This window comes from Eretmochelys imbricata, chromosome 10 (assembly GCF_965152235.1).
Source record: "Eretmochelys imbricata isolate rEreImb1 chromosome 10, rEreImb1.hap1, whole genome shotgun sequence".
Lineage (NCBI taxonomy): Eukaryota > Metazoa > Chordata > Testudines > Cheloniidae > Eretmochelys > Eretmochelys imbricata.
The window spans coordinates 1,531,853-1,602,526 of record NC_135581.1 but is presented as its reverse complement, the minus strand read 5'-3'; the positions used below and the strand labels follow the sequence as shown (position 1 = coordinate 1,602,526).

At 55.0% G+C, this 70,674-nt stretch overlaps 1 protein-coding gene across 1 annotated transcript; it reads right to left on the bottom strand.

Moving 5' to 3' along the window:
- Nucleotides 1-22,998: 22,998 nt before the first annotated feature.
- On the bottom strand, nucleotides 22,999-64,803 carry HS3ST2 (heparan sulfate-glucosamine 3-sulfotransferase 2). Its single transcript, XM_077828917.1, has 2 exons — nucleotides 64,289-64,803; nucleotides 22,999-23,617 (listed from the first exon to the last, which is right to left on the bottom strand). Exons 1-2 carry the CDS (start codon nucleotides 64,801-64,803, stop codon nucleotides 22,999-23,001), a joined length of 1,134 nt encoding a protein of 377 aa, XP_077685043.1.
- Between the last annotated feature and the right edge of the window lie 5,871 nt (nucleotides 64,804-70,674).

The following is a 70,674-nucleotide window of genomic DNA, read 5'->3' as shown; positions in this document are numbered from 1 at the left end:
CAGACACTGCCTGCCCTACCCCTGAGGTAGCTGAGCGCGAGCAGGTCACGCAATGCGCTTCACGTGCTTCCAACAGGCTCTCTGAGCCTGGGAGCTGCTGCAAAGGCTCGGTTTGGACTTGAACGCGTGGGGCCGGATCCGTCCGGCTGAGCAGGAGAGGGGAACAGACGCTTCATTGTTCGTGTTTCAGCGCGTAGCAAGCGCTGCCTGCTGGTGGGACTGGACACCCCAAAAAACAAACCACCCTAGTCACAGACCACGCCTAGCCTGGTGTGTTCTCAACCAGGAGTCCAGAGGCACCTGGGGGGCCACAAGCAGGTTTCAGGGGGGTCCTCCAAGCGGGGCCAGAATGACACTCACTGCGGCCCAGGGCAGAAAGCTGAAGCCCCACTGTATGGGGCTGAAGCCGAAGACAGTTTGCGGGGGCTCCTGTGGCACGGGGCCCCAGGCAACTGCCCTGCTTGCTACCCCCTCACACCAGCGCTGGATTTTATATGCAGAAAACCAGTAATTGTAGCACAGGTGGGCTGTGGAGTTTTTATAGTATTTTGGGGCAGGGGCGAAGGGAGAGGCTGAGAAAGAAATAGGTTGTGAACCTCTGCTCTAGGAAACCAGCACGTCTAGCATCTTGCTCAGGCTCCCGGCCCTCTCGTTAACGGCGGCTGTTCTCTAAGTCATTAGAACAAACCAAGACACTCTCTGCTACAGCATTCCCTCTAATAGCTGTTAGCTGTGTTTTTGCCATTGTATATTTGCGTGGCTTGTCTAGCTACACGTGTCTCTTGTTTTTGTGGTTGTCTGTGCTGGCCTCGTAACTCAGCAGAGTTTGACTGTAGCGTCAAATCCCAGGGCTGCCCCTGGAGCAATTGTTCTGGGGGAGTGATGAAACCCTTATTACCACTGTCCCGCCCTACCACGCTAACGCCAGCACCCCGATTGAATCTGCCTCTGCTGCACTGTGGTTCCCGACGTGTCACGCCACTCCTGATCTGTCTACCCGTGCCCTGCTAACCGCTCCCACAGGCGGCTACCCCTGCTCCCTGGAGTCTTTGCATTGTGGTTACTGCTGTGCAGTAGAGGTCAGAACAATGTTCTTCTACTCAATGGTACAGTGAAGCAGAGTTGCCCCTTGTCCATGTGCAGGTCTTCACACAAGGCTCTAAAAGATCCAGCCGTATCCAGCCAGCTGTGCTCCATCTGGGAGGTTTAAAGTCAGAGCTACTGTGGGTGAAAACTAAGCAATGTCTTGTGGGAGGAAGAAATAGCAAAAGGTCTCGGACTAATTAGAGCTGGCAAATGTTTCCCAGGTCTGACTTGCGAACCTTACAGTGTTTACATGGAGATCACATTTAATGTGCAGCCAATGCCCTTGATAAGGAGGAGAGAAAACTTCTTCATTTAAACAAAGGGCCGAGTGTCTGTCCCTTCCTGGCTCTTGGAATATTTCTTAATTATACGTCTCCTTCTCTAACCTTGTGTTCCAAGTGCCAGGTGGAGGAGATCAGCATAATGAAAACCATTAAAAACACTCTGGTTTCCTTTGCGAAGCAGCACAGGGTCCAACCGGAACAGCCGTGCCCATGTGTGCTTTGTGTCAGGATGATGGCACGCTGCTCTGTCTGTTCCAAAGCACTGGATGGGGTGGAAGGAGAAACCATCCCCGGATGGGAGAGCCCTTTCTTCTAGGGGGATGTGTTGGTGGCATAGAAGAATACGGTGGTGTCATTTCGTGCTGGGGTACATAGATTTTTCAAGTCTTTGTTTTTATGTGTGCGGTGGAGCGTGAGTTGATGATGGGGCGGGACAGGTCACCAGTACCTCCATTGTGGAGAGTAATATTGTGCTTGTGTTAGAGCATATTGGGAATGGACCCTTTGAATAGAAAAGGGGAGTTGACTCTCTCCTGATCATTTTGTCAGCTTGCGAGGTGTTTGCGGGATGAACTTGCAAACACAATGAAATGAGATGGGCCCACAAAATAACCAGGAGGGGTTGAGGCAGCGTCCTTACAGATCCACCCAGGAAGGGCGTTGCATGCGTAGGGGACAGCATGGAAGAAAGTACAGGGAGGGTGTGGGAGAGGTGGACAGCACAAAGCCTGGAGGCTGGTAGTGTTGGTGGAGAAGCAGGGAGTGACAAAGGACAAGGCTGGGAAAGTGGGAGGGGCAGGGCCCTGGAGGTGAGGAGGAGAGGGTTGAATTGGATGTGTTGGAAAAGGGGGAGCCAGTGAGTCTGTGTCAGGATTTGTACAGGACTCCTGAGCAATGTGTGCTCTGGGGCAGCCGAGTGCTAGTGCTGCCGTGGGGCAGGTCAGGGTCTGGGGCCACACTCACTGGGTGCAGGGGAAGTGAGTGCTTGGCACTACTCTCGGGAACCTCTGTCCCTCACACCCAGCCAAACGGGGAGGGGCAGACCAGGGCTGGGAGAGCGAGTGTGTCTGGCATTGAGCCTTTGAAGAAGAGATGGCGTCCACCTGACCAAGAAGGGGAAGGGCATCTTTGTACACTGATTAGCCAACCTAGAGAGGAGGTTCAATAGGTGGCCAAAGCACAGAGTATAAATGGGTGACCCTAACAAAGGGTTAGATGTTGGGGGTACACATGGGATACTCCAGTAGGGTCAAAGGAACAACAAGAAGATCAGTGGGGGAATCTGATCAACATTTTAGATGTCTGTACATAAATGCAAGGAGAATGGGGAATAGACAGGAAGAGCTGGAAGTACTAGTCCATAAGCTAAGTTATTATTTATCTGGCATCACAGAGACTCGGGGGTGGGGGGGGGGGAGAGGAAGAAGTCTCATGACTGGAATAGTGGTAGCGAGGGGGATAGCTTGTTTAGAAAGGACAAGCAGGATAACCGGGAGGAGGGGTGCAGAAGACTGGAGAAGGACAAACACAGTGCCTACCTTTATAAAGGGGAACAAGGAGGACGTCGGGAATTACAGATCAGTCAGCCATACTTTAACACCTGGCAAGATATTGGAGCAAATTATTAAACACTCAGTTTGTAAGCACCTGGAGGATAATAGGGTTACCAGGAAAAGTCAGCAAGGATTTGTCAAGAACAAATCATGCCAAACCAACTTAATTTCCCTCTTTGGCAGGGTTACTGCCCTAGTGGATAGGGGGGAAGCAGTAGACACGATATACCTTGATTTTAGTCAGGCTTTTGACACAGTCCCCCATGACATTCTCATAAGCAAACCAGGAACTGTGATCTAGATAAAACTACTATAAGGTGGGTGCACAGCTGGTTGAAAGACTGTACTCAGAGAATAGTTATCACTGGTTTGCTGTCAAATTGGGAGGGCATATCTGGTGGGGTCACAGGGGGGTTAATCCTGGGTCTTGTAGTAGTCAATATTTTCATTAATGATGTGGATAATGGAGTAGAGAATACGCTTATAAATTTGCAGCTGACCCCGAGCAAGCACTTATGAAGACCAGGTTTAAAATTCAAAATGACTTTGACAAATTGGAGAATTGGTCTGAATTCGAAAAGCTGAAATTCAATAAAGACAAGTGCAAAGTACTACATTCAGGAAGGAAAAACCAAAGGCACGGGCCGGGGAATGCCAGGCTAGGCCAGGCTGTAGTACTGCTGAACAGGACCTGGGGGTGTTAGTGGATCACAAACTGAATGAGTTCTCAGTGTGCTGCAGCTGTAACAAAGGCTAATATTCCTGGGAGTATGAACAGGAGCGTTGTATGTAAGACACAGGAGGTAATTGTCCCGCTCTGCTCTGCTCTGGGGAGGCCCCAGCAGGAGGATCGGGTCCACTTCTCGGCACCACAGTTTAGGAAGGATGTGGACAAATTACAAAGAGTCCAGAGGAGAGCAACAAAAATGACCAAAGGTTTAGAAAGCCTGACCTATGAGGAAAGGTTAAAACAACCAGGCATGTTTAGTCTTGAGAAAAGAAGTTTGAGGGGTGACCTGATACCAGCCTTCCAATATCATAGGGGCTGTTATGAAGAGGAGAGTGATCAATTGTTCTCCCATCCACTGAAGGCAGGACAAGAAGCAATGGGCTTAATCTGCAGGAAGGGAGAGTTAGGTGAGATATTAGGAAAAACTTTCTACCTCTAAGGGTAGCTAAGCTCTGGAACAGGCTTCCAACGGCGGTTGTGGAGTCCTCATCATTGGAAGTTTTTAATAACAAGTTGACAAACATCTGTCAGGGACGGTCTCGGTTTACTTGGTCCTGCCACAGCGCAGGGGGCTGGGCTTAAGGCCTTCTCGAGGTCCCTTCCAGCCCTGCATTTCTATGATTCTATGAATAAAGGAGACAAAATTGCAGAGGGTTCCAACCCAGCCCTCCCTTCCCTGATCCAACCAAATGTGAGCATTTCCTTGGCCTTTGCTGCAGTTAAAACGTGGTAAATAAAATCATTCTTGGTCATTTTCTGCCCTTCCTGCAGACAGCAACAATGGGACCTTGACAATAGAAGCAGATGGTTTTGCACAGGATGTCTGTTTCCCATCTAATTGACAATTAGAGCGAAGAGCACCCCGCCTTGTCATTTGCATGTTGAAAAGCAACACCGATGATATGAAATCACACAATTCCTATTCGTCCCAGGGCCTGGATGTTGCTCCGTGGTTGGAGCAGTGCTGTTTGGGCACCGCTCCAGATTCTTTATTTCAAATAAGCCCCTGAAGTTGCAGTGTTTCTTGGTGGCCGCCCTCGTTGTGACAGATGTCTTTCCGATCACTGTTACAATGACGCAGCTCACCTCTTTGCAGTGCAGGCTATTTCTAGCTATCAAAAGAGAGGCCCGTGTTTGTGAGACGTGGGTGCAGATGAGGGCCTCTGTTGGGATCTTGAACTCCAGGGCAAAGCAGGCTGTCTTGGCATCTAACGGTTTCCATTATAAGCCAGCTTTGCAGAGCCTTTGAAGCTGGCTCAGTGTAAAGTGACTCCAGGTAGAATCATAGAGCCAGAGGGTTAGAAGGGCCCGCAAGGGTCACCTGGTCTAACCCCCTGCCAAGATGCAGGATTTGCTGGGTCTAAACCACCCAAGACAGATGATTTCCAGCCTCCTTTTGAAAACCTCCAGTGAAGGAGCTTCAGCAACCTCCCCAGGTGTCTGTTCCATTGTCCGGCTGTTCTTACGGTTTGGGAGTTTTTCCTGAGATTTAATCTAACTCGGCTGTGCTGTAGTTTGAACCCATCACCTCTTGTCCTGCCCTCTGGCCCCGGAGAGAACAACTTTTCTCCATCCTTTTTGTGGCAGCCTTTCAAATATCTGAAGACTGCTCTCATATCCCCCCTTAATCTCCTCTTTTCCAAACTAAACATACCCAGTTCCTTCAGTCCTGGCACAGATGGTTGTACCTTCAGGTACAGCCCTGGCTGTCAAGGGCCCACCAGGCAACTTTAGCATGTAGACTCATGGACTTTAAGGCCAGAAGGGACCGTTGTGATCATCTAGTCTGCCCTCCTGCACATTGCAGGCCACAGAACCCCACCTACCCACCCTGTAATAGACCCCTAACGTCCGGCTGAGTTACTGACGTCCTCAAATCATGGGTTAAAGACTTCAAGTTACAGAGAATCCGCCATTTACATCAGTTTAAACCTGTACATGACCCAGGCTCCAGGAAGGTGGAAAAACTCCAGGGTCTCTGCCCATCTGACCTGGGGGAAAATTCCTTCCTGACCCAAATATGATCAGATCAGTTAGGCCCTGAGCATGTGGGCAATACATGCCAGGCAGATACCAGCATCTCTCTGGTTCCTACAAAACATTTCTCTCTTCCCAGTCAGTATGGGGGTCTGGAGCTTCAGGTGAGAGCGAATCTAAGGGAAGCTCAGCCCAGACCTCAGGGCTCCAGCTGGCTTGGGCTGGAACCATGTGAGCTCAGGGATTTGTATAATGCCAACTCACACATCAAGCCAGGTTTGTCTGAGACTGGAACAGGTTCCAGTGGGAGACCTACTGAGAAAACCTTGGGATAAAAATGGTCCCAGACCCAGATCTGTGATGACCCCTGAAGCCAGGTGAGCTCTGCGAGGCAGCGGGCTTGATCTCAAACATTTTGCTACAGCTCAGCATGCCCCTTGTCCCTCTGTTAGAGCCTGGGTGGCCTCATGCCCATAGGTGGCACTCTGAAGGTGGGTCTCTCTTGCAGAAATGACCCATGGAGAGTCTTTGGTGATGGAGAAGTCACAGTCCATGGATCCGGGGTACCAGCCACCAGCTCAGCAGCTGCTGCGAAGTCTTTCTTACAGCTTGAACTGCTTGGTTTTTAAATGGATATTTTCCTCCTCTGTTTAGCACCTATAACTACAGGTCATAATGAACTGGAGGAAATGTTAATCACGTTAAGGGACTGATCTAACACTGCAGGCGAATTAGCAATGGGGCTTAAACTCTTACCCCTCCTCCAACCAGTGCCTGGCTACCACGTCTAGCTGTCTGCAAACCCATAGCAGAATGAGCCAGGCTAGGGATGGTGTTTGAGTCTTCGCCTCAGACATCCCCACTTTCTGGTCAGAGCCTTTACACACACAGTGCATGTGGTTTGCTGAGGTTTAATATAACTCATGGCCAGCGCAAGGCAGCTTTGTCAAATTCCAGCGGAGCACGTGTCCATACCCATGTGTGCACCGGGCAGCCCCGGAGGGAGGTAGCTGGCTAGTCTATATTACAGTTACAAGGGCAGTGCTATTTCACTACAGGCTGAACTTTAGTTCTGACATCCTATTACTGAAATCTCGTCCCCCCTTGCTGTGCAATCGGGTGTTAGCATTTTGGACTTGGCATGCACATTAATCACGTCACCGAAAGGTCTGCCTTGTCACCATCTTTGGACATTTTCATCAAGTCTTCACAGTATATTGGAGCAAAGCGCACTGTCTCCCTTACCAAGTAAATAGATGGCTTCAATTATCAGAATTGTACACTGGCCATTACAATTTATATGCTAGCTTATAAAATCCACACTCAAAGAAAATATTTCCCCGAAACTATCTCAGTAGTTAAACAGCGGGGAAGCTGTTCGGGGCCGCAGTGTCCTACCAGAGGAAATACTGAACAATCAAAAATAATTGGCTTTGAAAAAGGGAAGCCCAGCTCTCACTTTGGGGCAGGACTGAGTCTTGTCTGAGAGAATGCAAATAACCATCGACAAAAGCCCTATTAGCTCAACTAGCCCACCCCCCTCAGAACCTGGATTGGTCCCTACTGCACATTTACTAGCATTTCATCCAGTCCACTTTTACATCTGCCAAATAACGGGGTTTCTACTGCTTCCCATGGGAAACTGCCCCAGCCTAGCACACCTCACTCTCACCCCCTTTCCTAAACGTCCCCTTCCTTAACTTCATCACAGGATTCCTAGTTCTACCCTGTGTACACGATGCTAAATAAGTCCTTGGTGTTCACCCCCCGTTATCCCTATGCCCTCCTGAGTTGTGGGGCAGCCAAGCTATATAGGGTTAACTCTTTTAAACTTCCACCCAAGTCAATCCCTCTGCCTCCATGGTCCATTTTATTGCTCTTCTGCGAGCTCTGCAGTTTAAGATGTTTCTGGGAATGAGACCCTTGGAGCTGAGCACAGAACTCCAGAAGTGGCCACACCAGAGCCATGTATTCGTGCTACTGCCCAGGGCACCATTATTATTTCTCCCTAGAGCTCACCAAAGCATTCCACTGGAACATGCAAAGGCCCATCTAGCCCGGTATCCCGTCTTCCGACAGTGGCCAGTGCCAGGTGCCCCAGAGGGAATGAACAGAACAGGGAGTCACTGTGTGATCCATCCCCCTGCACCCATTCCCTGCTTCTGGCAAACAGAGGCTAAGGAAATCCAGAGCACAGCGTTGCGTCCCTGACCATCCTGGCTAGTAGCCGTTGTTGGACCTATCCCTCTAGGAACTTATCTAGTTCTTTTTTGAACCCCGTTATAGCTATGTAGAGAGGCCAGCATATTCTAAAGTGGCCACTCTTGTTTGTTGGCTCAGTGTGTGAGTGATTCCGTCTGAGACAGAGGGGCCGATTCTCAGAGGTGCTCGGCACCTGCAGCTCCCAGACACTGTACCGGGATTGGTGGTGCTCAGCATCTCTGAGAATCAGCTGTATTGACGGTATCTCCCAACAGTAGCTGCCCCTTTTGAAGATATTGGTCACAGTGGCTGTTTTTACCTTCCAAACAGCTCCAAAGCTGCCAGGCAATCTGGAAGAACAGGGATAATTTAGTGGTGTCTGAGGGGGTCGGGGGGGAGCATATTCAGAGTTGAGGGTTCAGAACACGTGGCTTGGGGGGGGTAGTGAGAACTCAGCCAGAACCCTGCCATCGTCCCCTGCTAGTGTAAGGACACTGTGATTGTGCGCGTCTCCCCCTGCCCCACAAGTGAAAAGGGCTCCGGTTGGTACCCCCTCCGTATCCCCCTCGCACTGAGAATCTATTGTTACCATGCCGACACTGGGGACAAAGAAACAACCACCTCCTGATTTGAATGACTGAGCTTTTCTGGGTCACCAGTGACCTCACCCACGGGTAATGTGACTATGTAATAAGCAGATGTTTGTGTCCTTTTTAACATCAAACATGTAGGAAAGACATAGATCTAATGGCAGCTTCTATGGGCCATGCGGACAGTCCCATTCATTCACTAGAGGTTGTGGTTGCTGGGTTCAGAAGTTGCTCTCTCTGGTGTAGGACGAGTTGTCCCATTCCTGACTAACCCAGGATCCTCTGAGCAGCTCAGTGTTGAGCCCAAGCCAATATGGCTCTACCGAGAGCCTTGCAGCACATGATCTGGGGGAAATGCACGGGGAATGGCAGGGGCCAGTGGCCTCGGGGGCTTTATAGCTTTGGAAAGATGTTATTGGCACATCTAGCAAAAGGGAGCAGCCTCTTGATTCGGGGTGGGGGGATGGGGGTAGGAAACTGTTACCAGACCAGTGAGTCAAGAATGGACGCTGGTGATTTAAGTGCCTCCCGATTCCTTTTAAGTCTCATTCAGCTTCTGAAGCAGCCATCAAAACTCAACAAGATCTCTCTCGAGTGCTAGCTTCGAACAGGTTTAGCCGCTGGGAAGAGATTCGTCTAGCTAATCTAATCAGTTTAAAACTACGCTCGTCACCAGGGGGCCCAGCTCCTCAAAGGCGTAACACCCATTGATTTCCATTTGGTGTCTGTCACCTTGAGGACCGTGGCCCGGATTCCTACCAGAAAGCACCAGAGAAGCTTGACAATTGCTCAGGGATCTGTAGGGATCAATAACAAGCCCTTGGTTGGCATGTAATGAGTGCCATATGAGTGCCCCAGTGACTGACTGGTCTAACCCGAGATGTGAAAGGAGCTGAGCCATGCTTAATTCACCTTTCACAGTAAGAGCTGATGTTCAGCATGTCCCAGATCATTAACTGCCTCATTCTTTGGAGTGTAAAATGGAGCCCAGCAGGATCTCTGTGTCCCCGGCGAGCTCCCCTGCTCAGTAGACGCCCCTGGCCTTGTGCCCTCCGGGGAAGGGCTCACGTGGGAGGGGGAAATGGCTGCTTGCCCTTGAGGCGTGTGTCTGAAGTCCCAGTACCAGCCTGCTACTTCTGGGTTCTGTACAGTGCAGCCTGTGGGGATAGGTAGGTAAGATACAGGTGTGGAGTAAGGCGCTAATGCAAAAGCCAAGAGGTCTCAAGCCTGTAAAGAGAATAGCTCAGCCAAGCTCAGGCCCAAGGCCTAAAGTTTTGACGTAAGACCCAACCCAGAAATGACCCTACAGGATGGGAAGCTGCAATACACAACCGGACTAAACTGCTGACAGGTAGGCAGAGGATGCCAGTTGATATCCACTTTAGATATTTTAAGTTAGAAACATCAGCAGACTTTTGACCACAAGAATGCCATGGTGACTAATTGACCTATATGCGATAAGTCTGAGGCGAAAGGCTTAGTAACGTAGGGGAGAAGGGTACCCCAGCATTCGCAAGGTGAGGAAATACAGATAAGGGTAAGGGGCTGAAACCCCTGCTGAATAGGCTACGTGCTGTGGGAGGAGCATTGGGGTGGTGACTACTCTGGGTTTTTCCCCAGGGAGGATGTGAGTACGTGGATGCTCAGGCGAGGGATGTTTTGACTGTGCTGTACTTTCTCAATCTACTTTGCTGGGTTGGAGAGTTTGTACTTTTGCTAATGGTGCTTATAAAAATATTACAAGAACAGACTGCCTTTCCAAAGTGTAACGGTCTGTCTTGTGCACACTGGGGTCCTCATAATAACTCTAATATTTCTGGCTCTGGTCACGAGGCAGAACCCTGCCAGACTACAGAATGTTAATTGGTTTTGCTAATTAAGCAATAGAACTAATATAAAACCCATAGCTATGCAAATCACCAGTGTTTTAGGGTAGACGCCCAGCTGGCTTCCGGAGGTGATGTGGTTTGGAGGAATGAGCACAGGCTGCGGATTCTGGCTGACTTGGGTGAATCGCTTCACCTTTCTGTCTTGATTTCTGCTTCTGTAAAATGGGGGAGGGAGGTTTAATAATTTTCACTCCCCTACCTCACTAGGGGGTTGTGAGGATCAATGAGTTCAGGTCTGTACATGGCTTTGCACATAGAAAACTATATAATACGATAATATTACTCAGCATTTACGGAGTGCTTTCCAAATGGCTCAGCGACCAGAGTGGTGAGTGCAGTGTAACTGGTGTGCAGGACCCCAAGCCTCTGCTGCACTTGGACCATGCATAGAAGAAAGACACTTCTGGGGAAGCCCATTTTGGCAAGCAGGAATCAGGTCTTGTAGCTGAAAACTTCCAGCCATAGTGAAGGGATATTCCAGGCACCTTCTACACATCCAGGCTCAGATGCTCAAGTGGTGTAAACGGGGGCAGCTCCTTTGGGGTCAGTGCGTTTGGAAGGCTTGGGGTGTAGAACCCACTGAAGTCAATGGTGCTGTGCTGATCTGCGTCACCTGGGGATCGGGCCATCAGTCTACAATGAGCAATGTGTCAGGAGGTTCCACGCACGCACACAACCTCCAGCGCTTTAATTCCTGTCTGCAGCACTTGGGAAATCCAGCGTGCGTTCCATTTCCATGGCCTCTGTCACAGGGATGGGGGGGTCCCAAGCTACCAGCTGCCCAATGTGCCCCTAGTGTCAGAGGAGACTGCAGTGACTGGGTGCGGGAGGTCCCTGGCCCCAGCGAGGGAGGAGCACACAGGGCCAGAGAGCCTCTGCTGATAGACCAAGGGGGCAGTTTGCTACTAAAGTGAGTCCAAGCCTCACTAAACAAACAGCAGGAACGGAAGGGTGAAGCACATCTCATAACAATGCGTCACAAGCTCCCTCTGCCGTGCCCGGAGTAACGAGGACTAGCTGTGTGCATTCTGGGCTTTGCAGACTCGTCCATTTACCAGGCAGTGACGTACTGCATAATAACCACAGCTCTGGAAACATTTACATGCCTGGCCTGGAAGATCTATGGCCAGAGAAGGCACTTTACTGAGGCTGGAACAATCCTGCTTGGACTGCAGCTGATTAACAAGCTGCCGAACAATGGCGGGCACAGGAGGGTCTAGCTCATTGGTGCTACGCACATTATAGGCTTGAGGGCTTTCTGGCTCGCAGAAAGTGCTGTGTGAGGATGTGTTGAGACACAAAATAGCCCAAGCAGATGCTGGGCTGACCTTCACTCACTGCAGCTTTGATTGCCCTTCTCCAACCATCGCAAGTGTCCCTAAAGGTGCAACTTTAACCCTTTGCTTCCGATCCATCCTTGCACTGCATGCCCATGGTCAATAATTTATGACAGACTTCTCTGTGTCTATCAGGTATTCTCTGTCATATGGCATTAAGCCCCACAAAGCCCTGCATGTCTGCACTGTGCCCGATCCCACTGGGGATCTGCCCCTGGACCAGGACATCACAGGCATCAAACAGGAGAGAGCCAAAAAGCAAACACGCAAACAGGTCTGCCCAGATCCAAGCTAAGCTCTTTATTTGAGCAAAGGAGGCAGCAAGGCCTGGAGGTTAAACTCTTGGCATGGTAGAAGCACTGGGCAGAGCAGAGTGTCCAGTAGCAACACTGCTTGATCCATGTCAGAGAGAAGAAATAAGTACAGGTTTGGAGCGTGATCCCCCCATGTGGCTTTGGCTCATAGCCTGTCACCCCACTACATTCTGCTGCTCCCTTTCTGGTCTGGGGCGGTCCTGTGACCCCAGGAGGTTGGAAAAGTTCAGGGAAGTTTCCAAATCGTTGGCTACGTATTCAAACTGAATGTTTGCAATGTGTGAGGTGTTTCAAGATCCTGGCCAGTAAGTCTGACTACACATGTCGCCTAGCAAGAGACTTGCCCAGCTCATCCCGTGTTAGGTCAGTCTCTGCTCTGTCACGTCATCACAAGGGAGTTTCGTCCTCATGCAGTTACGGTTGCTCATAATATGGCAGCGACGCATTAGGCCTGATTCTGAGCCACACCCAGATAACACTCTATTGATTGAGCTGGGTAGAGAAAGGTAATTCCATTTCATGGAAGATTTTGATATTTTGACATCTGATTTCACTCCAATTTAGAACAAAAGGGAATGGAGCCCCGGTTTCAGGGCAGTCTGCCTGCTGGGCTGCCTCAGACCCAAAGACCTTGGAAACTTGCGGGGGGTCCTTGATGCAGAGGCAGTTCAACAGGTGGGCTGTAGAGGAGCTGGGTGGGTGAGCTGCCCGCAAGTCTCTGTCAGAACTTCGTAGAAATCGAACTGTCTCTGAAATAGGTTTTGATTTTGACAAATCAGCAAATTCCGATGACAGAATGTGACATATCCATTGACTGATGTGGTGTTACTCCTGATTACAAAGCATGTGTCAGAATCAGACTCACCCGTATAAACCCCGAGACAGCTCTCATTTGAATTCCTGTGAGAATAACTGAGGTCCAATGTATAAATCAATGGCTAATTTGAAGGTAAAAAAGGAACAACAGTATAATTTAATGCTTCAACAAAGCCTAAAGGGATTGGAGCACAAAAAACCTAGTCTTCCATCTTTAGCTTGGCGTGGTACTTTAAAACTCACACGGTACCTCCGCAGGAGCCATTTCATCATTGGGGTGAAATTACAGCAGAGAAGAAATTGCCATTCTGTTCTGTGATACCCCTCAGCCATCTGTATTTGGGCTAAACTAATTGGATCCAACCATCTCTCTCCATCTGGAGAAGGAGCAGTTTCCTTCTAAGGCCTTTTGCATTTGGAACAAGAAAAAACACCAGTAAGAATATTTTATGTTGTTCAGTCTGAAGGATCCGTTACAAAGAGTCATATATTCAGAGGAGAGCACGACCCAGTTGTCACTATGCAAACAATAATTCCATCTACAACAAAACTCACATGAACAAGATGTTCAGGCTGCCTGGCTGAGTACTCAGGTCGGGAAATGCTTGATTTAAAGCCGCATGACTAGTTTGTATGCATCACAATAGCGCTTCACTCCCAGGATCTTCTGTTGTGTCTCATGCCCTCTCCTTGTACATGCTTCGTGTAGCACCGCGCACCACAGTGTGTCTGCCAAACCAGCTGTGAAAGTCACTCGTATGTATGATGCCAGTGTGGCCATGATCAAAAGCCACGGAGGTCAAGGGGAGTCTTTCCACGGACTTCAGTGTGGTTTGGTGGGGCTCATGTTGCACCCGGCTCCTTTCCCTGTGTGCCTTACAAGACAGGTCTCACCCGGAGGTGGACGACCCTGCATGGTATGATCTAATCAGTATTACTGGACGCGTTCTCTGAGAAGCAGTACCTGGCCATGCACTAGAGCTGGTGTCCTAAGACAGCTAAGGGAAAGAGGCACAATGAACTTGGGCATTTCCTTGTCCTTTGAATCTTTGCCGTCTTCATTTTTTTAAATAAAGGTTTTTGATGGAAATTCCTAGGTGTTTTTCCTTAATCCCCTCCCCCCAAATTAGAAAAAAAGGAAGGATGCCTCCCCCGCTGAGGTTCATAGCAGGGAGCACCTGGCCTGTGCATTGTGTGAGTCTATCCTACAAGACACCTTCCCAGGGACAGTAAATTCTGTTCCATGCTGCTTGTTGACTGAACGGCTGGTCCTGCTCCCTGCGCCGCCAGGCAACCTCGGGGCTGTGTCCCTCGACTTGCAATGCTCATAGGTGTGTCAGGCAGAACTGTGGGCCGGTAGAAGTGGGCTGGGCTGGACAGTCTCTTGTTCTGGGCAAGAATGGCTGGGAATGACTGTGTCTGCCAAGTGCCAGCTGCATCCTGCTATGACCCTAACCGGGGGGTAGGGCCTGCTGTGCTCACATCGTGCCTTTTCTGAACTACCCCTCTGGGCACGTGGGCAAAGGCTGCATCGTATGAGCCAGGCAGGAGCTCTCCTTGGCCCGGCTGGCTGGAGCAGTGCTGAGCTGGTCTCTACTGTGATTCCCCTCTGGCTATGAGGGGCTCGTCCCAGCTGGAAGCCTCGGCATCATCTCACTAGCTTTGCAACAGACTGTTAGCAACCCCGGCTTGCTCTGTGCAAAGGCCTCTGCTCGAGCCTTTTCAATTTCCGGCACAGCTCTCTCGAATGTCTGGCGTCTACACTAATGCTTTGAAGCTGCATTTTAAGAGCCCCTAATGTGATAAACATTTGCCGCTTTACAGCCCTTCTTGAGCCCTCATTTGCTGACCCTCTAGAAATCTAGAAGCACACGTCTGCTCCCTCCCTTTGTAAGGCCAAATGTAAAGTAACCGTCTGATATTGCAGCGCGTCCCTCAGCCTCAACAGGGGCCCCGCGGGCAGTTGGGTCCTGTTCCCTGGGGGGTGTTTTCAGGGAGTTCCCACGGAAGGCAGGGAATCGGGAGTGGGAGCGGGCAAAGCAGCCTGGGCTGTAACATGCCAACAAGCACATGGCTCCTGCCTTCCTGCCAACCCTGGCACTGCCATGGGCACTTCATCCAGCCGTGGGCCCAGGAGCCGCGTGAAGTGCTCTTGGCCTCCCCTTGGGCGTAGTGCCTGGGCCGCCTTACAATGCAGCCATCGGCTGTGTTACCGACTGGATCAGTGCCCCTCTGTGTGATGTATCGGCTGGGTCCGGCCCCCCAGCCCGGACACCTACACCCTGACTGACGTGGCCTGGTGAGTCGATGCTGCAGCGCATTAGGGTTCTAGCCCTGGTCTGCAAAGGGGAGGCAGGGAGGGAAACCTCTGAAACCCGGCTGAAGGTGCCCTCAAAATGTCTCCACAGCTTCACGGCAAGAGCTCGTTGGCACGTCCTGCCCTAGAGGGCTGGAGTGTTACAAACTGCTGGCATCGCCGCATGGTGCTGGCACAGCCTGCCAAGTTGTTTTCGCCGCACGAGAGCAAGGTCTGCTCCTTCGGGGGCACGGGGCTGCTAGCTCTCGTTGCGCGAGGGTGGCTCTGGAGGAAGGGAGCTGTGTGGGCAGCAGAGTTTTACAGTCGGTTCTGGGGGCAGAGCTGCTCTCCAGGAGCTTGGCTGAGGCGCCTGGAGGAAGGGACTGCCCTGTGTGCTGTGGGCTCTGGACTGCTGTGTAGGCACTTAAAGCAAGTGACACGTAGAAAGTGCTCAGGCTTTACCTCGCGGGCGGCTTCCCAGTGCCGGAGAAAATCTTCAAGGCCCCAGTTGCCTGCTCCCCCTTGGCAGAGGAGGGGCAACAGGATTCTGTTGCCGTGAGCTGATCTACGGCTGCTGCGTTGAGTGTCGGGGTGGAAGCACTGCAGTGGTGGGTAACTTCGCCTTGTTTGTCTCGTCTAAGATTACGAGGTGCTTCTGAATCCTTTGGGGGTGAAGTGGCCTAGGGCAGCATAAGCTCGTTCTCACGGATTGTCTGTTGTTGCTATTTACGGACCTAGCTGCGGATGGACCCATTGGGGCTCCAGTCCTGTTTTCTAGCCTGCCCCGCTCATCCACCAGCTGCCCTCTGACTCCCATCTGACTGGCAGTTCTGGGGAGGGGGCTGCAGGCAACTGGACAAGTACCACTTGCAAGCAGGAATAAGCAGCCTGAGCTGGGCATGGGAAGGCAGCTTTCTCCTCAGCCTCTTGTGCCCTGCTCGGTTCTGGCCTTACAAACGGCAGTTTAACAGCTGGTGGGAGCATCTTGCTCCTACCTGGTTTAGGAGGGGCTGGGGAGCCGAGGTTTATACACGCAGCTGCTGCGATTCCTTTGGCACCAGGAATCAGTTGGGCGTTTCCTGGCCTCCTGTGACTCCCCTGGCCCCCCAGGGGAGAGCAGCGCAGTGGTTTACGAAATGGTACTTTAAACTATTTTTACAATCACAGGGAGGAGGCTGGAAGCAGCAGCCACTCCATTGTGATTTAGATGCGAGTGGTAAATTGTAACCTTTGACAGAAATAGCTGAGATTTGCTAGGGAAATCAATAGATGACTCACACAGGCCAGCACTCCACGAGGCAAATACACTTCACCACCATGCCGGCAGGCGTCCGCCTTGATAGTCAGCGAAGGGGCCACTCGTTCCAGCAGCTGGGCACAGGCTAGTGAGATGGATTGCTGCAGGAGGGGCTTGGGACAGGAGTGTGTAATTACACAACCCCCTCTCCCTTTGTGGTGCATGCCTTCAGCCTGCCCTACAGCCACATCACCAGGGCAGTCTAGGCTCCAAACCCACCGCCAGCAACCCTTCACTCCAAAGCCAGGCTGGGCCAGCTCTAGCCTCCCTTTCCTGAGCTGCGGCTGGTTCCCAGGGAACACATGCACAATCCCTGACAGCTGGGCGGAGAAGACGAAGCCAGCGGTCATACTGCCCAGCGTTTAGAGATGGGGGTTTCTATTGCCAAAACATACTCCAGACTTTGACCAGGAGCCCAGATACCCTGGTGACGGGTGTGGTCTAATGACCTGAACAGAATGGACTAGGATAAACCACCCCCATGGGCTGGAATTTGTTCTGAATCCCAGTTTTGCAGGTGGGGAAAGCAAGGCACGGGCTTGGTCAAGGCCACCCCAAGGGTGGTGGCAGAGGTGGGGGTTAAAACCGAGGAGCTCCTGGCCCCCCCTCCTGTGCTCAGCCCTCTCCTCTATTGCTGAGTGCCCCATAAAGGAGGTTGGGGGATTCCCTGGGCGTGACTGACTCATACAGGCAGGTGACTAGCTGGAGAGGAGAGGAGAGGTTAGGTTATTTCCATTTGCAAGCTGGGGTGCTGGAAACCCTGCTGCAGTCACCCCAGGTAGTGGTGTAATGTGCTCGTTGTCAAAGAGGCCAAATCAATGAGCCTCTGTGTGATGGGAGGGGCCCCCGGTGTGACTGGGCCCCTTTGCCCTGCTGTGGCTGGCAGGGCATGGGTGAGGAGTTAAGGTCGGCGTTTGTCCTAGACAGTTAACAATACAGCAGTTCATTTCCAGGGGGCCCGGCGGGGAGCGGGACTGCTCAGCACTCAGCTAGCAGCACGGAGAGAAGGCGTGTTACACCCCGGAGAACTGAAAGAAGCAACCCCATGATCACGAGCCCCTTCCCTCAGCCCCAGCCCAGCTGTCCTGGGTCTGGCTCTCTCGAGGGCTCCAGCAGCTTCTTAGTTCATTTACCCCTCATTGCTTTTTGAAATGCCCAGCTGGTCACGGCGCCCACCGCGGAGCAGGTGACCCGTGGCTGGTGGGGCCTTCCCAAGGGGGATTGAGGTATTTCCCTGCCCGATAGGGGGCAGCTCGTGTTGTTTGTGTGCAGGGGTCTGCAGGCTCGTGGAAAGTTGCTCTTTCTTTGGCCATAGCTTTCTGAGCCCCTCTGTGCATCTCCAATTCCCGGGGCATGCAGGGCAGGGGCTTGGCTCGGGGGCGAGCACTGTATCCGGAGAGGTCTAACCCCACTGGCCTAACCCCACTTCCCCACAGAGGGATGAGGCAGCAATGTGGCTCTTTCTCCTCCCCCATGAGCTTTTGGGCTGCTCTCTACGCAGAGTGCCTGTGGGCCCCCACCACCTCCCCCCACTCTCTGTGTAACACCCAAGACCACAGGCGTCGGCGGGCAGGATCGAACCTGGGACCTCTGGAGCTAAGTGCATGAGCCATGTGGCTCTTAGCTAAGGCTGTAGCGGACTCATTAATCTCTAGGTGGTCTCAGTACCGCCAGAGGGGACAGAGCACCACACGCAGGAGGTGTGTGGGTTACACCTGCCCTGGCCGTGGTGCAGGGGTGCCTGGGTCTCTGGGAACTCGCGTGAGCCGCCCGGCAGCACAGAACAATGTGGAGCACGCTCTGTCACTGGATTTAGAGCGGGTGGAAATGCTGCTGAGTGACGGCCCTGGACAGCGGCCTCCTCTCCGACGCAGCCTGGGCAGCGGCTGCACTAGCTTCCCCCGTTTGCTGCCCCTGCCTTGTCCGTGGTTGGGGCTCCATGGCCCATTTGATTGGTGGCCTGAGCTGAGAGGCTGCCAGCCTTGGGACCTAGAGCCCGGGGTGATGGGTGCGTCACAATGGTCAGCCTGTGGAACTCCTTGCCAGGGGATGTTGTGAAGGCCAAAAGTATAACTGAGTTCAAAAAAGAGCTAGATCCATTCATGGAGGACAGGGCCCTCAATGGCTTTTAGCCAGGGGGGTCAGGGATGTGACCCCAGGCTCTGGGTGTCCCTAAACCTCCAACTGCCAGAAGCTGAGAGTGAACAACAGGGGAGGGAATCACTTGATGATGATTCCCTGCTCTGTTCATTCCCTCTGAAGCACCTGGCACTGGCCACGAAGACAGGACACTGGGCTGGATGGACCCTTGGCTGACCTGGTCTGGCCGTTCTTATGGTCTTAAGGTTTAAAATACAGAGGTGGCCAGCATGCCAATTTACTACCAGTTGGGGTCTGGACCCCGGGCCAAGGCCACCAAGCAGGTCTCACCCAGAGCATCGGAGCCACGGGGCAGTGACGACTGACCTGCTGTCGGGCTGGAAGCAGCGACCCAGGGTGCAGGTGGGAGCTCCTGTCCTGACCTGTCACGTTATAAGTCACAGGTTGCGCATCTTCCTAGTGTCCCTTTGCCCATGGGGGAGGAGAAGGGGCATCTTTCCGGTAGGGGCCGCATTAAGGAAAGGGTTGTCTAGGAGGGGCCTATGCCCAGCACTGACTCTTCCTGGGTAAAACAGAGGGTGTCTGGGGCATTAGCTGGACGGGGAAGGAGGTGCTAAACCAGGGACGTGGCAGGTTTGTTCACTCTTGTGGGGCAGGTTTCTACACCCCATGTGGGTGCTTTTTATCCCTGCCCTGCTCTAGGCCCTGGCTCAGGCGCAGCCCTACCAAATTCACGGCCATGGAAAACGCGTCACGGGCTGTGACATCGGGTCTCCCCCATGGCATCTGCCTCTGGTTGGGGGTCGCCCTTACTGCTGTGCGGCCTGAGCTGGGCGGCCGGAGAGCAGCGGCTGCTGGCCGGGAGCCCAGCCCTGAAGGCCGAGCCGCCGTCAGCAGCAGTGCAGAAGTCAGGGTGGCAGAACCGGGCCCTTCTTACAATAGCCTTGCAACCCCCCACCCTTTTGGGTCGGGACCCCCAGGGTTACAACGCCGAGATCTGATAACATGAAATTTAAGATTTAAAAAAATCCTATGACTGTGAAATTGATCAAAATGGACTGCGTCTGTGGGAGGGCCCCCGCCACCGGGGCGGCGTTGGGTGCTTTGCCACTTTAGCCCGTGTCTCGCCAGAGCCGAAGGCATCGTGAGCCTCCTCTGTGGGTTCTGCATCCTTCTGACACAGCAGGGCAGGAGCCCGGGGGAGCCGGCCAGACAGTGCTCACTGCAGAGGGAGTTTCTGTGGAGTCCCTCGGGCCATGTTAAACGATCGGGGGGGCGGGGGGGGGCGGGAAACAAACCATCTGGTCCAGGCTCTAGCTGACAAATTAATTTGGAAAACACAGACATCAGTGTCTGTGCTGCAGCGTCTCCTGAGGAAGGCAATTCCGAGGCACGAGGACACTCCGTCACCCGCTGCACGTGCTCCCGCCAGGCTGGATCAGTGCATGGGTTGTTTGAATGCACTAATGCAACAATACCTAGGGAGGTGGTGGAATCTCCTTCCTTTGAGGTTTTTAAGGCCCGGCTTGACAAAGCCCTGGTTGGGATGATTTAGTTGGGGATTGGTCCCGCTTTGAGCAGGGGGTTGGACTAGATGACCTCCTGAGGTCCCTTCCAACCCTGATAGTCTATGATTCTAACAACTGCCCAGAGCGGGGCTGTAACTTTCCTCTGTTCCCCCCCACCCCCCCAGTGGATAGTTACACACAGCAGCATGTGGGAGATTTGGCTCCGTTTCTCTTTTCAATGAGAGCAAGGGGCCCGGCGCACCCCAGAACCAGCCCAAATGGGCCACGGGGAGGAGAAGGCGGGGAGGGGATTTGAGTGAAAGAATTAATATGAAAAAAATGAACTACGCGGTGTGAATTGTTTGGAGACACCATCCAGCAAGAGTCATGGCACTTGACCCAGTTATAACTATGGGGTCTTATAAAACATCCCATTAAGTGCGGCCATAACTTACTATTGCGTGTGATGCCCTAGTCACTAGCTAGTACCTGGCCTAAGGAGAAGGAGTTACCAATGGGACCTGTGCCTTGGGCTCGTTCTTCAACGACGCATTTAGTCGCTATAGGGCTGACCCTGGACGCCCTGCGGGTAGGAGCAGGGCTCCGGCTGTGGCAAAGGCCTTGTCACCTCTAGTCCTGCATTGGGCTTGGCCTGAGGATGGGGCACAGAGAGACCTGCCTTGACCCAGCGCTGGCTCTGTTCGTCCTAGGCCAGGCAAAGCAAATAATTTCCCTTTGCCGGTGGGCCCCCCCCCCGATTGCCCATGTCTGAGCTATTCCCGCGCCAGGCTCTGGAGGCACGTCACGTTCAGCTGGGTGCCGTAGGAAACCAGGAACGCGGGGGGCTGAGTGGAGCTGGGTGGGGCTAAGTGTGAGGCAGGTGTGTGCTATGCAACCCCCACAGCTCTGCCAATGCACCTTGACCCCGACCCTTAGCCGCCCCCTGCTATGCCAGGCCTGGGCACTACCCCATCTCCCCCCCGCCCCCAGCCAGCTCTGCTGGTGCCCCTCAATCCTGACCCATGGCTCTCTGCTCTCCCAGCGCCCCCTTGGCCTTTCTGCTGAGCCTCAGTGCCCACCCAATGCCCCCTGCTCGTCCAGTGCTGGGCGCCCCGCCACACAGCACCATGAGCCTTGCCAGGCCTGACAAACAGTCACCTCTGGCCAGGCCTCAGCTGGGGCCTTTGGGGTTTGGGAGCCTCCCCTCAGACAGGCCTTTCCCTCCCAGCCCATGGAAACCCTCTGGCAAACAGGAGCTGCTGGGGCTAGTCATGGCTTGTCCCACTCAAGGAGCAACTTGCCCCCCAAAGTACAAGGAAGGCCTGGGTGAGCCGCTGGGCTGGGAGCGGCTGCCCGGTGCTGCCGTGCGCCCTGTGGGGCTGCTTGCATGAGACTCAGCTCTGCCTGGCACTTGGGTCACTCTCCTGACTGCGGAGGCCAAAGTAAGGGGGCCTTGGGATAGCCCCAGGCGATGTCCCGGGTTCCCTTTTGGGAAATACGGCCACCCCAGGCCAGCAATAATCTCCTCTGCCAGAGCCACACAAGAGCCTTGAACATGCAGATTTCTGCATCAGCCAAGTTCCCCACAAAACCCCCAAACAAGAGCGAGGGACCAGGCTCATAAATGTGCTGGGTGCGCCCGCAGAGCCCATCCGTGATGCTAAGAGCGGGCCAGGCAAAGAGAGGGTCCGGGCCCGACGACAGGAGAGTTTTATACCTGTTATCAATCGGGCTCAATCGGTGCCTCATCAGTGTGGAAAATGGCAGCTCCAGCAATATCCCCTGGCCATGGAAACCTGTCACCTTTAAAGCCTGAAAATGCTGACTTTCCTCTGACTCCCCGCCACCTCGGGGTACCTGGGGACTGCTCACCCTGGTGTCCATAGGCTGTGTCAGCCCATCCCATGTGTGTCACGTCTCAATCCACCCTGGGTGGGACGGTTGGGATCTGTCCCCTCCTATGTGCTCTGAGAGCACTGGTCCATATGGCCTGGTTTTCTCTCGCTTGCTCGTTCCTTCTCTGGCCCCCGTCACTGCGGAATCCGGCCGGCGCCTGATGCTTTGGTGGTTTTGCACAGTGTCTGAGGGCGTTTGAACACAGACCCTGTGCGGGGTGCAGGGCCAAACCCGCTGTGGAAAGACCATTCCTAAGAAAAGTACTTTAATAAGGACCAGTTCTCTTCATCTTTATTTCACAGGGAGTCACATGCTGAACAAGAAAACTAGTGGCCCTAGAGTACCCGTACCAGCAGAAATCTGTGCTTTATTCACAGGACAAAGTATCATCACAATGTGTTTGGAAACATTTTTTTTCAAGCATACACATCACCATCTTCATGGGTACATACTTCGCTCAGGTGACAAAAGGCAAAATGGAGAGGCCCACCCCAGCCTGAGACGCATGGCTTCCCATGGGTCATAGAGCCCCATGTAGGCCCCAGCCCCTGCGGGCGTGGGGCATTCATCCTAGTCCTGGTGAACTGGATGAGGAGGCGAGAGGCTGACCCACCCAGAGCCTGGGAAGCTTTAGCCAGGGAATGCTCCAATTGGTGGTTATTTTCGGAACATGCACAAGGTACATGCCAGGTAGACGCTTGAGCCAGTTTGTGCATGGGCAGCAGTGTGTATCGACCAGCCATTATTAAAAATCAGATGGCTTGTGGCCTCCACACAGCCCCTGGGGCCCTTTTCTGGCTGCTCAGGGCGTGCCCGATCACAGTATAAAAACCAAATGCAAAACAAGCCCCCCAGCTGCTGACAGAAGCTGGTGAGGGCTTGGCTGTGTCCAGCGGTCTCTGCCTGGCACATGTTGGGCTGGGGACATAACTCCACATCCTCCTTGGCCTTTGGCCTGGAAAGACCTGGCCTCCCACAGGGTCTGGAAAGCCGCTCTCACCAGCACCCGCGAGAAGGGACAAGATGGCCGACGGAGGGGGTGGCTCGCACGTTGGCCCCCAGTTTACCACCCTCATGGAAGACTGCGGCAAGCTCACCTCACCACCACTCTGGGCCTCGACATTTATTCCCACCTGAAGTCCTGCCCAACGGTTTCATAGAATTTAATATTATATGGTCTATAAAAGTCCCGGAGCTGCTCTATCACCTCAGGGTCTATCTGCACATGAGTTCTCCCTTTGGACTTGCCCAGACAGCGTGGTAAACTGCTGCTCTCTGTTTTCTTCAGGCAAGGAAACCCTTTTGTCTTGTTGAAGTAGAAGTGCTTGTCCGTGATCACCCGCTTGATGCCCAGGAAGTCCTGCACTTTGCCCATCTCCCCAGCCGGGTCTGTGATCAGCCTTTCCCCACTGACAAAGTGGATCTGGGAGAGGGGGAAGTACTGGAGCCAGCTGTCCAGGTGCACCACGTACATCCCGATGCGGATGGCGTTCCACGAGGTGTCCACCAGCCCCAGGCTGCGGTTCTGGAAGGACAGCCCTTCGAAGGTGGGGATGTCGGGTTTCTTGGAGAGCGTCTGCGTGTAGTCCGAGATGGCCCTGGTGACCGGGTTCCGCACCACCACGATCAGCTTGGTGTCTCTGGACATGTTGAAGATCCGCCGTGGGGCCTCCTTGGTGACAAAGTAGCTGGGTGTCTTTTCCATTGTGATCTGGCTGCTGAGCGTCCTGGGCATCAAGCTTCTGTAAGCAAAGAAGCGCACAGGTGAGGACAGGAGCTGGGACCCACACGAGGCGCTTGTAAACACAGCCCAGGAGCCCCATTCTCAGAGCCCAGGCAGCTGGGGACTGCCTGGAAGGGCACCGATAGGGGTTTAGCTCCCTAATAGTCAGACTAACACGCACCAGACAAGAGACTCATTCCCATCCAGATGGGACCACGCCACTGAGAGGCCAGGAGAAGACAGGAGCCCCCAACAGTCAGCTGTAGCGTGCAATGCCAGATGAGGGACACGGGAAACTTTCCCTGCACTGTAGCTACTGATGGGACAACTGCCACAGTCTGGCAGGTTCAGAGAAGCACCCGAGAGTTCAGGCACCCTTCCGCACCTGACCGAAGGAGTGAAACCGCCATTGCTTAAGTCATCTCACTGACAGGACAAAGCCCCAGGGAAGGCACTCTCGGGATTGCTTTGGCCCCAGGGAGATGGATTATTGATCTTCTAAGGCTTCCCAGCTCTTGGGCTCAATGAAAAACCCACCCAGGTTTTTCTTCCAACCATCCAAGAATGTTAATCCCACATTCATAAAGTTTCAGCCATTCCCAGCCTCCCTGTTGTGTTCACTTGGGCTTTGTAAGGTGGAAAAGGACTTGAGTTCAGACAGACAGCCGGACATTTAGAACATCTGTCTCAGAAATAGAGAGAGCCCAGCTCAAAGTCCCCACCATGGAGGTGGGCCACAGGGACACTAGCCAGGCTAGTGCAGGGACTGAAAACAAGACGGTGCCCGATTGAAACTTCTGGAGGGATTGAGAGAGGCCCAGTGGAATTGGCCAGGACTTGGGTTATCACCCCTACTCCTATGAAAAGTCTGAAGGGACCTTCAAATGACCAGGCCCTCAGACCTACAGCTCAGCAGCGCACCTCCGGCACGGCAGGGCCCCTAGTACCAAAGCGGGGTGTCGGCGTCAGCAGTAATGTGACCTACTGACTCACCCACATCATTTCCTGCTGCACCGGCGTGTCGGTGTCCCTGGGAGGGCTCCCACCCAGGCACTGATGCAGCCATGGCAAAACCTGCCCAGCCCACAGCACAAGGTTGTGTTGCTGTCCGAGAACTAACCCCTGAAATGGTAACCTGCCGCTTCGCCCGGGGCGGGTCAGTAGCACGGCGTTCAGGCTAAGGTTGCACAGAGGCGTCGAGGAGAAGCTGGCTTTCCACATTACAGGCAATTATCCCGCTCTGGCAGACTGCAACAGGGAAGCTTATGCACCCTGACAAGGAAAGCCCTGGGTTTTGAATACACAGGAGCTGGCCACACCTGCTCCCTCCCCACCCCCTCAGCTAGGACATGTCGCTGTTCAGACAGCGTAGGCTTCAAACACCGATGATGAGGTGGGATATTCACGCACCCGGGGCTGCTCCCTCTGAGCGGCTCATGGAGACAGACCCAGGCCAGAGCCATGCTGCAGAGTGAGCATCTCCTGCTCTGCTCCTGAGCCAGACAAGCTGGCTGAGGTGCCAGCAGCAATGTGCGAGGGTGTCTCCGAGCCCTTCACACTCACACCAGCTCCAGCCGCAAACAGAGGCTGGGCCGGGGTGCAGAAAACAAACACAGTGGGAGACGGTCACGCCGTTCTGCCACTGGTCTGGGCACCACAAGCCAGACAGTCTCTATGTAAAAGAATAAATAGACACAAATCAGACGTCAAGAATTATAACATTCAAAAACCAGTGGGAGAACACTTCAATCCCTCTGGTCACTCGATTACAGACCTAAAAGTGGCAATTCTTCAACAAAAAAACTTCAAAACCAGACTCCAATGAGAGACTGCTGAATTGGAATGAATTTGCAAACTGGATACCATTAACTTTGGCTTGAATAGAGACTGGGAGTGGATAGGCCATTACACAAAGTAAAACTATTTTCCCAGGTTTATTTCCCCCCCCCCGTTCCTCAGATGTTCTTGTCAACTGCTGGAAATGGCCCACTTTGATTATCACTACAAAAGGTCCCCCCCTCCCCCGGCTCTCCTGTTGGTAATAGCTCACCTTAAGTGATCACTCTCGTTACAGTGCGTATGGTAACACCCATTGTTTCATGTTCTCTATGTATATACATCTCCCCACTGTATTTTCCACTGAATGCATCCGATGAAGTGAGCTGTAGCTCACGAAAGCTTATACTCTAATAAATTGGTTAGTCTCTAAGGTGCCACAAGTCCTCCTTTTCTTTTTGCGAATACAGACGAACACGGCTGCTACTCTGAAACCTCTCAGGGACAGTATTTCTGCTGACAATCTCTCTGCTGCAGAACCAGCCCCTCGCAACCACCAGCAGAGTCCCCAGGGGCGTGACGGGGAGATCGCCCCCTTGCTGAGGATTACCACCAGGGCAAGGTCTTGCTGTCTGCTAAAGTCAATCGCCCTGCTGAACAATCAAGGGGTCCGGGGGTTCCGGGATTTATTGGGGCTTGGCTCAGTCACACGACTCCTCGAAGGTCCTTTCAGCCCCTTATAGCCCATAGCGTGGGGAGATTGTCGCAGAGGCCTGGGGCTGTGAGAGACGCAGAGCTTCCCAGTGAGACCTCGGCGGTGGCTTGCTGCTACAGGGCCCCATCTGCCCTTGAAATAGTCATGATGGTATTTGTCCTAGTGTCACGGGCCCTGCTTCCAAGCAGCCAGCCGCCCGAGACGGGCATGCAACTGAGATCGTTAAACAGACCCTGAGAACCTGGGCAGGCCCCAGACGTGAGCTGTTAGTGGTGGGGAAAGTCCGGGGCTCAAGCTCAACGACAGCTCTAAGGAAAGGGGCATGTGCTGGGTATCTGGATGTGCCGTAGCACTGTTCACAACTTGGGGCCACAACTGCACTGCTGGGCTGCACCAGGGGCCGGGAGCGTTGGAGACTAGCAGGAGGAGGGCCATGGACATACGCAGACGGGGTGAGTACCCCACTGAGCATCACTGGGCCGGCGGGATGGGGCCAGCTGAGCCAGCCCCCTCAGCCACCAGCCTGGGCTGCTCCTCTAAGCACAGATGCGTCAGCTAGGGCCGGTCCCCATGAGGGCCTCCCAGACCAGCAGGAACCATAGCATGGCAGAACAATGGAGACAGGGACTGGTAACCTCATGGGCTCCAGGCCACCGGTGCAGCCAGTAACTTTGTCAGTGCCTAGGATGCTTGTCTCCATAGCCCCCTGGCTGTGCACTGAGGTCTGGCTCATCCAGGCCCAGGCCCTGGGGCTGGAAAAGCTTTTCCAATAACCCTACAGCATATCAGGTTCAGTCCTAGCCCAGCGTCCGCCCACTACATGCATCCCACTGGCAGGCAGGAGCCATGGCGCCAGGCAGGAAGCTGTCATTGCTGAAGGCGCTGGACACACCTAGGCCATGCACTGCAAGCAGGCAGCCTGCCTGCTCCTCCTCTGTGTGGACGTGTGGCCCGCTCCTCCGAGAGGCGCTGCCAGCAACGCCCACCTGAACCGGCACCCAAGCCGGGCTGCGGGGAAAGGATGGTGCAGAATTAAAACCACTGGGGGACGGGGCTTGGTTTAAAGTCACATGGCTTAAAACCCAGCATGCAGTACTGATGCCAATTGCTCTCCATCCTCCCAATGGGCTCTCTCACCCCCAGGCTGCCCTGGCAGCCCCTGGAGAACAGGCACTCAGGAGGAGACGGAGCGGAGCTGCCCGTGCTGCGTGTGACCGGGCAGGGGCTGGGCAAGGAAGAGGGCTGGCACCTAGCCCTTCTGTGGCACTGGGGGCCCTCGCTCAGACCTCTGCCCAGCGCCAGCCCCAAGGGCTCTAACATGGAGTCAAGCCCCCCAAAATCTGGAGCCTGGCTTGAAAATCAGACCATTTAAAGCCACCGTCCCTTTGTCTGCTCTGGTCACGTTTTCCAGCCTTCTCCAGAACCACGAGGGCTAGAAATCTTCCTCTGCTGAAAGCCGCGCACCTCCCAGGCACGGGACTCCAGGCCCCAGGGCTTTGCCCCATGGCCTTGGACTAGCGATAAAATCACAAGCGCTCACAACGCTGCCTCCGTGCCGGAGCAGCACCAGGCGGCACTGGGGTGGGCTGCCCAGGTGGCGGATACCGGTAGCTCCTCTGCGCCCCGCGCATGGACTCAGGGCAGTGGAGCAGGATTAGGCCCTCGCAACAAGACCAGAACCCGGCCTGCCGTGCCGGACCCACCTTCCTCACTTGGCCTGCAGCACGGGGCCCTGGCAGAGCCATGGGGCATGCAGAGCGGCAGCAGGAGGGGGCTGCAGGTCAGGCCCGAGGGGCATGGGCAGCGCTGCAGAAGGAAGCCTGCGCTGTGGACTTGAGCCCGGGCCGCTCTTCCTCCACCTTCAAGCAGTAAATTGCTTTGCAGGTTTACAATAAAGCAGCTTGAACTGAGCCCAGCACAGCGTGCCAGGCGCCCAAGAGCCATTCTGCTCGCAGACCCCGCGCCACTCACCACAAGCTTTCCCCCTTTGTTGCTACAGCACTTTTGGCATTTGCAAAACAAATTGCAGCTGGCGCCATCTGGCATGATTGCCATTGCATGGGTTCACTGCGCCTTGATTGCAGTAACGAGCGCTCTGGCCCGCAGCCTGCCCTTCTGTGGAGCACAGTGCCAAAGACACACCAGCCGGCCTCGAAGGGTCTGAGACCATGGCAGGAGCCACAGCCCAGCCACTGAGCTGGGGGCTGCACAGCTACTAGCCAGCGGTGCAGCCCGTGGATACCGTGCTAACTCTCAGGGCCCCCCCAGCCCAGCTCTATTGGCCAGATCAGTGCTGCCTAGATCCAGCCCAGCAGCTACCGCATCCCCCTCCGTCCTTGGGCCAGCACGGGCCAGCTGTGCCCGTGGTAGGTGCCTAGCGAGAAGGGGCAGGGCCTGGCCCCAAGGGGCCGCTCCTAGGAACCCAGCAGGGCAGCAAGGCACTACGGACTCTGGCAATAACCCTGCCTCAGGCAGTTCTTCAGGGCAGCCCATTCTCTCCCACCTCCGTGTCATTGGGGTTGTTTCCAGACGGGCCGGCTCCAGGGAGCCGCACTGCTGGAGATGCTTTGTGTGTGTCCCGCGGGCTGTGGTGCCTGGCCCGGTGCTGAGCCTTTTCTGTAGCACGTGTGACCCACAGCACCAGAGCCCTTCAGCCTGGTGCTCGGCTGCCTCTGCCTGTAATGCCCTGGCCTCACCCCTGTCCCCCTGCACGATTCCCGTGCCTGTCTGGCACTCTTCAGGCCGTGACCCGGGGAGGATGCCTGAGCCGAGAGGGGCATTCCTTGCTCCTCTCACACCCCACATTTTCCCTGCTGCAAGCTGATGCTGACTTCTGCATTGGGCCCCAGCTCCCACTTTCTCTGTGAAGCCAGGAACCGGATTGCTGGGTAAAGGAGAGATTTAATTTCAGCTGCCTTGTGCCCTCAGGCAATGCCCATGCCCCTTCCTCTGCTTCAAAGCAGGAAGTCAGAGCTCACCATGGCCCCTTCTCCCTCGACACACGCGTGTATAACTCCCTCAGCTTTAATGGGTATGTCTACACTGCAGTACAGACCCATGGCTGCCCCACACTGGGAGGGGAGGTCCCACAGCCCATGCTCCAGCCCAAGCTCAATGTCTACACAGCAATTTGTAGCCCTGCAGCCAAGCCCTGGAAGCCCAAGTCAGCTGTCCCAGGCCAGCGGGTCTCTTATCCCAGTGTAGACATACCCAGTCTGGCTCCTGCTGCACCCCGAGGAGCGTGTGCACGGCCCCTTCCGACAGAAGGCTGAGGGGCCCCAGCACAGGAGCTGGGACCTGGGTCTCCTGCTGCAGCTCTTCAGGGAGCGTGGGTTTTGGGAAAGGACAGACCAGCTCAGCAGATACACTTCTGTTATCCCAGGGTCTCTGCACAATGGCAGGCTCGTGGTTACGGGCTGGAAAGTATGTTTCGTGCTCAAAAGCAGCTGCTACGTTTCCCACTTTGGGGTGAGCGGGGGACTTTCCTCAGCGAGCAGCTTTGACTTGTGCTGTGCGGCAGCACCACACAAAGGCGCACGGCCACTGAGGGAGCTGCCTGGGGCGGATGCTGCTCTGGGGACCTGGGAAATGTGCCTCCAGGAGGGGCTTGTTTAAACCAGCGTCCGGCCGTGTAACGGAACCTGCTTGCCCGGGCCCTGCACGGAGCCCATGGCAATTCCGGACGGAACTAGAGTGAGGCACAGCACAGTTCCCCTTCCCTGCCCGCACTGGGGCCCTGGCCTCGAGGAGACCAAGTACTGGGGCAGCTTTGGCCCCCATCACCGCTAACTTTCACTCTCTCTTACAATTTATTGTGCAATAGCCCTTAGGCCCCCCAGCCGCGGTCAGGGCCCCCCTGGGCAGGGGGCTGCATAGCCACAGCCCAAGAGACAGACCATGGCCCCCAAGTGATTAAAATGTAAATAGAGAAGCCAAGCAAAGGGGACCTGGACGTGAAGCAACGTGTCCAGGTTTACGCGGCTGGGAACAGACCTACGGCCCCTGGACCCTGCTATCGGCTCAGGGGACAGAGCTTTAACTGACCCTGGGGACTGCTCCTCGGGGACGGGGCAGCCGCACCCACAGCACCAGAAGAGCTGGTCACGGGGTGGCAAGTCCAGGTGAAGGCTGCAGAGACAGGGACGTGCCCGGAGCCAGCATTTTAAAAGCGCAGTTTGCATGTACTCAAGAACTGCTACCGCTCAGGGAAGCTTAACTAGCTGGATTCAATAGCTCTGTCTGTCTGTCATGCTGTCCGTCATCCCCCCACGCCTGGTCCCCCAGCTGAGATCCATCCCATCCCATCACCTTGCTGCCGGGTTCACAGCACACAACACTAATTATGGGGACTGCGTCTGCTGCAGGAACACTAGGGTCTGAGGAAGGGACTCCAGCTCCCAGCAATAGGCATAACAACTCATGAACTCCACCCTGACTGAAATGCCCTAGGTGGTAATGGGGAGGAGACAGATCTGGGGAATGGGTGGGGATGGTTCAGGGCTTAATTTGTAATGAGAGAGGTGCTGGGGCTCAAGCAAGTTTTTTACTTTCGTAACTGATGTGGCAGGCCCTTGTTGCCAAGAAGGCCAATGGCATATTGGGCTGTATTAGTCGGAGCATTGCCAGCAGATCAAGGGAAGTGATTATTCCCCTCTATTCGGCACTGGTGAGGCCTCATCTGGTGTATTGTGTCCAGTTCCGGTCCCCCCACTACAGAAGGGATGTGGACAAATTGGAGAGAGTCCAGCGGAGGGCAACAAAAATGATCAGGGGGCTGGAGCACATGACTTACGAGGAGAGGCTGAGGGAACTGGGGTTATTTGAAGAGTTGCTGAAGAGAAGACTGAGGTGGGATTTGATAGCTGCTTTCAACTACCTGCAGGGGGGTTCCAAAGCGGATGGAGCTTGGCTGTTCTCAGTGGCGGCAGGTGACAGAATGAGGAGTAATGGTCTCAAGTTGCAGTGGGGGAGGTCTAGGTTGGATATTAGGAAAAACTTTTTCACTAGGAGGGTGGTGAAACACTGGAATGGGTTACCTAGGGAGGTGGTGGAATCTCCTTCCTTAGAGGTTTAAGACCTGGCTTGACAAAGCCCTGGCTGGGATGATTTAGTTGATGTTGGGCCTGCTTTGAGCAGGGGGTTGGACTAGATGAGGTCTCTTCCAGCCCTAATATTCTATGATTAACTTATTAAACCCCGACACAGAGAGGGGATTTGGTTCCCCCCAGAGTCCTTCACTTACACCTGGCTGTGGGAGATTGAGCAGGGCTTTGCCGGTCACTCTGTAACCCTGCACTCCGCCAGGCCTGGCCAGGCCAAAGGCTCCTGTAAGCGTCGGTGCCCGTTAGCACAGCACAGAGTGCCGCTCGCACCCACCCTGGCCCCAGCCCTAATGGGCTTATCCCCCCACCCCCCGATACCAGTGTAATCCCAATGGGCCCCATGCTTCCCCAGATACCATTGCAAGCCCCGTGCACTGTTTGTATCATCCTCCCCTGGCCCTGGGCGTCACGCACTCGCCGCTCTGATCTGATCTGGCAGCATTCACACAGGCGGTGGCGATGGGACAAGCTGCAGGGCAGGGCGAGCCAGGTCCCTGGGCTCCAGCGAGGTCATTGTGGCAGCCAGGCAAAGGAGGGTCCCGCCCTCCTGAGGAAGTCTTGCACGTTGGCTCCAGCACAGCAAACCTATTCCAAGGCTGCAGCGAGGCAGAATTAGGCAGCCAGGACGCTGCCCTCCGGATTCATTTACACTCCGGCAGCCCCCGTGAAAGTGACAGCCTGGCGGATTTCAGGACATGCGGGGAGCCAGCCGCTCTGGGAGCCGGCTGCATTAATGCTGGCACTAACAGCTCGTGAGGCCGCGAGCGTGCCCTCCCCTGCAACGCTCAGCTCGTGAAGAGTTAATCGAATGGGACAGTTGTCCCAGCTCAGCCGTGCAATGTGCCACGTCCCTTGCAAACGCGACCTGGCTGGATTGCTGACTAAGGTGAAGTTCTGCAACTGACGTGCACCCCCCTCTCCCCCTGCTTCCCCCCTTGGCCCCAGCGAATCTGCTTTACTCTGCCCCCCTGATCCTCCTCGGCAGCACGGTGCTGGCCTAAGCACCGCCATTTGGACCACCGCTGGGTCAGCTCCAGGAGACTCACAGATTAATTAAACCTAATGATGTGCTCCATGGAAATTCTGCAAGTGCTGGGGAAGAACAGTGGAGGTTCTCAGGCAGTCCTGGCGTGAGATCCCTCTGGGAGGGAGACCACGGAGCAGGGCAGAGAAGGACCCAGAGCACGAGTCATTTTAATAGATGAGCTCTGGTGCTGTGCAGTCTGACCGGGATCAAGGCCAACAGGGAAAGCAACGGCCGCAATGCTGCCTGCAATTATTCGGTGGGAGAGGGCCACACACTGATCTCTTTGTGGGGATAAGCCCCAGCCAAACTCTTACAGCCATGGCCCGCAGATAGAAAGAAAAGCATTTCTAGGAGCTACACCCCAGGGTTCGGGTTAAGGGCTTGATCCTGGGAGGTGCTGAGGGCTCCTGGGACAGGTCAGGCACCATCAGCTCCCATTGAATGGATGGGAGTTAAGAACACTGAGAACATCGCAGAACTTGGCTCTCCGCGGACAGACCCATGGGCACTGGGTTTGCACAAGGGGCATCTCAGCAAAGAGTCCAGGGAAACTCAGGTTTAGAAAAGGCTTCTGCTAGAGGGACCAAAATCCCCCAAGGGGAAAATGGGGCCCCGCATGGAACTGGCCAGAGCCCTCCTCCTGCCCGGGCGGGGCCGGCCCGACCCGCTAACCCAAGCCCTGCCTGCCCCCTGTGCGAAACTGGGGTCACAGGTCACTTGAGCCCGACCCGAGCCTGATCTCCCCCGCTGCACGGGGCTGGCTTCACTGCTCGCCCTTGGACACCTCCACACGTTTCTCCACACACCACTTGTTTGACGAAAGTGGGCACGTGTCCCGTTTGCTCTTGTCAGCTGACCAAGTCAGCAAGAGCAAATGGGCCAATGCCTGCTTCGGTCAAAAAAGTCAGGGAGGCGGGGACGAGGCTTAGAAAAAGGACTCTCCTGCGAACATGGGACCTATGGTCACCCGAGCTTCTGCCCGGAGCCTGCCCCGCTACCTGGCTCTGCCCTGGGGTGTCCTCCTGTGAGCAGTCCCGCCACAGGACAGCAGCACTAGGGTCACGTGGAATTACTGCCAATAAACCAGCCTGCCCCTCGTGCACAGCTGGAACATTCTCACCGATGGGCCAGGAAGGGACATTTAATCTTGTTTGCAAAATTCTGCAGAAAACGTAAATTGCTCAAACCCTGAGTCGGTTTTGGCGGATATGGACCCGTTACCTACCCAACTGGGCAAAGCGGAGCATAGCAAGCTGGGTGCTCCCACCCGGACCCCACCCCACCACCCCATGTAGACATGTGGTTGCAGGGGCTTTTGGGGAAGAAACACCAGTTGGTGAAAACATGACATTTTGCAGATGGGGGAACTGCCCAGAATTAAAAGGTGCAAATTTCTGTGAGAAAAGTCCCTCTTTGAGCCAGCTCCATTCACTGCTCTCTGGGCCTTTCGCTCCTGCGATCCCCCATGCATTGCAGCCATTATTGCAGCTTGGAGGGGCCAGACACGCAGCAGCCATTAACCGTTTACAAATAAGTGGATGGGGGACAGCATACCAACTGAGCAATCTCTGCCATAGGCTCCCCTCCAATCCCCTGATGCAGGGTTCTCAGGCACCTGGCGAGGGGGGGTCTAAGCGCTGCCCACATCTATCTGGTTTTCACTAAGCATGTCCCGGTGACTGCATCTCCTTCAAGCAGCCTGCAGCCACGTGGCCAGCATGCTCAAAAAGCCGACCGCCACCGTCAGCAATTACTGGCCCCCAGTAGTGCAGACACCCCTCCTCCTTCCTGCACCAGAGGGCTAAGGCCCGGGGACAGCCGCAGCAGTGTGGGGACCTGCCATGCCACCGCTTGTGGGGCCCTGGCTGCTGCACTGTTGCATTCAAGCATCTTTCACGAACATTGAAAAGGAAACAGCCGCGTGGGTTGCTGCAGTGCCCACAGGGCCCCTTTGCATCAGGGACAGCTAAAGGGCTGGCATAACCTGCACAAGCCCCTCTTTGGCCGACCCATTTACTTCAGATATTAGCCCCACAGACACGGTCAGCACTTCCATCAGCCCCTAGGGTTGCCTTTGCCATGCGCCAGGCCGGTCACCATAGGCTCCAGCCAGCACCCCCCAGCAGGGATTTGCAGTATTTCTATTGGTCTGTGCAGTGCCCATTCGCTCTACCAAATTTCTCATTAGAAAGAGACCCAAGTAATTAGTTTGCATAAATTAATAGGCCTGTTCTACATAGGTACCAGAGCATGGGCCTGGCTTAATTGGCCTTTCCCACTGCCCAGCTTTAGACCCCATAAATCCAGGTTATGAGTCCTATTGTTTAATGACTGTCAGGAAATGCTAATTTACTGCCAGGCCCCACTGCTGCTCTCTCTAGATCACAAACAAGTTTTTGTCATAAATCAGTGCAGGGCAGCTTGATAAGCAATTCACCATCACAATCTATTGGCAGAGAATCATAAAACTGCTGTTTCGTTAATGGCCCATCTTCAGGGATGTTAGAGTTTCATTACGTGAGCTATTAGGTCTATGTATTTAAAAATGAAATTACACGTTCTAATCAATTATGAAAAATACAAAATAACAGCATAGTAAATTACTGAAATGAGACAAGAGGATTTTTTTTTAAAAAAAAACGGACTCCTAGTTCTTGCTGCAACGGAGCAATGGAGATTGCTGAGACAACAAAACACACCCTGACTGGAGGCATAAATCACTCTGAAAGCAGGCACGGGGGAGAAGTGTCATCCAGACTTCATCTTTAGGGTAACGGTGGGATCCCAGGCCTGCAGGGGCTGGAACATGCATTGCAAATGTAATGACAGTTAACTTTAAAATGATAGTTCTGGACTTCTGCATTGGCAGAGTTATTTGCATGCAAGTAGCAAGTCATAGTCTTCAGCTTTATTTTTCATGGACGGTTTAGATTTGAAACCTTTCAGTGTCCTGCTCCTTGTGCAACACACTGAGGACTCACAGCAGAGATCCAGCTTTTGGTGCTTGTGTGTGGTGGGAATGTGCTACCGTGTCAACGATCCCTGGTGCGTTACACAAGGCTACCCGGGCTCATGCTAAATGAGCCCCTCCCAGGAGTGGGTCCGAGTTAAGGGCAAACATGGGTAAGTCTTAATGATACTGAAGGGAGTGATGATCAGGGTCAGGGAGACGCATTAGCCAGCCAGTGGGCCGTGCAAGGGACGGTGAGGAGGAGGGGCTGACCCTGCGGTTTGGGAGCACTTGTAGAGAGGAAGCAGGCTGGCCAGTGGAGTTGCTTTCCTCTTCATATTGCTCCGCACTGAGGCTGGAGCGCAGGGAGAATGTTCAGAAGACACTGCTCCTGCCAGATACTTCAGACCAGGGCAGCCCAAGGGAAAGCCAGGTTTCTCATGGTTCTCACTCGGGTCGACACATGGGCCAAGAGCAACGGGTCCAATCCTGCTCTGGCTGCCCTCCCTGCGCCGCTGGAGACTGAAGGCAGGATGGTGCAGCACGCCGGCCGATGCAAGCGCCTAAGGAGTTCAGAACAGGCCTGGGAGGGCGGAGAGCCTGATTTCAGCTGGACCTGCGGGTGCTCAGCCTTGCGGGACATTCGGCCCGAGTACAATTATGACTCAATTGTGGAGCTGTTCATAACCGTCATCATGGAAATGTCCAGGTCCAATCAGACTCCTCTCCAGGATCCTCAGACCCCCCCCCAAAAGCTCTGGGACAGCAGGTGCACAAACGCCCTGGGGATGGGCCTGGAAGAGGAAGGACTGAAAAATAAACCGACGTATCAAGCAGCTCAGCAGCACCTTGAGCCACCTTGGAGCCGATCTGACAAGCACTAGGCCATTCTACAGCCCCAGCACTGCCTCCGGGAAAGGGCGACGACACCTCGGAGAGGAGCCACAGGGTGTGCGCTGTAGGATGAAATGGTTCGCCTGTGGCCCAAGTGCCCCGCCAAGAGATCTGAGCCATTTAGACGCCTCTAGTCCTGGCCCCTCCCGAATGAATAGCTTGTTCCCTTCATCTGAGCTTTTCTTCTTGCCACAAGTCGTCCCGTGCACAGTCTCAGATTTTCTCCCGTTATAATGCACCAAGCTGTGCCAGTGAATCGTCACCTGGATCACACTGGTAGTTACAAGTATTCGCGGTCCAAGTTCTGGGCTGTGAATGGACCCACGGGTCAAACGATGCCGCCTCTCTGCCCCGACTGCATTAGCAGAACTGCCACCATTCAGCTTCTGCATCAAACACCCGATTTAGGCAATCCGGCGGGGCTCTCCGGGAGCATTCTCTACATCCTGCTGTGTCCTGGACGGCTCCTGACAGTAAACGCCTTCGCTTGAGTGCTCAGGGAAAGTGAACATGCAGGGCCATGAACACAGCACAAGTCGCTGCATTGTTTTAATGGCGTGAATATTCGTGGAACGTTTCTGTGTATTTCCCCAGCATTGGTGCTGGGAATGCAGTTTATCTGCCGCTCCTGGCACCTGCTTTTCAGCATCTCAGACTCTCCGCTTCATTTGTTTCTCCTCATTCTTCCCAAGAGGCTAAAACACAGATTACCAGAGGTGTTTTAACTGTCGGAAGTACCGGCGCTGTCCAGGCCAATCAAACTCTCTGGCTAGGCTCCTGTGAATCCACCCAGAGAAAACTGTGTCCAATAGCACGAGTGTCACACACGGTTAGAACACATGTGGCGTGCGTGCGATGCCGGCCTGTGCAGAGACATCCCAGGTCTGCACACGTTGGGGCCTGGCAGGGGAAACAGCGGGCTCCGGGTCTCACAGGGTGCATTCTCCCACCAGCTCAATGTTCTGTCTGGCATTTAAATCCAGCCAGACTCATTTCCCATTCCCTGCCACAACAAGAGAATTTTAGGCAGGAAAAGGAGAGTACTGAGAGCAGAATTTGGCTCACCTTTATCGAGTTCTCTTTTGGCTCAGAAGTTGGGAGGACTGGAGCTGGGAATAAGGCACAGCACAACACACCGGGGTATCACCCGAGATCTCCCGGGCACAGCCGGACAGGCCTCCTCCAGAGAGATGCTAGGTTCTCAATGAGCAGAGGCAGGGACCAGCTGCCTGATGGGCTCCTCTCCAGCCGCAACGTGTCAGCTTCCTGAAAACCACATCGAGTCAAACATGGCCCACTTGCTGGCGCTGCCCAGCACTGCCCCCGCCTTTGCTTTGGTCTCTCTTTGCCAACGTGCTCTGCCTTCCTCCTAGCATGGCCACAGATGGGTCTCCAGCCCCAGTGCTCAATGACACCAACCCACAGACTGCAGGGGGCACATGGGGAAGAGCCCGAGGAGTTTCCCTCTTGGGTTTGTTACTAACTTGGGGAGGGGGGATTTTCTGACACTGGTGAAAGCCCTGGTTAGACACATTAATCTGGCAGCCGGTGCAGCATTAATTTCTCTTGAATGATAGGTTATTTTTTACGATAGTTACTCAGCTTCTAAAGCCTTTTCGTGCCATGCATGAGCAGTAAAGCTCTTCAAACTTTGAGATTTCAGGACTGCGTTTGGCCATGCTACTGGAATGAGCAGAACAGACATGTCCTCCTGCCCAACGAAGAGTAATCAGAGAGAAGCTGCCCATGGTAAAAATTCCTGGGGTGGATGGGAGTCTCCACTGAACTCACTGGGGCCAAGATTTCACCCTAGGTGGCCCCAAATCAGCTGTCAGGAGCCGAGCCTCCCCCCCCCCGCCCCGACTGTACTGCACAACCCAACAAAACCCGACACATTCCACGGACAAGCCAGACCTGGGGCTTGTGGGCAGGTACCTTCCCAATCTGCTCTAGATCAAAGTCACACACTGCACAGAGTGCAGGGCTCAACCCCCTTCCTGGGACATGGCTTTATGAACAAACAAATTAAGTCAGCTCACACTCCTCCCCAGGCTGGGCTGCTCCTAGGGTTTCTTGCCAGGAATGCTCAGCCTGCCCCTTGGTCCTCTACCTCTAGAGAGAGACTCCCACCTCCCCTTTACAGCCAGGTGGGGTAAGAGTCACCTGCCTTAAAGAGTCCACACAGGATCAACACCTGCTAACAGGCCTGAAGTGTCTCAGGTTAACTTGCTAGCCTGGAACAGGCCTACTTCACCGCATGGCACAGATGACAACACAGGTTCACAAGTAGATTCTATTTATTACCTTCTGCAGCAAGCAGAGACACCGTAAAGCTGGTCTATTCTATCACGCGTGCTAAGCAGTGTTCACGCAGCTCTGCCTCCTGCATGGCAGCGCGCGGGAAAGAAGGCTGAAGGAATGAAAAACGGGACAGGTGGCTCGGCCGGCCGGGATAATTCCCTACGCAGTCACTGCCTGGCAATTCTCCGCAATCTCTGGGCCTCAGTCAAGGCAGCTGCTCTGTCTCGGGTCTCTCTCAAGCAAGTCCACAGGCAGGGGCTGGAGTAGCATGGAGAGGACCCGGCCCAGTACACGTGTTCGCTACAGAGTCCCCTGCAAAGTGGGTTCCTCAGCAAGAGGCTCTGGATCCACCCAGAGGGGTGCCGGGGTGAGGTGGGGGGTCACTATTGCAGTATCCCCAGCTCTGCACAGACATCGTGTCTGCCTGGCGGGGGCTGGTGGAGAAGCAGGAAGGGGAGGGGCGGGGATGGATCTAGGCTACAGAAGAGCTGGGTAAAGGGCCCAGTCTTTCTTGGTACCTGGCTTTCCCGTGCCCTCAGGTTGAGCTAAAGAGGGCTGCTTCCAGCCAGAGAAGGGGCCAGGGCTTCAAAGGCTCCTACCTGACTTCTAAGCGGGGACACACACACCCCCCACACCCTGCCCCCCCAACCCTTTCCTGGGCTTCGCTAGCAGAGGGAATGCTGCATTCCATGCAGATCCCAGGGAGTAAGATCCCACATCTGCCTGTTGGCAGCAAGCCTGGCTCATCGGCCTCCCCATGCGCATTACGGCCAAGCTGGCATTCCATCAGCGCACGGCTGGAGCCGCCCATACAGCGGGCAGACTGCCTCCCACGGCGCCCTGCCAACTTCCGTTGTGCTCAGGGGCACTGCTGAGCCATGGACGCCCCAAGACGGAGGCTGCTGTTTGTATAATCACACCCCATGTCTGCATTGTCAGGAGAACACATAAAACATGGACACAGAACCATCCTTAGGAACCACCTTACCAGAAATCACGAAGCCAGGCCACGTGCACGGGCCAGACCTGGCACCGCGGCTCAGGGATTTCTCGTTTATACCCTTCGGCCTCGTCTACGTGTAAAAGTGCGGTCGACCCAGCGGTGGCACTTGGGCTGTGAAAAATTCCCCCCCCGCCCCGAGAACCACAGCGAGGCTGACCTAACCCCCGGGGCAGACACAGCTAGATCAACGGACGAATGGTTCCACCTGCCTAGCTACCGGCGCTTGGGGGCAATGGAGAGCTCCCCGCCATGGCTGTGGGAACGTTGACACTCGGCGCGGCCGTGGCATAGCTAAGGCACCGTGGCTATGCCATGGCCTGACACAGTTATCGAGCACAGCACCACAACGAGCTTCGCTGATGGAAAGTCAGAGACTCAAGCAGGATTAACAATGCCCTGCACCTTCTGCCATGGGGCCTGGTCTTTTACACACCAGCCAACGCTGATTCCTAGTGTGTCGAAGGCCACCAGAACGCGAGCTCCTGCCTGCTGTTCTCCAGCACTCGGGGGAGCCCCTTGGACCGAGGCATGGCCCGTCTCCAGCTATTTAGTCTCGTGCTCACACAGCCTGTAGCATCAGTCCCTGAAGGGCTGGGGAAAGCAGAGGTGGCCTTGGGAGGAGCAGCTGCCTACCTTTCCCTCCCAAACCTGCATCTTGAGTCACACGCTGCTAACCTGGCCAAGCTGCTCTGAGCAAGGCTTTTGCAGCCTGCCTATCGTGTGGCTTTTGCTGGGCACATGGTGTTGCAGCCCAGTGCGTGCTGTCACTCGGGCACTGTCAGGGCTGGGGTGCCAGGGTCCTGGTCACTTTGCCAGGCTGCCTACATGCCAGTGAATATTGCCCTTCACCCACAGGTAGCCCACTGGGCTGGGTGGTCGTCTTTCAGCAGCCCCACAGCCAGGCTGCAGCTGCAAAGGATCCGAACACAACACGGTTCGGACAAGGCCCTTTACCCTTCCTGGCAGCAGAGCACGGCTGTCCGGCTCACTCGCTGCAGGCAGACGAGGGGGGCGGGCGCGGGGAGGCGGAACCAGGACTGCTTTCTTTCAGCTGGTCTCGTCGGTGCACGCTGCTTTGTGCTATTGGGGAGAGCTGGGCCAAGAGAGGGCAAGGTGCAGGTCAGGCGGCTGGGAACCCAGGCCCTTGAGGGAGCGTCCCACAAGATGAAGGCTGTTGTTTCGGTCAGTGACTCGGAAAACACGTACCCATCAGGCTCCCCTCACGGGGTAACGTTCCCTGCCTAACAGTCACTGCTCCACCCGGCTAGGTCACCCAGGCTGACCACCCGTGACCACCCGTGTCTCAGGCCTGTCTCCGGCAGACCCTCCTGTGAACTGCCAACTCCTCCAAGTGGGCGAGGGGCACACGCTATGGGCACAGTGATCACTGCCCCGTGCTGCAGACCCACACTCCTGCCCTGCAGCAGCAGGAACACACCCTTTTGCCAGCTGCAGTCACACGGCTCAATGGCCATATTCCACCTCCCCCACCGCAGGCGTGACACTGGGATTTGCGAGGGGGAAGAGAGGAGGCATTCACTACAGGTGTTGAAAGTCAGCCCCATGTTTGTTAAACTGGTTCAGCCCTCAGGAAGAGTTAATTCCCCAGCAGCATCTTTCTGAGACCCTGAATTATTAATTTCTTTATCATTTGTCTTCAGGCACCCTATGGCCTGTACAACACTCCCACACTAAAGAAACATACGCTCCCTCCCTGGCTGCATTGCTTTGATGTCAAACATGCACGAAACACCCTCCCAGGAATCAACTTGTACAAAAATTCATCAGCTGATGGAGCTATTGCTGATAAGCATGTGTGTGTAACGACAAACTGCATAATCCCATTACATCACGGCTTCCTTCGGTGCAGAATGGAGTTGGGGGGGAGGCTCTTCAGTAAATATTTGCTTGTGTAGCTCATTATGTACAGAGGATTCACAGGGCTGACAGTTGACTCTTCTCAGAGGCGATAGACTGAAGTGTGTGTGATCCTGGAGTTTAGCCACATGCAGGCATAAAAACAAACTGTTTAGTTTAGCAAAACACCGAAGGTGAGGTCCCCTGGTGATGACCTGCCTCCTCCAGCTGCTGGCACAGCTCCGTTGCTCCTGTTTAAGAGATCTTCCCGGACAGTGGAGCTGGGGAACAGAGGGACAGCCAGGGCTAGTACTGAAGAGACAAATTTCTTCCCAATACAAGATGAGGAATGTGCTGATATAGCCTTGAGACCTGCACCATGGGGTGCTGGGCCTCTGAACGCCAAGGCTGGGAGGCAGCAGGACTGAGGTGGAGCTTGCAAAACCTGCATGGAAAAGGGAATCTACAAAACACAAAATATGAACTCTGGAGAGTTTTAAACGTCAGAGACGACAACAAACACCTTCTGAAATGCACCTGCGCCTCACAGCTATTAACGCTGCTCAGGGTTGCACCCACGCACACAGTGGGAGAAGAGACAGACAGCTGGAGTGAACTGTAGATCATTCCCTATTGCAAGTGTGAGAACAGCGCCCCTTGCCCGGACTATTCCATAGGCCAGAGCATGTCCGTTCCCACACTCCAGGCAGCAGCTTGCGCTGGTACAAAGCAATAGTGATGGACGGCCTGCACAGACAGAGATCCCAGTGAACAAGCCAGCGGTCACTGCAAACAGCCTCCCTCCCGCTCATCGCCCTTGGCTCTCCAGTGCTTCAGGACAGGGGAGGTCTTCGCATTGGGCCGTGCTGGGGCCTCAGCACTGCTTCCCAGCTGGTGCCGTTCCCCGTGACACCGGCTGTCCCCTCCCACAGCAGCTAAGGCGGGTCACAGCAGCCAGGCAATGCCCATGTGTTCAGTCATTCAGAACCAACTGGGACTCAAGTCGACAGTTCCCATACTTGGCCTGCCCAAGGGAGAAGTGTTTGGCTTTTTAAATGAAAGTTTGAGCAGCACTGGGCCAGGCTTCTGGAAGTCTGCGCTGTATGTGTGTGGGGGGACTTTCCCTTGCAGAACCCTTCGATACAGGAATTGATAAAGCAAGCGTTCATGCAGTTAAAGACTAATTGTGATGTGTTCACACATGCAACCTTACCAGACTCCTGGGCACGGACCTGTGCTGTCTTAGTGCCCTCCCATTGGGCATGGGGTGGGTTTATAGTGGAATAAAGTGATTCAGGTTTCATCCACCTGGAGGTTGGAGGTTTTGGGGACTGTGATTTTGGTTTGGCCCATGGGGGTCATAAGGCCTATCTGTGGAGCTGAGGCCCAGATCCAGGTTTGTGCAGGGAGGTTCTGATCCAGGGCTTTGCTGTGGCTCTGATTCTAGATTCAGAATCTCCGGCCTCAGTGCTAAGAGAGGCTGGAGTAGTTACCAAAGGATTAACTCCCTTTAATAAATGTTTATGTTCAAAGAATTTACGAGGGTGCTCACAGACAGATAATTAGGGACATTTCGATGCATGCCAGCAGTGCGAGCACAGTAATTAACTTTGTTGCCGATTCATTTTTAATCATTTCAGTGCTCTGGAGATGTTAAGTGTCCTTTGAGCCCATAACTTCTCTTTGGTGGGGCCCACGTCCTTCATGCCATGCACACATGCTCCTAATTCCTCTCCTTCTAAACAGCTGGTCACTGCGAAATTAAACCGAACCTGGCACAACGGAGCAGCAGCGAGAGGAACCTGGCAGGCAGAACCAGCCTGGAAATGGGGTGGCTACAGGCAGCTGTGATTGCCTTACATCACACTGCACAAGCCGTACTGACAGCGTTCCAAGGACAGGCATTGCTAACACCCCCCATCAGGGAAATCACAGGCCTGCAAACAAACGGCTAATCTGCATATTTTGAGCGGCCCTCACAGCAGCCATGGGGTGACACGTGGGTGTAGGGCTGCAAACCCAGCAGGGCTTACCGGAGGAAAGGTTTAGGCCCTGAGTTGACCACAGGGGTGCGCAGGGAGGGACACTCATTGAAAGACCTGATTCACATCAGAATCGAGTCAAGAAGAAAGAGTCAAGTACCAAGAGTAGAGGAACCCTCCTACCTGCCACACGCTGGGGACGTCCCTCACCAAAGACGCCCTGGAAAACGTGGACAAGTCAGGCTTCATCTGAAGGCCAAGCAGGGCAGCAGAAGGGGGAGCCAGGGCTGGGACATGTTCCCTTGGCTCAGCACCATCCTCTTATTCAGTTTCATTCCCTGTTGCCGTCAGCGGCTCTCTCAAGCCTTCATCTCCAGCCTTCTCAGGGACAGCTCCAGCTAGCCAGGCTGGGGAGATGAGCCTGGCTGGTGCAGGCCCTGCTTTGGGGCGTACCAGGTTACACAAGAACCTACGGTTTTGTTGCTGATGGACTCCGAGTGACGCACAGGCAGTCACGTGGCTGAGCAGCCCCTTGGAAAGGGCAGCGTTTGCCTTCTGAAGCTCCCCGGGAACGTTTCCTTGCCTGCCAATCTGACTCCCCCAGAATTGCTCCATTTTTGCCAGCGGGGAAGGTTTTGGTCTCCCAAAGTCACGACTGAAATCGCTGTCCAGCTGTTGCGCTGATCCGTACGCTGCTCCCTGGGGAGCTCCTGGCCCTGCTGCCTTCAGGGCACTGCTGCTGCTCAGTGCCACAGCGGGACGATCTGCCTTCCCCGTGCTGTGCCAGCACCGAATCAGAGGCCCCTCCTGCTGGGAGCCTCTGCACCGATACAGCTGGGACTTGCTGAGAGCTGCCCTGTTCCATCAATCCCACCAAGCCCCCAAGCAAACCAGGGGCCTGCATCTCAGCTCCAGCAGCTCCCACATCCTGCTCACTGCTAATACAGCCTGACTTGATATTCTACTCCTGGGCGTATTCTGCGCCACTGCGCATGCACAGAATTCATGTCTTCTGCAGAAAATACATTCTGCCCGAGAGGCGATGCAGTTACGCCTTTTGTCCACCAGGGGCTTCTGTGGCACCCGGACAGAGGGCAGCCGGCTCAGCCAGCCATGGCAACGAGCAGCCAATAGGGAGGAAGAGAGGGAGTTCTTCCCAGTGCCCTGCCAGGTGGGGAGGCACAGGATGAGGGGGATGGACAGAGGGGGGCTGTGACGAAGCGGGACTGTTCTTAATGTTTCCTATGAATAGTGTGGGGGTGCCTCAGTTTCCCCTAGGCAGTTCTTAAGTATCTAAGGGGTGGGATAAGGGTGTATGATCGTTGCAGAGCCCTAGAGGGCAGGTGTGTGCAGGGGTCTGGACACAGAGAATGGCCACCACCCTGTTTGCTGGCAACTGATGGCCTGGGCCCTTCCCCCCTGCAAGGTGAGAGCTAAAGGGTTGGAGAACAAAGGAATCCGGTGCCCTCCTGGCCCAGGAAAGGGACAAAGCCCAGAGGAGGAGGGGCTGGAGGGAGTTTCAGTTGGGGGCTGGCTGGGGACATGAAGTGAAGGGCAGACGGGGTTGTCTGGCTCACTGCCCCCCAAAATGGACCCAGCTGAGGGGTCCTGTTCCCTGCACCTGCAAACTCTGTTTTAGACCATGTTCCTGTCGTCTAATAAACCTCTGTTTTACTGGCTGGCTGAGAGTCACATCTGTCTGTGAAGTTGGGGTGCAGGACCCTCTGGCTTCCCCAGGACCCCGCCTGGGCAGACTCGCTGTGGGAAGCGCATGGAGGGGCAGAGGATGCTGAATGCTCCAAGGTCAGATCCAGGAAGGTGGAAGCTGTGTGAGCTGTGTGTCCTGAAGACAGGCTGCTCACAGGAAGGCGACTGCCCCAGAGTCCTGCCTGGCTTCATGGGGAGCAGTTCCAGAGCATCACCCGGGGACTCTGTGACAGGGGCACAGGGGGCTGCTGGGGGAGGGTCACCGATGGGTTCAGAAGGGCTAATGGGGAGGACAGATTTGGGAATGAATGGGAATGACAGGGGCTGAATGGGAGTGGGGTGCAGGACCACATGGGGCCAGGGCAGATGTGCCTGAATGAATGGGTGAGGCTAGGGGTCAGCCAGGGTCTGCATGGGGGAAGTTCCCCAACAATACCTCCCACAAAAAAACCCACAACGGTTCCACATCTCTCCCACCCACACCCAACATCCCTCCAAGTTCACTCCCAGGCTCCTTCCCAGCAATTACTTCCCTCTCCCTCAGCTCCTCCATTAGCCCTGGCCCCCCCAAGCCTTTGTGCTGCTTCTGAGGGGTGCAGGAAATAGGTTTCTGTAGTGCAGTTTAAATGAATTATTACGCAAAGTTCTGTATTAATATACCTAGTAAGGAATTTATTTGTCAAAAAAACATTTCCTGAATCTTTTTTGTTGTCTGTTGAAATAAGTGTCCAAAATAATTGAAACTGGTGTGAGTATATTGTGTTATTTTGATAAATAAACTATGCAAAATTTTAAAATATTGTACGTAGAATTCGGAATTTTTTGCACAGAATTCCCCCAGGAGTAAGACTCCCCTTGTGGGGACTCAGGCTTGTCTCATGCCCCAGCGTGGGCCTGGCACAACCTCCTGGACCCCGCACCACACACCACACACCCTCCCAGTGCACTGCTTCTGGTCAGCCCCTGGCCCCTGTCGCCTTCCCTAGCCCTGGCCTCCCCTTGCTAATGCCCCCACCACCGAGGTCTCTCTTTTCAGACTTCCTGTCCCAGCCTTCCCCAACCTGACCTCTCCTCACTGAGCCTCCGCTACCCACCCTGACCCTAACTCTGGCCTTGAGTAAGTCACACATTTAAATCCAGAGAGTGACTTCAGGTAGCAGGCGGGATCGGAGGCAGGGTACTGAAGGTGAGCGATGAACAGAGGGACCCGATCTACGGCGCTCTCCCTGTTGTACTTTCCCCTGCCCCTCCCCTGACTTAGGTGCCTTTGCTGCGTTGAGCCTCATGGAGACTAGAAGCTCCTTGGGACAGAGCCTTGCCATGCACCTTGCACAGCCCCTCGCACACATCTGCCTCCATGGGAGCAGCACGGAGCACGCGTCACCCCCTGTGGGGAAAGGAGACCCACTGACGCCAGACCCATGGGCGTGGGCAGAGAGCCGCAATTCCACCCCTTGAGTGGCCCAGCCCGCGCGCCCGCATTGCCGCTCCCCCAGGCAGCTCCCCAGTCCCTCGTTGCTCTGGGTTTGCTCAGAGACCAGGGAAGCTCTCGGGAGGGTAAATCGGTGCTGGGCTGTTGCCAAGAAGCTTCTTCTGAAGCGGCTGCAAGGCTGCAGCCTTGTGCTCCTGACCAGCGCCACCGTAGGTGCTGACGGGGGACAGCCAAGCAGCCCTTGCCAGGCCCCCCAGGCTAAGCCGTCCCAGGGCTCCCAGGCAGGTGCACTGGGGTGAGCTACGCTCTGCTGGAAACGTTCACCAGACACATGGACAACAGGGAGCTGGCTGCAGCAGCGGGCAGATCTGGGTCCAATCTCCTGGGGGGAGGAAAGCACTGGGCCAGTTCATTATTAGGGTGGCAGGGATAGGGAGCAAATGACCCCCAACTTGAGCAGCCGGGGCAATTGGGGGGAGGGGGCCAGAAGGCTACAGCATGGCAGAGAATAGCAGAAACCTCTGGATTTGGGAAGCACCAAACACGAAGCCTCAAATTGCCAGCGGGCTCCTGGCACCTGGCTGCTGGGGTGGCGGGGGACGGCTGCTGCAGAGCAGGCTGGGTGGGTGGGATGGAGCAGCGCCGGGCTTTCTGCCCTCGTTTCGTAGGTCAGCTGAGCGGTCGCCCGTGTGTTCCCGGCTGCCTTGCCAGCCCAGCGATGGGCCAGCTCCTGAGGCGGTGATGAGCCACACCGCTCCCCGCCCCCCCTCAGGAGACGCCACCAGACGGCTAGACACGGAAAGCTACACCCCAGGCTCCCCAGCACGGCCGTCGCTCTTGGTCACAGGCTCAGCACTGGCCTCCTGGCCCCAGGCAGTGCTCCCTGGGCATGGGGGGGGGGCAGCAATCGGGACCCGGGCACCGTTGCTGCCGGCACCTGGGGTGCGTCTCTAGGGCTGGCTGGCACCATGACCGCCCGGGGTCTGGTTTCTCTTAGCAGTGTTTCCCAGTGGTGGGCCCAAGCCCTGGCATAAGGAAACGTCCTATCCCTGCGTGGCTTCCCCCATCGTCACGGCTTCCCAGCAAGGAGGAGGAAAACAATTCCCGGCTGGCAGCCGACGCTCATGGAAGAGCTGTTCTTGACGACACACAGAGCACCGCAGCCAAGAGCTGGCGCCTGGGGCAGAGGAGAGAATTCAAACCCAGCCCAGATGGGCAGGCAGAGCGCTGGTCTGAGTAACGGTTTCAAAGCGAGCTACCAGGCGTGGCTTGTCGTGGGGCATCCACTCTCTGCGCTGTGCGGAGGGCTGGCCCTGGCAGACTTCCTTCGTTAACCAAACAGCCCAATGACAATAGCGAGGGGCGTTCCCATCCCGAGGGATCTGCTCGGCTGGGAGGCCACGTGCTCCTCATTAGGCTACTGCCAGATTTGAAGCACTAAAACCAGGAATCAATTTGAGCTCACAAGGTCAGTGTTGGAATGAATTTCCCTGAGCCCTCCAGATGTCAGAGCTGCCAGCCAAAGGATGGGCAGTTCCCAAGGGCAGCCAGCAGGTCTGTGCATGACTATGGGACCCCTATGGCCAGGATGCCCTTGGGCTCACTGTTTGCCAGAGCAGCCCTTGGCTTAGCATGCTGCTGCTGTGTATGCTCCCAGCAGCTAAGCTGGGCGAGCACTGGAGTGAGACTTAACCCCTGGAGTACGACAGACAGACGCCGACTTTAGCTTCTGGAAGGCATGGCCTCATCTGCAGGTGTGAGAAGAGGAGCCACCAGCCTCAGCAATTGGACTGTGCAGTCGACATGTCTCTCTGCCCCCTTTCGATCTGCCGAGAGGCCCAGTAAACTCTACAGCAATTTGTCCCCTTTCTGCTCCGCAGGCTCTGTACAATCCCCCTCTCCTAAACCCTGGTCTACCGGCCTATGACTTGCCCTCACCCAAAGAGCCGTTCCCACCTTCGCTGCTGAGCGGCACCTGCACCTGGCTGGAGAAGTCCGGCCAAGACATTCCCAGGTGTGAATAGGCTATAAACAAAACCACCGAAGTGCTTCCCGGGCATGCGCCACCCCCGCTCTCTCGAAGGCTGGAGCGGGTGAGCTTCATTCCCAACCCCAGACTTGGCAGAAGCCAACAGGAGCTGCACCAACACGGGCTCCCAGCGGGGGCTGAAAAGCTTTTTACCTGTCACACAAACACTCTCACCAGACAAAGGGTCATGGACACTTTACAAGTAGATGTCCCTTTTCCAGTTCACAAAGGTCATCCGCCAGGGAGCAGGGACAACGCCACAGGATCGACCAATCGTGTGGTGCAAACAGCAGCAAATACTCCTGGTCACTAGGCTGCAAACAATCTATTGGCTCCAAGGGGCCCATGCAAAATATTTACGGTAGAGCAAACGGAAGAGTAAAACTCACGACCAGTCTGTGGGTTGTTTTTGGGACCAGGGTGAAATGAGCGGAACGAAAAACTTTTCACTACAGATCTGACCTGCTCTTTCCCTCAGGCCTGGTCCACACTATGAGTTGAGGTCGAATTTAGCAGTGTTATCTCGATTTAACCCTGTACCCGTCCACATGACGAAGCCCTTTTTTTCGACTTAACGGGCTCTTAAAATAGATTTCTTTACTCCACCCCCGACGAGGGGATTAGCGCTGAAATTGGCCTTGCCGGGTCGAATTTGGGGTAGTGTGGATGCAATTCGACCGTATTGGCCTCCAGGAGCTATCCCAGAGTGCTCAGTTGTGACCGCTCTGGACAGTGCTCTCAACTCAGATGCACTGGCCAGGTAGACAGGAAAAGGCCCGCGAACTTTTGAATCTCATTTCCTGTTTGGCCAGCATGGCGAGCTCACCTGCACAGGTCACCATGCAGAGCTCATCATCACAGGAGACCATGCAGTCCCAGAATCGCCGAAGAGCTCCAGCATGGACCCAATGGGAGGTACGGGATCTGATCGCTGTATGGGGAGACAAATCCGTGCTGGCAGAACTCCGTTCCAAAAGATGAAATACCAAAATATTTGAAAAAAAATCTGCAATGGCACGAAGGACAGAGGCTATAACAGGGACCCGCAGCAGTGCCGCTTGCAACTTAAGGAGCTCAGGCAAGCCTACCAAAAGCCTACCATTCATGGTCACCTGGATGAAATAGGGTGCTTTTCTTAAGGGGACATTCAGAGGTGCCCATTCCTGTGGTTGAACAGAAATCTTCCCTGCTGTTAGCCACGTGGTGGCGGGAGGGGTGAAGCCATCATCCCAGAGAATTGGGCGTGTGTGCGGGGGGGTTAGTTGGGTTTCTGCTGCAGGTGAATCTGGAAACCGCAGCCCCTCCTTTTAAATTGCCAGCCCATTTTTAATGGGCAGCCCAACGGCTACTTCATATGGGAAATGAGGGCGTTGCTGTTTGAAACCATTCCCACGTTAGGAAGGTTAAAGAAGCCAAACGACTGTGGCTTACCATGGCTGCCTGCAAGCCGAATTCTGCTGCCCGGCTTTGCGTGAGTGATCTCTCACACCAAACCGGCAGATCCTCAATAACAGGCAAAATGCGACCTTGTAATGACAGCACATGTGCTATGTAGTGTTAACAGCAAGGTTTACCGTGAAAGAGTCTACCCCTTGTTCTATAAAATGTGTCTTTTTAACTACCACTCTCTCTTTTTTCCCCCTCCACCAGCTGCATGTGTTTCTCCTTCCCAGAGGCTAGTGAAGATTAGAAGACGAAAAACGCACTCGCGATGAAATGTTCTGACCTCATGCTGTCTTCTCACACTGACAGGGCACAGCAAAATACGTGGAGGCAGACAGTCTCAGAGTGCAGGAAAACACAATATGACCGCAAGGAGAGGTGGCAGGCTGAAGATAGTAGGTGGCGTCAGCTTGCTGAAAGAAGGCAGGAGCCAATGCTCAGGCTGCTGGAGGATCAAACTCACATACTCCAGCGTATGCTTGAGCTGCAGGAAAGGCAGCAGGAGCACAGACCGCCGCTACAGCCCCTGTGTAACCAACCACCCTCCTCCCCAAGTTCCATAGCCGACACCCAAGAACGCGGCGGGGGAGCCTCCGGCCACCCAGCCACTCCACCCCAGAGGATTGCCCAAGCAACAGAAGGCTGGCATTCAATAAGTTTTAAAGTGCTGTGTGGCCTTGTCCTTCCCTCCTCCCCCACCCCTCCCAGGCTACCTTGGCAGTTATCCCCCTATTTGTGTGATGAATAAATAAAGAATGCATGAATGTGAAGCAACAATGACTTTATTGCCTCTGCAAGTGGTGATCGAAGGGGGGAGGGGAGGGTGTTTAGCTTACAGGAACGAAGAGTGAAACTGGGGGCGGGGGGATATTCCATCAAGGAGAAACCATAGCCTGGCCAGTCATGAAACTGGTCTTCAAAGCTTCTCTGATGCACACCATGCCCTCCTGTACTCTTCTAACTGCCCTGGTGTCTGGCTACGTGTAATCAGCTGCCAAGCGATTTACCTCAACCTTCCACCCTGCCGTAAACGTCTCCCCCTTACTGTCACAGATATTGTGGAGCACACAGCAAGCTGTAATAACAATGGGAATATTGGTTTTGCTGAGGTCTAACAGAGTCAGTAAACTGCGCCAGCATGCTTTTAAATGCCTAAATGCACATTCTACCACCATTCTGCACTTGCTCAGCCTATAGTTGAACAGCTCCTGACTACCGTCCAGGCTGCCTGTGTATGGCTTCATGAGCTATGGTGTCACAGAGTCCCTGGGCGATGCTTTGGGATTGCTCCCCATGAAGCCAGTCAGGACTCTGGGGAAGTCTCCTCTCCGTGAGCAGACTGTCTGCAGGACACACAGCTCACACAGCTTCCACCTTCCTGGGTCTGACCTCAGAGCCTTCTGCATCCTCTGCCCCTCTGTGCGCTTCCCTCAGCGAGTCCGCCCAGGCGGGGTCTTGGGGAAGCCAGAGCGTCCTGCACCCCAACTTCGCAGTCAGACGTGACTCTCAGCCAGCCAGTAAAACAGAAGGTTTATTAGATGACTGGAACATGATCTAAACCAGAGCTTGTAGGTGCAGAGAACAGGACCCCTCAACTGGGTCCATTTTGGGGGGCAGTGAGCCAGACAACCATGTCTGCACTTCACTCCATGTCCCAGCCAGCCCCAAACTGAAACTCCCTCCAGCCCCTCCTCCTCTGGGCTTTCCCCTTTCCCGGGCCAGGAGGTCATCAGATTCCTTTGTTCTCCAACCCTTTAGCTCTCACCTTGCAGGGGGGAAGGGCCCAGGCCATCAGTTGCCAGGAAACAGGGTGGTGGCTATTCTGTGTCCAGACCCTTGCACACACCTGCCCTCTAGGGCTCTGCAAGGATCATACACCCTTATCCCCCCACCTAAATACTTAAGAACTGCTTAGGGGAAACTGAGGCACCCCCACACTATTCAGAGGAAACATTAAGAACAGTCCCACTTCGTCACACATGGCATTAAAGGGTAGAGGCTGGGTCCCCAAGGATAACTATAGGCATTTCAACATCCCCAATGGTTATTTTTTGGTCTGGTAAGTAAGTCCCTTGCTGCAGCTGTTGAAACAGACCAGAGTTCCTGAAGATGCAAGCGTCATGTACCTTTCCCGGCCATCCCACGTTGATGTTGGTGAAATGTCCCTTGTGATCCACCAGAGCTTGCAGCACTATTGAAGAGTACCCCTTGCGGTTTATGTACTCGCCGGCTTGGTGCTCCGGTGCCAAGATAGACGGAACCCATAGCCCTATCGCCCCACCACAGTTAGGGAATCCCATTGCAGCAAAGCCATCCACTATGACCTGCACATTTCCCAGGGTCACTACCCCTGATATCAGCAGATCTTTGATTGTGTGGGCTACTTGCATCACAGCAGCCCCCACAGTAGATTTGGCCACTTCAAATTGATTCCCAACAGACCAGCGCTGCAAGCTTCCACAGGGCTATTGCCACTCGCTTCTCAGCTGTGAGGGCTGCTCTCATCTTGGTATTCTTGCGCTTCGGGGCAGGGGAAAGCAAGTCACAAAGTTCCATGAAAGTGCCATTTACGCATGCGAAAGTTTCGCAACCACTGGGAATTGTCCCAGACCTGCAACATTATGCAGTCCCACCACTCTGTGCTTGTTTCCCAGGCCCAGAATTGTCGTTCCACGCCATGAACCTGCCCAACTGACACCATGATGTGCACATTGCAGGGGCCCGTCCCTTGTGAGAAGTCTGTGTCCATGTCCTCATCACTCTCGTCACCGCACTGACGTCGCATCCTCCTTGCCCGGTTTCGCTTTTCTTGCAGGTTATGGTTCTGCGTATCCTGCTGGATAACGCGCGTGGTGTTTATAGGCTCGTAATTGCCGTGGTGATCTGAGCGGGCTCCATGTTCCCAGCGCTATGGCATCTGCGCTGAAAAAAAGGCACGAAACGATTGTCTGCTGTTGCTCTGATGGAGGGAGGGGTGACTGACAACTTGGCTTACAGGGAACTAAAATCAACAAAGGGGGTGGCTTTGCATCAGAGAAACAGAATGGCCCCCTCAAGGATAGAACTTAAAACCGTGGCTTTAGCAGGCCGTTGATTTCACAGAGGGAGGGAGGAGAAAATGAATACAAAACAAATCTGGGCTATTTCTTGTTTTGATCCACTTCATCTATCTTTATACATCTTGCTGGCAGCAGACGGTGCAGTACGACTGCTGGCCATCGTCATCTCCTGGGTGCTCGGCAGCAGACGGTGCAGTATGACTGCTGGCCATCGTCATCGCCTGGGTGCTCGGCAGCAGATGGTGCGGTAGGACTGCCGGCAGGACTGAATTGCCATGAGACGAAACTTAAAAGGGAAAGGACCTGGCTGAGTCACTCCCATGTCTGCCCAGGTGCCCCTGACCGACCTCACTGAGGTCGGCTAAACGAGCACCCTGGAGTATGGCGACGATGGCTACCAGTCACATTGCACCGTCTGCTGCCAACAGGCAATGAGCTTCTGCTGTGTAGCAATGCAGTACCACGTCTGCCAGCACCCAGGAGACATACGATGACAGTGAGCTGAGTGGGCTCCATGCTTGCTGTGGTATGGCGTCTGCACAGGTAACCCAGGAAAAAAGGCGTGAAACGATTGTCTGCCCTTGCTTTCACAGAGGGAGGGAGGGAACGGGGGGGCCTGACTAAATGTACCCAGAACCACCCGCGACAATGTTTTTGCCCCATCAGGCATTGGGATTACTACCCAGAATTCCAATGGGCGGCGGAGACTGCAGGAACTGCAGGATAGCTACCCACAGTGCAACGCTCCAGGTGTCGACGGTTGCCTCGGTCCTGTGGACACACTCTGCTGAGTTAATGCCAACTAAATGCACTTAGAGCATTTGTGTGGGGACACACACACAATTGACTGTATAAAAATGCTTTCTACAAAACCGACTTCTATAAATTCGACCTAATTTCGTAGCGTAGATATAGGAGACACCAGATTACAACAGTCCCAGCCACCCATCGCCTGTCATACAAAACCGTGGAAATCAAGAAGAGAAGAAAAGACTCATGAAATCTCCTTCCTCCCCAGCTCCTGCTCCATCCTGCCAGCGCACACTGGTCTCTACAGCACATGCTCCCCAGGAATAAGAGACCGGGCACAACACGAGCCTCAGGACACGATGGGAATCCCTTGAGTGCTGGACAAGGCCCATAGGCACTTTGCCCAACCAGAGCCCCATGGCGTGCAGTAGGGCTCAGTGACAGAACTCATGGGATGCGGAGATGTGGCAGCCAACAAGGAGGGTCTCTACTTCCCAGTGGTTTGGGCGCTGGGGATAGGAGAGCAGCAGCTGTTTGCCTTGTCGTCATTAGGCCAACATCTGCGAGATTCCCTTTGTCCTCAGCCCCATCAGGATCTGACAGATCTGGGCACCAATCCCCCAGGGTAGTCTGCTCAGTTACAGGGAAAGAGGGATGATGAGGCCACGTGTTGGGGGGCAGCCTGGAACTCCCCCCTTGCTTGCCCCCACCCCATCTTGAAGGCCAACTGCCCCCCCCCATTTCTGAGCAATTTTTTGTAGGTGAAACAAACATGGAAAATTAGAATAATTAAAAACCACATAATAAGCTACAGCTGCTGTAACTATTCCCTAATTAAAAGCGCATTTAAGAGATAAGTTAAGTTATCTACTCAATGTAATGTTCCAGCACATGCAAATGCACATGGTAGTGGTTGGCAAGGGGTTGTACAGAGGAAAGTCCCCAGACAAGTCTGTCACCAAGAACACAGAGCTTTCGATGTTAAACGTGCCTTGCCCAGACAGCAATAGGAGGGGAGTGCCTTGCCCACCCCAAAGGGCAGCTGCAGCTCCGATCTTCCTAATAGCGGCCAAGAGTCCTGTGGCACCGTATAGACTAACAGACGTGTTGGAGCGTGAGCTTTCGTGGGTGACCACCCACTTCGTCGGATGCATGCATGTATTCGCCTACGAAAGCTCGTGCTCCAATATGTCTGCCAGTCTATACGGTGCCACCGGTCTCTTTGCCGCTTTTACAGATCCGGACTAACACGGCGAACCCTCTGATACTATCTTCCTCACGTGGCCGTCAGGACAGAATCCCCTGCCCCACGCGTACAGGAGCATCCTGCAGTTTGCTGAGGCCTGTCCACGTGGTCATTAGCACAGCTGAGGCAGACCTCCAGACACATCTGCACCCGCCATGGGTACTCGTCTGCTCGGTGCGTTCCTGAGGGAGGACGGGTATTCGCCCATCAGCCAGTGAGCATCCAAGGAGGAGTCCTTGCGAGGGAGAGGCTGCTGGCCCAGGGGCACCATGGATACAGGGCTTGAGGGCCCGCTGGTCTATTCTGGTGCGGCAACTCCTGAAGTCAGAACATACACGGTTGAATAAAATCTCTAGACGGAATCTGCTGGCAGGAACAGGATGACGACGATGTTCTGCAGCTCTGGGTAGTGCCAACTGGTTATAGTTCAAAAGGTGACCACGTACCAATGGCACCTTCTGACTCAACAGCCCGGCTCCCTGCCTGGATTCAGAGCCACATCTGCTGGCACAAGCGGGAAACCCAAGCACTTTGCCCGACAGAGCCAACGCAGTCACTCGGCTTCTACTCTGACTCGCACACCATCCACAGAACATTGCATCAAGTCCTAATCGTGCAGGCCTTGTTACTGGGAATGCTGAAGCCAGAAAGCACACAGCTCGCCTGTCAGAAGCAGGGTGCACATGCAGCCTAGGCTGCTAGGAAACCCATCTCCTAACACACACATCAGCTGGAGCATCTTGCATGGCCAGGAGTCACAGAGAGGCAGACTTTGAACCCCATAATGCCAGAATTAGAGTCTCTGCTCCAAGTATAACTGCAAATTAAATGGCACTATCTTCCTTGTGTTCTGGGAAGTACTGAAGGTTATTGGCCCGCTACACTTGCGGCAGGGAAATAGATATTTTGACCAGGATTGGTAATGAATCAATATTCCCCAGTCACTGGCTATTTGGTTTCTGCTGTCTTAACACTGATCTTTCAAAAATACCTCTCTGGTATTGGATTTCTGGCTAATGAGGTGGATTAAAGAGGCTGATGGGAATTGGGAAGGGCGTGGGTGCAGCAGATACGGAGTCATTAGATAGACAGCTCTGGTGCATGTTAATACAGCGTGGAGATTTGGGGCCACAGGAGAAGGGCAAGATCTGGATCAGGGTCAAGTCGACCTTACATCCATTCACTGAAAAAGACACAGAGAAAAGGCTGCCTTTTGTGAAACAGGCCGCAACGTGGAACTAGCTGGTTTGGAGAAGCAAGATTTCTGGTGCCCTCTGGGAGAGAAATATCAGGAGTCTAATCCACCACACAGATTTTGATACCTCCATCTCAGACTGCACTAGGCGGAGGCAGAAGGTGGATGGAAATGAAAAAACAACTGACCCTTTAGGGGTCTCATGGAAGGTCCCATGTCTGGTTCTTGTTTTCATTAGAGCCATCTGCTCCTCCTTATCAAACCCCATTCTGGGTCATTTACACCAGAGGGCCTGAAACCCAAAACAAATGCTTAGGCACCACTGTGGCGAGTGTCATGGAAATGCCTTTAGAAAGACAAACCTGTTAAGTAACCTATAAAACATGCTGGGTGTGTGGATGAGAACCTGACATCATCTACTTTGCTATGAACAGTGTTGTGCTAAATAGAGAGTAGCCCAGGGAAGGGAAATCAGACGCTCCTGTTAACCCTTCTCATAATAAAAGAACAAGGGAGTCAATTCAATTGAAAGGCAACCAAAGAATAGATTGAAAATGTGTTTGTTTCTAAACATGGCACAATTAGTTTATGGAAATCATTGCCCCAAGATATCAAGAGGCCAAGATCTTATCAGGATTCAAAGAAACGGATTAGAGTTCTATATGGACAGCAAGAACATCCACAATTATACCACATAAGATGAAAAGAGATAAGGCATTTAAAGCTTCATTTTTCAGGGCACAAATGAACCCACTAAGTTCCCAGGGTCATGGTGAAATTTCCCCTATGGACACAAGGTTCCTGTGGCTGCTGCTGGCCACTGCTGGGCTAGATGGATGCAGATCGAGGGGTCCCTCCATTCTGTTGCAATGACTTGGCCAAAAGGACGCAACTTCTGGCCAAGACCTGAACAGTCCAGCTTCCGCCAGCAGGGATGACATCCAGCTCAGCCAGCATGGCCAGCCAAGACCTGCTCAGTGCAGCTCCTAATGATGGAGCAAGGGGGGAGACTCCCAGCTGAGACCTAGCCAGTGCAGCTCATGCAGCAGGAGGCAAGGCTTGGCTACCGATCAAGCCCCGGAAGAGCCAGATGGGGTCTCAACTGCGGTTAGATGCAGGAGACGCACCTGGCCTGGCTGCGCCAGATGGGAACCCTGCTGGCTAGTGAAGCCTGCTCTAGCCCCCTTCTGACAGTCATGATGTGTGTGGTCCCCACAGTCTAGATTGTAGCAGAGGCTTCTCCAGACCCTCCCCCACCCCACGTAGCACCCTAGCCTAGGTGCTACGAGTCACACTCACAAGGCTGTGCCAAGAGGGGCATTATTTCTCAGGGACGAGGCAGCAGGCTAGCAGCTGGTGTATTCCAAGAGTCTGGGAGGAGCGGCCTCCTCCATCCCCAGCCCCTTTGTGCTGGATCAGCACAGCCCGCCGGGGCTCCCAGGTGAGGAGAGCTGCAATATCCAAGGTAATAAAGGACGCTGGGCTGGTTAATTATATTAGCACTGTGCTTCTCTGGAATCCAGCTGTCAATATGAAATGTCCTATTAGCTTCCCTGGGTTTACTGGCAGAGGAAGGGGAGCTAATCATGTCGCTGAGGTTACAGAGCTCACCGAATGGGCCTACTTAATTGCTTCACTTTGAGAGAGTAAAATCAATCCAGCATTTTATACTTTAGCGAGCTGTGCTCTTACGTTTTGGCACATATGTAAGATACAAAAAGAATCTAATAAAACCCGGGAAGTGTCATTTAATTGTTTTATCTGGCGAGATCTCTGCATTGATCCGAGCACAAACCCAGACCTCTGGGCAGCAGTTCAGCCGCTCTCCCTGCACGGTTAAGTCACATTCCTCAGGCAGGCACAGAGTTGGCACTGCCCGGCTCAGCAAGTCATAGAATCATAGAATATCAGGGTTGGAAGGGACCTCAGGAGGTCATCTAGTCCAACCCCCTGCTCAAAGCAGGACCAATCCCCAATTAAATCATCCCAGGGCTTTGTCAAGCCTGACCTTAAAAACTTCTAAGGAAGGAGATTCTACCACCTCCCTAGGTAACGCATTCCAGTGTTTCACCACCCTCCTAGTGAAAAAGTTTTTCCTAATATCCAACCTAAACCTCCCCCACTGCAACTTGAGACCTTTACTCCTTGTCCTGTCCTCTTCCACCACTGAGAATAGTCTAGAACCATCCTCTCTGGAACCACCTCTCGGGTAGTTGAAAGCAGCTATCAAATCCCCCCTCATTCTTCTCTTCTGCAGACTAAACAATCCCAGTTCCCTCAGCCTCTCCTCATAAGTCATGTGTTCCAGACCCCTCATTTAATTAAGTGCCCATCACCATCCTCAGAGATGGTGGTGCTAAATTATTAACACGAGTCTGTTCCCTCTGTGACAGGCTGGATCACAGAAACCCCCTTGGGGCTGCCAACTGATGCACTGAGACTACCTTTGAGCCAGTTTTCTTTGTTAGCTTGGGACATTAGAACCCTACCTTGTTTGAGCCAGACACGCTCGCCTGCTGCAAACACAGACCCAGGTCTGAACCACGTTTCACAAACTGCAGGTTTAACTGAAAACAGCTTAAGAAGTGTTCCTGCCTCCAGCACTTAGATGCCCAGCTTTCAATGGGGTTCAAACCCTAAATAAATCCGTTTTACCCTGTATAAAGCTTATACAGGATAAATTCAAATTGTTCGCCCTCTATAACACTGATAGAGAGATATGCCCAGCTGTTTCTCCCCCCAGGTATTAATGCGTACTTTGGGTTAAATAATAAGTAAAAAGTTATTTTGTTAAATACAAAAAGTAGATTTTAAGTGGTTCCGAGTAATAACAGACAGAACAAAGTGAATTACCAAGTAAAATAAAAACAAAACTCAAGTCACTGACAGATTCCCTCATCACTCGGATACAGAAGCAGACACATGCAGACAGTGGCTCCCAGCCTGATAGGAACATGGATCTGCAGGTGGATTTAGGAACACAGGCCATAAGGCTGGAAAGGACCTGCTGGGCCATTGAGTACAATCCCTGGCTATTTCAGACAATCCCGTCATATAATCCCTTTAATAAATTTACCAAGCTCCAGCTTCAAACTATGTAGGGTATTTGCTCCCCACTACTCCTGTTGGGCAGTTGGTCCAGAACTTCACTCCTCTGAGGTCAGAAACTTTCTTAGCATCTCCAGCCTAAACATATTCCTGTGTTCTTGTGCCAACACGGTCTTCTAGCTTCAGCAGCTCTTCTCACTCCCTGGTGCATTTATCGAGAGCAAGCAGATCCCCTCTCAGCCTGCGTAGGGCAAACAAGCCAAGATCTTTTACTCTCCATTCCTAAAACACGCTCTTCCTTCCCCGATCCTCTTAGCAACTGTCCTTAGTACCTGCTCCAGTCTGAATTAATCCGTCTTGAACGTGAGTGACCAGAACTGTGCACACGATTCCAGAAGAGGTCTCACCGGTGCCTGATACAATGGCATTAATACCTGCCTCTGGCTACTGGAAATAGCTCGCTTGATACATCCTTGGATCACACTTGTTTTTGACTTGAGACAGGCCCTGTTTTCTTACCATCCCATCCCTTGTGTTGCAGGGCAACACTCATTTCCTGCAGTGTTAGAGCTGGGCAGGAAACGGTTTCCCCACCTTGTGAAAATGTTATTTCAAAACTAGCCTGTTCTTCACCAGGATGGATCAGAGACCTTTTGAACTTTGCACTAAGAGAGATCAAGATCCCAGAATAGCCAACAGCCATTGTGTGAATGTCTCCCATTTTGAGCAGAAATTCCATCCTGGGCCTCAAATCGTTCTCTACAAAATCATCATCAAAACTGGTACGTTCCCCACACTAAAAAGAAAAGGAGTACTTGTGGCACCTTAGAGACTAACCAATTTATTTGAGCATGAGCTTTCGGGAGCTACAGCTCACTTCATTGGATGCATACCGTGGAAACTGCAGCAGACATTATATACACACAGAGACCATGAAACAATACCTCCTCCCACCCCACTGTCCTCCTGGTAATAGCTTATCTAAAGTGATCATCAAGTTGGGCCATTTCCAGCACAAATCCAGGTTTTCCTCACCCTCCGCCGCCCCCCACACAAACTCACTCTCCTACTGGTAATAGCCCATCCAAAGTGACCACTCTCTTTACAATGTGTATGATAATCAAGGTGGGCCATTTCCTGCACAAATCCAGGTTCTCTCACCCCCTCCAAAAACCACACACACAAACTCACTCTCCTGCTGGTAATAGCTCATCCAAACTGACCACTCTCCAAGTTTAAATCCAAGTTTAACCAGAACGTCGGGGGGGGGGGGGGGGCAGGAAAAAACAAGGGGAAATAGGCTACCTTGCATAATGACTTAGCCACTCCCAGTCTCTATTTAAGCCTAAATTAATAGTATCCAATTTGCAAATGAATTCCAATTCAGCAGTTTCTCGCTGGAGTCTGGATTTGAAGTTTTTTTGTTGTAAGATAGCGACCTTCATGTCTGTGATTGCGTGACCAGAGAGATTGAAGTGTTCTCCGACTGGTTTATGAATGTTATAATTCTTGACATCTGATTGTGTCCATTTATTCTTTTACGTAGAGACTGTCCAGTTTGCCCAATGTACATGGCAGAGGGGCATTGCTGGCACATGATGGCATAGATCACATTGGTGGATGTGCAGGTGAACGAGCCTCTGATAGTGTGGCTGATGTTATATAATGTCTTCTGCAGTTTCCACAGTATGCATCCGATGAAGTGAGCTGTAGCTCATGAAAGCTCATGCTTAAATAAATTGGTTAGTCTCTAAGGTGCCACAAGTACTCCTTTTCTTTTTGCGAATACAGACTAACATGGCTGTTACTCTGATCCCCACACTAAGAGCCACTTTCAACAAATCTGCATTTTCTAATGAAAAACAATGTCAAGAAACTCCTGAGCAGCTGTACACAGTATATCACCCCTGCGGCCAATCTTCCAGACTCGGAATGGGAGGGTGTGGCAATGCTCATCCTGTGCTCCAGGATGAGCTTTCACTGGAAAAGACAGAGCGCATCTCCAGCCCCTAGGGCTGTGGAGAAACCCTTCAGAACCTGGCCTAAGTACAACCTAATGCAGCAATGCCTGGCCGAAGCTGCAGAGAGCCTGGAATAGCTCTGAGGGTGAACTGCCCCATTCACCCCATGGGGCATTAATTCAGCTGCCCAATATAAGTTTCCGCTCAGCAATTAGTTGTTTCACTGCTGATCAATACCCATACGGAAGGAGCGGGTTTTGTTATGAAGCTCTAGCTACACAAATGACTGTGTGAGACCGCTCATGCTGGCATGGTGAGCGCGTGGGAGACAGCCCTACTTATCCTTCCCCCCAAGCCCGGAGCCCAGCAGAGCCCATGTGACCATATTTTAAATGTCAACACTATCTCCTGAGAGAGGCATATCATTTTGGTACCACAAATGGGTGGGCCGTGGAAGAATACCAATAGCTCCAGGCCCCCATGCGACACCCGAGCCGTGCCTGACAGCTCCTGGGGGCTTCTTTCCATTAGTGACTTGCTGGTAGGGCAGGCGTGTGGGACTGGAGCGGGGCTGCCCGCCCACAGGGCCATTGCAAAGGCGGCTTCCAGCCACCTGGCTCCTGTAGGCACCAACTAGAGCAGGGAGCTCTTCCCTTCTGCATAATTCGTTAGCGGACATGGCGATCGCAGGCATAGCCCTCCCCACAGAGCCAGAGAGAAGACTGCAGGGGCTATGTGAACACAGCCCCACCGCAGTGACCCCCTGCGGCGTCTCAGAAAGGGACGCCCTGCGCAGCAGGTACACGACACTGAGCTCCCATCAAAGACGCTCACCCCCGAAAGCATGGAGAACAGCCTGGCAACCGTCCAACTGAACGGCAGGGGCCTGTGCTGGCCTCTGAACGCAGAGGAGAGGGGGTCGCACCCACACACAGGCTGTTCTTATCCAACACCCAGAAACCGAACTGCTTGGTATCTCTTAGAGCCTCCACATTTTACAAGAAAGCCTTTTATTTAAATTACATCCCCCCCCGTCTCTTCCTGGAGATGCAGGGACTACCCTCTAAGGGTTGATTTATTAGAGATCTCAGCTATTTTACATGCGTTTGATTTCAGAAAGCGGACACAGCACCCGAGAGGCTGCACTTCTGTGGCACCAGCAGCAGCTGGTTTCAGGGCAGCTCGAGGGCAAGTGACGGGTGGTAGGCCGGTGGCCACCGAGGCGGTGGAGTGGTCACCTGGAGGGCAGTCTGTCCGAGAACAGCCATACAGGTTGTGAAGGCCCCTTCCCCTTAGCACGAGTTTACAGAATGAGCTGGGCATTCCATGTTTGCTGGCTGGCGAGGGCCCCAGCCTCCCCACACAGCCACGGGGTGTTCACCCAGACTAAAACCGTCAGGCGCCTTGGGGTGTGGCTGGTGTACCTCACGGCTGGAAACAGATATAAGCACAGTGGGACTTTCTGATCCTCCAACAGGCAGCAAAAAGAGTGTTACCCCTAGCCAGGGTCAGCGCTTCTTCCTGACACAGCCACCTCAGGGAAGTCAAGCAACAGACCGATCAATTATTAGCACAAAAACCGGGCCAGGGCAGCCGCTTGCATGGCTGTACATCCTGTTGCTCTGCCAGTCTACGGGGGGCAAGTCTTATAAAGAAAGTCCACAGGCAGTGATCCATGTGCTAGGCAGAGTCCCCCCCCCCCCAGGATAAACCACCCCTCCTGGCTACATAACAGCCCTCCCAGGGGCTCGGAGGCAGGGAGAGGCACTGGCCGGGAGCGGGGGGCAAGGGAAATGAATCGGGTGCAGACTGGCCCTAGGGAGGCCGCTGTGAGGAGCAGGAGCGGGGCAGCAGCTGATGGTCTGTGGGGTAGGCAGACACGCCCCAGCTAGGAACCCAGGGGCCAGCCCCTCACGTTCTAACATGGGCCTGAGGGACCCAGCCCGACCCCCACTCCAAGCCCCTTGGGCTGCCCAGCGCTGTATCTCCTGCGGGCTCCCTGGGGGCGACAGGGTCACTCGGGCCAGGCCCCCAGCGGTGCTGCGCACCCCCAAGAGCCCAGCCTGAGCCCCCCCGCCTCTGGCAAGGGGCAGCACCCTGCGCTGGCTGCTGGGGAAGGGTGGGCCAGGACTGGGCTCTCCCAGCGGGCGCCCAGCACGATTTGCCCCCCGCCCCCCCCCAGCCTGGGGAACCGGCGGGGCGCTAGGGGCAGCGGGGCTGGGATGGGGAGAGTGCGGGGGACAGGGCCGGGTCCCCCCATCTCAATCCAGCACACGCGGGGCCCCAGTACAACGCCCCCCCGCCGCCTGAAGCCCGCCCCCGGGCTCGTCCCGCAGGGGGTCCAAGGGATCCAGCCCTCGCCCAGCTCCAGGAGCTGCACGGACCCCGTTTTCCACGGCCACGGCTCCCGAGCCCCGCGGCTCACGGTGCAGCGGGCCCAGAGGCACCCCGGGCTCGGCCCTTTCCGCGCCGACCCGGGGTGCTGGAGGGCAGGGCGGGTCGGCCAGCGGGGCTGCTCCTCCAGCTGCCCCGGGTCCGGGCAGGGGGCACCGGGAGCCCAAGGGCCGTTCCCCGGGGACCGAGCAGGACACCCGGGCCGGAGCGAGCGGACCCGTGGCCACAGGCTTGGCCCGGGACCAGGCTCCCTGCTCCGTCCGCGGGTCCAGCCCCGGGTGGGGGGGGGAAGAGTCCGCGGAGCCACCAACTCAGACCTTCCCGGGGAAAGGGGCCCCCGGCAGCCGGCCCCGCAGGACCCCTCCGCCGCCCCTGCGCGCAGCCCCAGTCCTGCCGCTAAGCCGCTGGCTGGGCACCTCCGTCTGCCCTGCGCCCTAGCCAGCGCCCCGGGGCCCTTCTCCGCCGGCCCCCTGCCCTGCGCGCCAGTCAGCGCCCCCCCGAGCCCTTCTCCGCCGGCCCCCTGCCCTGCGCCCCAGCCAGCGCCCCCCCGAGCCCTTCTCCGCCGGCCCCCTGCCCTGCGCCCCAGCCAGCGCCCCCCCGAGCCCTTCTCCGCCGGCCCCCTGCCCTGCGCCCCAGCCAGCGCCCCCCCGAGCCCTTCTCCGCCGGCCCCCTGCCCTGCGCCCCAGCCAGCGCCCCCCCGAGCCCTTCTCCGCCGGCCCCCTGCCCTGCGCCCCAGCCAGCGCCCCCCCGAGCCCTTCTCCGCCGGCCCCCTGCCCTGCGCCCCAGCCAGCGCCCCCCAGCCGGGCAAGCGCCGCTCACCTGTACCACTCCAGCCCGCGCTCGTAGTGCCGGTCGAAGAAGTGGGGCTCGGTGCCCACGGCGCGCACCTCGGGGTGCACCCGGATAAACTCCAGCACGGCGCGGGTGCCGCCCTTCTTCACCCCCACGACGAGGGCCTGCGGGAGCCGCTTGCTGCCCAGCTTGGCGGGGCCGGAGCCGTTCCCAGCCGGCGGCGCCTCCTGGCCCGCGCCCCGGGGGCCGCTCCACGCCGGCTCGCCGCTCCGGTCGCGCCCCCAGGGGCTGGCGGCCGCGCCCCCCGGCTCGCCGGGCCCCCGGCCGCAGGAGCGGGACTTCTGCAGAAGTTTCTTGGCGCCGGCGCTGCGGGCGGGGGGGCAGCGGCGCTCGGGGCCGGGCAGCGGCCCCCCGGCGCAGCGGAGCAGGCTATAGCACAGGTAGGTGCCGGACAGGGACAGCGTGAAGAAGAAGAAGAGGAAGCGGCGCGTCAGCCTGGGGGAGGGTGGCCCGGCCCGGCCGCTCAGCGCCCGGCACGCCATGGCTCCATGGGGCCGGGGAGCGCGGCGCTGCGCTGCCGGCGGCGCATGGGGCTGGGGCCGGGCGGCGCGCAGCGCACCGAGGCTGAGGCAGGCTCCGTGCCCGGCTCCCCGCGGCTCCGGGGAAGCGGCGGCGGCTGCCCTGGCATGTCCCGCTCCTAGGAGGAGGAGCGGCCCGGGGGGCTCCGCACGCTGCCCCTGCCTGCGGGCGCCGCCCCGAGCTCCGGCTCCGCAGCTCCCATGGCCGGCTCCTGCAGCCCGGCAATCCGCAGCGGGCGCGACTCCGAATCCGGGGCCCCGCGGCCGGCTCCGGCTTCCTCTGTCCCCGGGAAATGCCGGGGCAGCGCCGGTGCCGCTGCTATTTAAGGGGCCGCCTGACGTCAGCGGCTCCCGGAGCCCCCACGAACCGCCGGAGCCCGAGCCGCCGGGAACCCGCACCCCTCACCCCCAGCCCGGACCCCAACCTCGCACCCCCACCGCAACACCAGCCCGGAGCCCGGACCCGGAACCTGTCACCCCAGAGCCCGAAGCCCCCTCCCAGAGCCCCCTCTTGCACCCCTCAACCCTGGCCCCACCCCAGAGCCCACACCCGAACCTTTCACCCCCAGCCTCACCCCAGAGCCATCACCCCCCTCCCACACCCTCAGCCAGGAGTCCGCACCCAAAACTTCCTCCTGGACCCACCCCAGAGCCCACATCCCAAGTCCCTCACCCCCACCCCAAACCTTTCACCCTGACCTCATACCAGAGCCTGCACCCCCTACCCCAGAGCCCCCCCGTGAACCCCTCAATCCTGGCCCCAGCCCAGAGCCCGCACCCAAACCTTCCACCCCGGCTAGGGTGACCAGATGACCCAATTTTCTAGGGACTGTCCCGATTTTCAGGTCTTTTTCTTATATAGGCTCCTATTACCCCCCACCCCGTCCCGATTTTTCACATTTGCTGTCTGGTCCCCTACCCCTGGCCTCACCCTAAAGCCATCACTCTCAGCCCCTCACCCTCTCCCGTACCCCCAGCCCAGAGCCCACACCCCAAACTCCCTCCCGCACTGCAACACCCTGCCCTACCCTGGAGGCCTCTCCTGTACGCTGAGCCTCTCACCTGGCTCCACCCCAGAGCTTGCACCCCCAGCCTGCACTCTGAACCCCCTCCTGCACCTCAAGCCCCCCACCCAGGGCCTGTACCCTCCTCCCACACCCCCAGCCCTTCCTCCCCCCCAAACACCTCCTGCAGCTCTTCCTAGGCTGCCCCAGCTAGGTGGCCCTGCTCCCCACAAGCCACCTGCAGCTCCTTGGGGAGGAGGGGTCAGGTGAAGATGCTCCCAATTTGGCTCCCTTCTCCGGGCAGTCCTGGACCCCAGGAGCCTCCACTTCAGCCTCTCTGAACCCTCTGGGGTGTGTCTACACTGCAGTTAACCCCCCTGCTGGCCTGGCTCAGCGGACCTGGGCTGTGACATTGCTGTGTAGACATCTGGGCTTTCTAGGGCCCTCCCCCCCGTGAGGTTCAAGGGCTCGGGGTTCAGCCAGCCCAAACAGAGCAATGTTCTAGCTCCCCAACCAGCCCCGATCAGGCCCAGGAGACAGCCTGGGTTTAACTGCAGTGTAGACACACCCACCCACACCTTCTCCAGCAAGTGGGACACAGCAGCTGCTAGCCTTGGTGGCTGTTTGTGCAGGCCAGTCCCTCTGCAGGAGGTGCATGCAGGGTTAGTGTGGTTTTGGGTGTGTCTCTGTCAGGGGGTTGGCATGGTCTGGTCTGGCCAGGCAAGGACACACTGTGCCTCAAGGTCTGTTGACGCTGTAACGTTAGCCCAGGGTTAATAACACTCCAGTTGGCAGACCTGGGTTTGTTAACCTGGGGCTTCAGTGTCTACACAGCGCTTTGCAGGCTGAGCGTAATCATCCCTATTCCAGACCTCCGAGCGCGCTCCCAAAGCAGGGCTGCTCTAGCACTTGGTTCGCTGTGCGGCGTGGGGAAACTTGACTGTCCAGAGGAAAAGGAAGGTGTCCCGTGGGATTGTGGGGTCCCAGAGCATGAGTCCACTGGGGCTGCATCCACACCACAGAGCAATAGGGCTTGACTCCTGGGCCCGGCTTGACCCATTGTGGGTCCTGGGACTATGGGTCTGAGCCGTGGGTTAGCATGATTTGTGAGTAGATGGAAGAGGGGCTAGGCTTGAACGTGAGCTCAAACCCTGGCTTTTCTGTGCAGTGTAGACACACCCTGAGGGTTGCAAGCAGCCTGTCACCAAAACACACCCTGTTCTGCTTTGCTCAGGCGCCCTCTCGTGGTGGATCCGGGCTCCTGGGGAGTCTGAAGGAGGGAGCCCGGAAAGACTCCTGCAGAATGCACGGACAAGCAGGGGGCTCCTCAGCCTGTGCCAGGCACAGGGCCTCCCTCCCGGGAGCAGCGGCCCTGCTGCAGGTTCAGGGCCAGGGTTGCTTAACAACTTGCCGCGCTGTTGGTTTTCTCCCCCGTGCGTCTGGAGTTGCTTTCCCAGAGACAGCCCCGCAAGGCCTCTGCCCAGCGCTCCCGCTGCCCTGTGTGGGGAGATTGGGGGTGTGGTGCCATCGGGGCAGACGAGGCAGAATGCCCATGGGCCCCCTGGAAACTAGCACTCGGCACATCTGCCTCGCCCTGCACCAGCTCCAGGGGAGCCTCGTGGCAGCTCCCAGCCTCCAGAGCTGCCGCCCAAGCTGCCCACTCTGGAATGGGCAGCGTGTCGGGCGCGGGGTTGGCGAGCGTGCCGTGCACACAGCTCACGCTCTGAAGAGGGGTTTTGGCTGTGTTAAGTGACCCGGAGCCTCTTTCCATCTGGCTGTCCCTGCCTTCCAGCCTGCTATCTCTGCCCCTGCCCAACTGTCGGCTGGAGATTCCCTGGCAGCCAGAGTAGCAGAGGGGCTGGAGAGAAGGGGGAGGCCAAGGGAAGATGACCACGGTGCTGCTGAGAAGTGAGAACAATTTTGCTCCGTAAATACCCATGTCAGGGAGCCGTTTGACTGGCAGCTAGAAAGCCTGGAGCCACTCAGACTAGATGGCACAGCAAATGCGGGATGGTTTGTGGAGCCTCTCTCCTGTGTCTGTATGAATCTAGTCCATGCCCCATGTCATGGGGGGGCGGGGGCAGCTGTTCAGTGGCTTATCTGTGATGAGTTTGAGAGGTCTCAGTCTAGTTCCCAGGGGACAGGTGTCTGCATCAAAAAAGTCATCACTACAATTCCCTCTTGCTGGACCTCTTGGAGGGGCTCAGTTTGAACGGAGAACGCAGTCCCCTGGATCTGTGGAGCCTGGGTGGCAGCGTGCTAGCAGGTCAATGCACGCGATGCTGCGTGGGCTCTGTGCATAAAGAGAGGGCTGTCAATCCAGCACCTTTCACCAGCAATACGATCACTGCAATGAAGATGCGGCAAGCCGTGAGTAGAGGGGTGTGTGAATGAAGCTCTCACGCTGTGTTTAGACATTGTGTGCTACAGACCTGCTCTCCCAGCACTTTCCTGTTGGGCGTCACGATTAGGAGATTAATTGAGTGGAATAGATCCCCGCTGACAGGGATTTTATAAGCCAAGATGGAGCCAGGCTGCGTCCTGGCAGATGTTTGTCACTGTAACTGGCTTTGATTTCCTGGACGCAAAGCCAGTTTTGTAGACGGCAAAATGGAGACTTCAGACATCATGAATGGCAGGGCCAGGTGGGCTGGTGGGGGCACTATGCCATGCCCCGCCCCACAGGCGTGCTGGGCAGGCTGTGAACACTGCAGAGGCCCTGGCGAAGGGCTGGCCTGCTGTGACAGCTGGAGGTCAGTGCTGTAGGGGTAGTTTGCAGCCTTCTGCAGCTGCATGTGCCCTTCTCAGTTAGGGCCGTATATCCTGGAGTGAGTGGGGCTGGCTCCTGGGCATTTCTTGATTTAGTGTCCTGATCTTTCCTCCCAAGTAACATAAGGCAAAAATAATGCCTGCAGTGAGAGTACTCTGGAAAGCAATCTGTCCCTCCCATCCACTTTCCATCCCGACAGAGCTTAGCCAGGGTAGGTGCAGGCCTAAGCAGGGTTGACATAAATAGGTGACCCGGGAATAACGGTGTCCCAGGAACGTCACAAGTGGCTGGACTGGCTGATGTCTTGCTACAGAAGCTGAGAAGCTCCCCACTGGACTGCGTTACACGTGCTGGGCCCCTGTGTCAGCTGCCACCACACAGCTCCGGAGCGCCAAGGAGCAGCCCCACGGACCCATTTCTGAGTTCTACACTCACCATAACAGCTCACACCAGAGACCCAGACATCACTGTGGGCAGCTCCCTGGAAGCCTCTGCGCAGTCTGCAGAAAAGCAAATGAAATGAAAGTGGATGGGAAATGATTTCCCATCCCTGCAATGCTTTCCATCCCCCTCCAGCACACAAGTAGCCTGTGGAACTCATTGCCACTAGATATGACTGAGGCCAATACCCTTAGCAGGATTCAATAAAGAATTGGACATGACTGTGGGTAATTAGAATTTCCAGAGTTACATTAGTATGGATTAAAAATCCCCAAAAGGCAACACACACAAAAAGGCCTTCTGCTTCAGGGCATAACCAGTCACTAACTAATGAGGGGTAGAGAAAGCTGTCCCTGGGGCAGGTTGCTCTATACCACCCATAATGGGGTTTCTGAGGCAGTTGGCATGGCCGCTGTTGGTGCCATGAGGTTGAATTAGAGGGATCCCTGCTCTGACCCAGCCTGGCCGTTCCTATGTTCCCTGAAGGCAAAGATGATTCCGCTAGAGATGAGCCTGAACGAAAGACCCAGATTTTAACATTGAATCTGAATCCAGAGCTTGCAATCTTTTCATGTGACCCAGTTCCAAACCACCCCAAATTCCTGAAACCCAGAGCTGATTCCTAGTTTTGCAGGTTGATCCATCTCTGTTTAATGGGTATTCAATGCTGCTTCTGTCTTCACACTCGAGGACGTGGCTCTGAGGGTGTGTTTCTGTAAACGCTGTTCCTGTTCTGTGCAGAGACCTTCTACTGAAGAGAAATCTGTTGTGTGCCTTCCAAAGTGTGAAAACCAACCCAGTTCCTTAGCAAGCTCCCAGGCAGCCTTTCCTCCCCGTTCATTTACGGGTAGCAAATGGATGAATATCCAAGGTTGTGGCTGTTGTGATAAGAGACGTGAGTGCGCACAGCCATAGCTAATGTGAATGGACACAGAGGGGCAGTGGAGCAAAGGTCTGGCAGCTCCAGGTTGAAGTGGGGTTCTGGGCAGATGAGTGAGAGCTCTGCCTCTGTTCGGAGAAAGGGGCTTGATGCGGCACTAGGGAGAAGCCTTGGAAAAGGAGTGCACTCTAATGACGGTACAAATGGGCATTTTGGGCCTCTCTTGCCCTGGCCTGCTTGTGTACGGTGCCTGGAAAACACTCTGAGCCAATGCAACTGCAAAGTTATTGATTGTCCTGAGATTGCCCACTGTAGGCCTGGCTTGACCTGGGTACCTGGACATGGGGAAGGCTGCACTTCTTGGGAGACAGGATTAGGGAGGTGGATGGACCAGCAGGCTGATCACAGAATGGCTGCACTAGCTAAGCTAAGTGGGACACCCAGGGAAGCATTTACAATGGCGAAGGGCAGTCGGGAATGGAAAGATGAGGTAGTGAGTAAGTCGGCCGTGGACAGAGCGTGCTGTGCAGGGGTTGGTTCCTGCAGTGGAATCAAGCCAATCCCCAAATGTGGCCTGCAGTGGAGCACGAACATGTGTAGAGTGGCAGAGATGGACTGTGTGATGTGTGGCATGCCCTATGCCCACTGACAACCCCCCCCCCCGCCGTCTGACCGCCTCCCTTCCACACACCTGCGGGGTTGTTTCTCTGGCTGCTGATGCTCAGCTTGCTCCTGCTAGA

What these genes read in the sequence shown, in the direction of transcription:
- HS3ST2 (XM_077828917.1), bottom strand. Translation starts at nt 64,803, where the DNA reads ATGGCGTGCCGGGCGCTGAGCGGCCGGGCCGGGCCACCCTCCCCCAGG. An exon ending in CGCGGGCTGGAGTGGTACAG is followed by an intron (nt 23,618 to 64,288) that starts GTGAGCGGCGCT and finishes CTTTGCTTACAG; the next exon opens with AAGCTTGATGCCCAGGACGC.